The following is a 69,524-nucleotide window of genomic DNA, read 5'->3' on the forward strand; positions in this document are numbered from 1 at the left end:
GACTCCATTGTACCGCCATTTTCCCCAGAGCACAAGTTTCCCCCATTTTCTAGTGTTCCCAAAGCCTACCTGGGCATCACTCCAGAACCTCTTTACCCCAGCACTGTTACACCCTCCCTGACCCCTCCCCTCTGCTCTCTGTCCCTTCTTAAGCCAAAGGGCCTGTTAAAACTGTAAGCCCTCCTACTCCTCCACAACCTTCTCCACCCACAAATGCCCATTCCCCAGAAGTGGGCTGCAGAGCTTTTCCTGATGCAAGCCTTTGGGGGAAGGGGGTCCCCCAGGTACCCCAACTCCTGAGGGAGGGGCTGTGTTCTCAGTCCTAGGCTGGTAGGGGGATATCTGGGTTGCTATCTTCTCCTCTGTTATACACACTCCTCGGTTAGAGTCACCTCCTACATACCTGTGCACACCTGTATGTAGACATGGGAAAAACACACCTACACATGAGATAACCCCCAACAACTGAGCCAGCTCTTAGCCCCCGAACACCAAGGCACATCTAAAAGACATGGGTCCAGCATTCACAGTAGCCTGAAACCCCATTAAGATACTTCTCACACTCTCAGATTGTCATGGACAATACCAAGACATGTCTCAGGGCTCTCTTCTGTAACCCAGCCTACCTTCCATGCCTGCTCTCTACTCCAGGGCTCCATATTTCACCCTGCCGGTACCTCTGGCCTGCACTTTCTCTCTCCATTTCTTTCTTCCCAAACTTTCTTCTTCCTGGTAACTCTGCAGGCTTTCCCACATGCAGCCTGGCCCACCGTTTCTCTGATTTCATGGTGAGGTAGAGGAGGGTGAGAGAGATACACAGAGAGGCTTTAATGTTGTACACCTACATACACAACCTTGGTAGAGTGTCTTAAAACCCCTCTTGTCAATCCCTGGCCCTGGTAGCAGCTACACCCTTGGATGTTCCTTCTGCTCAGCAAGCTTCCAAGGATGGAAGGATGGAGGACCCAGATAGAGCATCCCAAGACCTGGCTGGTTTCTACTTTACATCTTTCTGGCTGTGTAAGCCCAGAGCAGCCGGCTCCCTAGAAGGCCAGGAGCCCATGGGGCCTCACTGCATGACTTCAGACAAGTGGACAACTTCTCTGCTCTTTGCTCTGTCCATTCTAGAATGGCATATAATGACAGTGACCTGCTTGCCATGAAAATGTAAGAAAATGAGATCATGCATGAAAGTATATGGGAACTGTTTCTTCAAATCCCAGAGGGGCTCTAAGTCTCCATTTCTGAAGTGATGTTCTTTCTGTCTCCAACAGTACATGCACCCCAAAGAAGGCAGATGGAGCTAGGCACCAGGGGCTCATGCCTGGAATCCTAGCTTAGGCAGGAGGCTGAGAGCTGAGATTGTGGTTCAAAGCCAGCTCTAGCAGGGAAGTCTGTGAGGCTTTTATCTCCAATAAATTACTTTTTTTTAAGCCAGACATAGAACTACGGCTCTAGCCTTGAGCAAAAAAGCCCAGAAACAGCACCCAGGCCCTTAGACCAAACCCCAGCACCAGGACACACACACACACACACACACACACACACACACACACACACACACACACACACACACACACACACACACACACACACACACACACAGCACAAAGCACAAAGAACAAAGCACAAAGGCAGGTGGGACAGAAGAGGCCATAAAGAGAAGACCAGCCTAGATCTGATCTCTGGGCTAGAGCCCTAGCTCTGTTCTTCCTGTTGAGTTCCCTGACCTCCGCTCTACCTCAGTAGTCTTATATGTAAGACAGAGACAATCTTAGGAAGAATAGAGCTGTCCTGTGAGATGGCTCTGAGCATTAGACATTGCTAAGACAAAGAATAAAACATTGACAAAATGCATGCCCTGTGCCATGCACACTTCCCAGGCCCTCGAAAGAGGTAGAGAAAGAGCAAGTGTATGCACACAGATACACACACACAGGTCCCTTATATCCTGATGGTGAGATGAGCAAAAGATAAACCAGATCATGGCAGGCAGTGATAAGGACTTTGTGAAGAATTAAAGTAAGATGAGCAACACCGAGTGGCTGGGAAGGTCTAGAACCATCCCAGGACTGGGGTTGACTTATAATAGGTGTTCAATAAACAGTACTGGTTATTATAACTGAGGAGCTTCCCCGCTGGACCAGGAGGGTGGGGGGACCTTGAGAGCTGGTGGAGCAGGTCCTACGGACCTGAGTTTGGGAAGGGAGAGCTAGACAGACTTCTGAGTTTAGGATGGCACAGCTGGGAGAAAGGCCTGGCTTGCTGGGTCACCATGGAGCTTCTGGGAACTCCTGTACCACCTCCTCCTCCCCCCCTGGCCCCCATCCATCCGGCTTTCATTTCCTCAGGCAGAGGCTGAGCGCCAGCGCCCTGCTGCTGGCCTGGACCGCACATCAGAGACCAGGACCATTTGCCGCGGGTTTCACGGGGTGTAAAGTGCTCAGCACCCATTAAAGCGAGAGGAGTTGCAGGGCGGAGGCCGGGATCCTGACTAAAAGGCTCAGAAACACTTCAGAAAGAGCCAAGAGCAGTCCCCATCCCCAGCACTGCCCTGGAACTATTTATCTTGGGTTTTAAAATGCCACAAGTCAGGCTAAGAGCTTGTAAAAGGGGTACATTCATACTGTCCTCGTGCAGTTTAGGGTGAGTGCGGGTGTCTCCCCGAGAGCGCTCCCAGACAGGCACTGTAGCTTCCTGCCAGTCCCTCCATTAGAGCCACGATTAGGTGCCATCTGCACATTGGCACTAACATCCTGGATACAGTATCTCTTTGCCTGATATGTGGAGAAAAACAACTTATGAGTATCCATCATACAGTCCTGCCTTCCTGTCCTGGCCTTCAAGCTTCATAACAACGTGTCAAGGCCAGTGTTATCATCATCTGTCATCAAATACAAAACCAACCCAGGCGCTGGGGGCTCACACCTGTAATCCTAGCTACTCAGGAGGCTGAGATCTGAGGATCACAGTTTGAATACAGCTTGGGCAGGAAAGTCTGTGAGACTCTTGTCTTCAATTAATCACAGAAAAAGTGGGAAGTGGCGCTGTGGCTTTTGCCTCGAGCAAAAGGAGCCCAGGGACAGCGACTAGGCCCAGAATTCAAGCACCACCACTGACCACAACAAACAAATCAAAAACAAAAAAAGACCCACAGAGGTTAAGTAACTCACCTGAGGTTGCACAGTTAATGAGTAGCAGAACCAGGATTTGAACCCTTGATGGAAGAATGGTTGTCATCCACACAGAAGGCCTTGTGGAGCAGGTACCCCTTCTGGGTAAAGACAAAGGGGAAGGTGGACCCAGCCAGGGTATCTAGCCAGAGCACCTCCCCTGTTTGATGGGGAGGATGGAGTGCATTACCCACTCAGGTCAAGCACTTCACATTCTCAAACAACCCTATCATCCTGGATCCAATTAGTAAAGTTTCTCCCAGGGTTCAGGCAAGAAAACTGAAGTCTCACACCAGTAGGTGGAAGAGCCCAAATCATTCCATCCCTGAATGCTCCTGGTTCCGGTGTGGGACACAGTCCCCGCCTTCAGTGCCACCCTCTTGTCAGTTTAAGGCACTCTGCAGTTTACAAGCATATTTTCCATTCATTATCTTCACTTACAATGTGAGCAGGGCATCTCCCAGACCCAGGCTTTGATCCATGGCTCCTGGGAAGACTGGTGGGAGGGGCTGTGAGGTTCTGGAAGGAAAGAATGGTGGCAGACAGCCAACTGAGCCTTAATCAGCCACTGGGCATCATCACAGCCCTTAGCCTTTACTTTTCAGAAAGTAGCCCTCACTGCTTGTGTGTATGTGTGTGTATACACTCGTACTTGGACTTGAACTCAGAGACTAGGCACAGTCCCTTAGCTTTCTTACTCAAGGCTGGCCCTCTACCACTTGAGCCATAGCTCTGCTTCTGGCTCTTTGCAGATTAGTTGTAGATAAGAGTCTCTGAGAGATGACTGCCTGGGCTGGCTTTGAATCTACATCCTCCAATCTCAGCCTCCAGAGTAGCTAGGATTACAGGTGTAAGCCACTAGTACCCAGCTTGCCCTTGCTGCTTTAACAACTTGGGAGGAACATTCACCTTTGGTATCTACCTGGAGTCAAAAGAATGGAACTAGAAGTATAAGTGATTCCTCTTTTGGCCTGTGCATTGGGATTAAGATGAGAACACAGCTTCTGTGAATGAGAGAGTGGTATGAGGTGCTTTCTAGCTAAGTCTTTGGGATGGGGATGAGGGAGGATAATACTGAGGTTTGCATTCAGGGCCTTATGCTTGCTAGACAGGCACTCTGCCACTCCAGCCACACCTCTAGCCCTTGAACCCTTTATTAAAATAAAAGATAACTAATCATTCCCCAAACAGTCATCTTTATAGCAATAACTTAATTATGATGAAATGAAACTCTCCGGTTCTCTACCCTTCCTTCCTTCCTTTCCTCTCTCCCATCCTTTCTTCCTCCCTCCTTTTTTCCTTCCCTTCTTTCTTTTCTTCTACAGTTGTTTTTTGTTTTGTTTGTTTTGCTTTGTTGCCTAAGCTTTATTATAACTAAAGATCATATTACAGCCAGGCACTGGCGGTTCATAGTTGTAATCCTAGCTACTTAAGAGGTTCAGTTCTAAGGATCACAGTTTGAAACCAGCCTAGGCAGACAAATTTGAGAGACTCTCATCTCCAATTAACCACCAAAAAGCCAAAGTGGAGCATCAAAGTGGTAGAGTGCTAGCATTGTGTGGAAAAGCCAAGTAAGAGCATGAGGCCCTGAATTCAAAAGTGCATGGACACACACACACACACACACACACACACACACACACACTCACACTCACACACACTTACACGGTTCATTACACTGCATTAAAGGTGAGGAGAGGAGAGGAATAATACTATTGAAGCCAAGGTTATATAACCCTAGCAGAAACCAGGTGCCAATGACTCACAGCTATAATCCTAGCTACTCAGAAGGCTGAGATGTGAAGATCACAGTTCAAAAGTAGGCCAGGCAGAAGAGTCCACAAGATCCCTCTCTAAATAACCATAAAACTACTAGACTGAAGATGTAGCCCAACTAGTCAAGTGCCTAGGGAAGTCATATGGCCCTGAGTTCAAGCCTTAGTCCTGCTCATCCCCCTCCTAGAAAAAAAGAACCTCAGTGTGGGAGAAGAGTGTGGGAAGCTTCCAGAAGATGAAGCTATGCCTTAAGAGTTCCTGGGAAGAACTGAGCAGGACATGTCAAGTCTAGCACCCAGCATGGGCAAAGAGAACATTCCAGAAACACTCTGGAGCCAATTTTGGCAGGACCCAGCTGATGCCCCATGACAGTTGCTTTCTAGAGCTGAGACCACTGCCCTGTCTTGATAAGGTGTCATAATTCCCCTCCTTCCTTTCCAAGTGTTGGCTCCCCAATTTGTGGGCAGTTTATTAAAAACACATAGTTAATGGCCAGGAAAGAGGAGGCTTTTTTTTTTTTGGCCTCTCTCCCCCAATCCGACCCCTCCCTCCTCACCCGGAGCCCCCACTCTGGCTGGAATGTAGCCATCAAAATAAACATTAAATGTGAAATGCCAGAGCTGAGTTATTACTTGTGAGAGTTCTGGGAGAAAAAAAAAATTTATAGCAACATTACAGTGTTTTGTTAAAAAAAAAAATCTCTTAATGCACCCAAATGGGAAGGTGTGTGTGTTTTTTATTAAAATGTTACACTCTATAAATCCGATCTGTAGGAAGGACACAGGTGGCGACCCAGGGACTCAGCTGGGGAGACTGTCACTTCTTTGGAGCGATCCTGTCGATCCTGTCCCCCGTGGCTCAGAAAGTCGCTTCTCCCCAGCCTCGGCCCCTCCCTCCTCCACACCCTTACCCTGGAAAAGAAAAAAAAAAGTTTACGTTTTCCCTCACCATCCCAGAGGAGAAGCCACAAAGGGTGTGACAATCTGTGTCACTTCCCCATCCCCTCCGGGGTCTGTGGAAAAGTTGCAATTTTCTTAAAAGGCCTTTCAGAACTGCTGGGTCCCCACAGTGCCCTTATGAAGTTTGTCTGGCATGGGGTGAAATTTCCTGTTGGTCCTTTTTTTTTTTTTTCTTCAAATTTAGATTCTGGCTGATGTTGCACTTTTCCAGGGCTTCTTTGTGAAAGAAAGAAAGAAAAAAAAAAAAGCAAACCAGCTTCTGTCTCTAGCCTTGTGTTCTGGAATGTCCTTTCTCAAAATAGTCCATGATATCACGGACACAGAATGGAAGCTTCGTTTTTCTCTCCCTTTAACTGTATGGAGGTGAGTCCTTTCTTAAAAGGAGAAAACTGTAGAAATTTGGATTTACATAGCAGAGGTACCTGGCTTTCTCGTCAAATAGTAATGTCTAATGGTCCCTTGGTGACATTAAAAGAGATTCTCGGACTGAGTAGTAGTCTGAGAACCGTTTCAGTTGCACATAAAGATGGGAATATGCACCTGTTTGGGGTTGGATCGTAGCCCATCCCACCCCCCCCCCCCAAAAGTATATCCAAATCCCCATCCTCAGCGCCTGTGAATCATTCGCAAATAAATTCTTTACAACTTAATTAAATTAAGGATCTCAAGATGAAATTCACCTGAGTGGGTCATTAAACTATAACAAGACATTCAAGTGTCCTTGGGGGAGGGGGGGTGAGGAATGAACAACAGAGAAGTCTGGTGCTGGTGGCTCACGTCTGTAATCCTGGCTACTCCGGAGGCCAAGATCTGAGGATCACAGTTCGAAGCCAGCCTGGACAGGAAAGTCTATGAGACTCTAATCTCTAATCACCAGAAAACCAGAAGTGGCACTGTGGCTCAAAGTGGTAGAGTGCTAGCCTTGAGCACAAGCGCTCAGAGACTGAGTCAGGGCCCCACTAGAGTCACTACTAACAACAAAAAAAAGAGAAGTTCACATGAAGAGAAGACCAAAAGTAAGCATGGGACCACCAGAAACTTGGAAAGACAGAGGCAGATTCTCCCTCTGGAGCACCTGCAGAGGGAGGAGCCCCTGTGGACCTCTCCATTTCAGAGTTGGGCCTCCAGAGCTGGGAGAGAATAAACTCTGCTTCTTGTAAGTCCCAAGACCTGTGGACATTTGTTAGGGGAATTGTAGAACTTTTACACCCATCTACCTCTTTCTGAGAAGGGGGGGGTCTCAGTCTCATTCCACCACTCTAAAGAAGCTGCTCCCACAAAGGTTAAGAGGCACTAAGGGTTTATGTGAAAATGTAGGGAGGGGGGAAACGGTACCCATAATTTAGAGCACATGTCACAAAGCACAGAACACCCAGCCCTACCTCAAACGCTGCGCCTTTTCTTCTCCCTCTTACCTCTTCTGTGGGTTCTGAGAAAGTGCCCTCCTTTACTTTCTGGGGCCAGCTCCCAGGTCCTCTGAAGCCAATTAGTAAAACATTAGCCAAAAAGCAGTTTTATTTGTCTTTTGGTGCTGGTTCTGGTGCTTGAATTCAGGGCCTGGGTGCTGTCCCTGAGATCTTTTGCTCAAGGCTGGTGCTCTACAAATTGAGCCACAGCTCTGCTTCTGGGTTTTTTTTTGTTTTGTTTTGGTGGTTAACTGAAGATCAGAGTCTCACGGACTTTCCCATCTGGGCTGGCTTCAAACCAGGATCCTCAAACCTCAGCCTCCTAGGAGCTATGATTACAGGTGTGAGTTGCAGATGGGCTTCTTGCAAAGAGGTTTTTAAAAGCACTGAAGAGTCAATCTGCAGGGCTCAGAACTCTGGCATCTACACTCCTGGTGTTTGGGGTGGGGAAGGGAGGGAAGCAGCCCTTAAAAAGAAAACAGAAAAGTAGCCCGATGTCAGTAGCTGACACCTGTAATCCTAACCTCTTAGGGTCTGAGATACCCAGGATCCAGGTTCAAAGCCAGATTGAGCAGAAAAGTCCTTGAGACTCTCTCTCCCAAAGAACATGCAGAAATTAAAAGAAAAGAAAAGAAAGAAAAAAACAAGGGAGGGTTGGAGTTGTGGCACAAGTGGTAGAACACCAACCAAACAAGCTGAGATAATCAGAGTTCAAACTCAGTACCACCACCAAAAGGAGGAGGCTGGAGAAGGAGGAGGAAGAAGAAAATAGGTCCTTCTGGAGATTGAGATGTTTTGGAACTAGACAGAAGTGATGGTTGGTCCGTGCTATAGATATAACCACCAAAGGTTAATTTTTTTTTTTTTTTGGTCGGTCGTGGGGCTTGAACTCTGGGCCTGGGCGCTGTCCTTCAGCTCTTCAGCTCAAGGCGAGCGCTCTACCACTTGAGCTACAGCGCCACTTCCGGTTTTCTGGTGGTTTATTGGAGATAGGAGTCTCACGGTCTCTCCTACCCGGGCTGGCTTTGAACCGCGATCCTCAGATCTCAGCCTCCTGAGTAGCTAGGATTACAGGCGTGAGCCACCAGCGCCCGGCCAAAGGTTAATTTTATATTATATGAATCTCATGGTGTGTGTGGAGGCGATACAAACTAATTCTGGAGTGCAATAATTTGCAAATTCATTTCGTCCCTCCTTTAGTCCTCAATTAACTGGAACTATGTCCCTTAGCTTGACAGGTAGGCCAGTGAAACATTTTATGACACAAATCATGAAAGGCGGGGGCTGGGAAGTTGGCTCAGTGGTAGAGCGCTTGCCTTGCATGCCTGAGGCCCTGGGTTCGATTCCTCAGCACCACATAAGCAAAAAGAAAAAAGCCAGAAGTGGCGCTGTGGCTCAAGTGGTAGGGCACTAGCCTTGAGCTGAAGAGCTGAGGGACAGTGCTCAGGCCCAAAGTTCAGGCCCCACAACCGGACCAAAAACAAACAAACAAACAAACAAATCATGAAAGGGCTGACTGGCCACATCTAGAGGCTGAGAGATCATGGCCCTGGGACCCTGGCAAGAAAAAGAACAGTGATACCAGGTGAACACTTACTATGAATGTGTCAGGAACACAGGGCAGCCAGAGAACTTCATGCAGCCCTGTGCTGGTAAAACCTTTCACCTTGGACCACGCTAAAGAAAGAAATAGAACTGAAGTTAAGAGATACTTTTCACGTGACCACCCCCCCCCCCAAGCCTTACAACCTCCCTCAGAGGGGAAACTTGTGGGGTTCTATTTCACAGGCAAGGAAACTGAGGCACAGTGAGAAGCGACCTGCTTATGACTGCACACCTGCAGGCGAGAGGCTTCACAAGCCATTCTATGGCCTCTAGAGGCTGTGATTTTTCCATCTATCCTTTGAAAACCCCGATCTCCACCTGGAACTCCATTTAGAGAAAACAGCCAGACGCTTCCTTGCTCTGAGGAGGGCAGATTGGCTGGGGAAAGAAACAGAGGAAGCTCTGTGTCCCAGGCCCACATACAGGGCCCAAGTTCCTTCCTGCTAATGAGGGGAGGTGTTTTCCTGGGTGGGTCAGAACCTATGGCCTCCCAGGCATGGCTCTGCCTCAGAGACCTTGGGTGAGGACCCAGGGAGAGCCACTAACTAGCACCCACAAAGCTGAGAGCAGGCGCCACCTCCTGGGGACCTGGGCAGCCCAGCTCCTTCCTCCCAGCCAGGCTTCTGCCCTGGGCCGAGCTTTAGGCCATAGTCTTAGCTTATTTCTTTTTCTTTCCTCCACTGCTCCCAGGCCTTTCTCTCCCAGGTTTCAAAGAGACCTGGGAATGCAAGCTGTGGGGTGACTTTGTAACTACAGTGGGCTTCTACCTTTAGAGCTGCAGACAGGGACTTGAACACCTGCGCTGCCCCCCTAAAAGAGGTCAGCAGATGATTCCTCAGTCTTCCTGCAGCATCTTGCTCCAGGGGCTGTCCCAGAGAGTTGAAACTGCCCAGCTATGTACACAGGTCCTGGTGAAGGAGGCTGGGTGAGAGAGGGTAGAGGCCAAACCACTGGAATCCGCTCACTCTCCAGGCAAGATGGAGGAAGGGCAAGGGAAGGAGGGAGGATGGGGGAAGAGAGGGAGGGAGAGAGGTCAGACAGTGAGTAAAGCAGTAGAGGACTGTAAGTAAAATCACACACAACTTACTAAGCATCTACTATGTGCTAAGCACCAGACTCTCTGCCAACTGTATGCCAAAAGTATGCAAGTATGTATCCCAGCATTCCTTTTAGCCTTGCCCCTCCCCCTCTGGAGCCACCTCCCCTGCCTTCCCTAAGCTTACATCACCAAGATCAAAATAAGCATTCCTCGGCCTCCAAGGACAGGTGCTGGGGCAGAAATCCCACTCTCTGAAGGCAGGAAGCAGGAAAAGGGGTTGAGGCAGAGGGAGCCAAGGCCCAGAGGTGTCCACTGTCCATTCCCTGTTTCTAAGGCCTCTGAGGGAGCAGTGGGTCCTGAGCTCATGACACACCTGCCCTCTGGCTTACAGGATGACTCTGCACAAGGGAGAGGCCTCTCTGTGCTCTAGTTTTCTCCAGCTGTAAAAAGACTCTTAGTTGGAGCTCCAGTGACTCCTGCTGTAATCCTACCTACTCTGGAGGCTGAGATCTGAGAATCCAGGTTTGAAGCCAGCCTGAGCACATAAATCCAAGAGACTCTTAGCTCTAATTAACCACCAAGAAGCCTAAAGTGGAGCTGTGACTCAAGAGGTAGAATACCAGCCTGTATGGAAAAAGCTAAGGGGCAGCACCCAGGTCCTGAGTTCAAGCCTCACCCCCCCACCCCACACACATCATTCTTCCAAAAGAGCTTAGAAAGAATCAAACATAAGATGGGTACAGCCAAGGCTTGGAGGTTCCTAGAAGCCCTATTCCCAAAACTTTCCCCTTCTCACCATGCACTTTCCACCCTTCCAGCCCCTTCCAGCCCCTTCAGGGCAGAATGGTGGTGGGTCAAATTCCTTTGGCCTTTTCACTCTTAGCTTTGAAAGGCCTCTGGCCCAGGATAGAGCTATAAGCATAACACAAGAGGATTCTGGGGGAGAATTTCCCCAGTTTGGGGAACTGAACAGAAGGTTGCTAATTACTTTGGGGACTCTGAGGCTGGGCTGTCACTCTAAAATAGCAATCTCTAGTATATGAAGGAAATGATTTAGAGTGCTCACCTTGAGCTGAAGAGCACAGGAACAGCGCCCAAGCCCAGAGTTCAAGCCCCACGACCGACCAAAAAAAAAAAAAAAAAAAGGAAGTGATTAGTGTTGTTAGTAAAGCATCTCTTTTGGTAGAACCAAGGACCTCACATTTTCTAGGCAGGCTGGCTACTGCTTGAGTGACATCGCAGCTTTTTTTTTTTTTTTTTTTTTGCTTTAGTTATTTTTGGAATATGCTCTCCTGGTTTTTTGTTTTTTGTTTTTTTGTATTTTTGGCCAGGCTAACCTGGACTTCAATTCTTCTACCAATAGCTTCCTACATTGCTGGGGCCACAGAGCCTAGCTACTACACCCAGCTTATTGATTGAGATGGAGATCTTGCTAACTTTTTTGCCTGGGCTGTCTTTGAACTACTCTCCTCCAGACCTCATCCTTCTGAGTAGCAAGAACTGTAGGCGTGAGTCACCATATCCTGCCCAGTAGAGTGTATCTTAAGTGAATATGATGCCATTTAATCCTTCAGCTCTTTTGAGATGGGTGCTGTGAAGAAAGGGAAACTGAGGCCCACGAAGGCAACCACCTAACAGACCTTTTACATTGTATCCAATAAACCACAGAATTGGGATTCAAACCTAGATGTGAAGCCAGGCTCTAGACCACTGACAATGGCACCTTTGTCAGCTCCAGGGAATCCACCGCTGTTATGGACAGACCCCTCAGGCCAGCTGTGTCCTAGAGGCTCCCTCCTAAAATTCATGAATCCAACACTGGGAAGGGGTGGGGGAAGGATTAGAATTCGAGTCAGCACAGCTGCCACTGGCTGCCCACCAACTCTCAGCTCAGGCCCAGGTGGACAGACAATGAAAGCTTAGAAGAGAAGGTCTCCAAGGTGAAGGGCAATGGTGAGAGGTGAAAAAGGGAATTACAGACCATGCTTCCTTCTGGAGGGGTGGCTAGGCACAGGGGGCTAACCACTGGTGCCCTGGGGATTGTAGGAGAAAGCAGGGGGGGGGGAGGAGAGAAGAAGAAGATCCCTGCCCAGCTCCAGAATGCCCAGCCAATGAGAAACAGGAAATCTGTCTTTCTGCCTCTCCCTAACTCCAGCTTAATTTTCAAATGTCACTGACCTCCAACAAACAGAACCCTGCCCCCCCTGCCCCCCTGGGCTGTCAATTAAGCAGTCCCAGGATGGATGGATGGATAGGCTTCTCTAATGCAGAGTAAAAGATGAAGGGTGAGCTGGATGCTGGTGACTCTTCACACTTGTAATCCTAGCTATTCAGGAGACTGAGATTTGGAGAATGATGGTTGGAAGCTAGCCTGGGGGCGGGGGGGGGGGGTAAATCATGAAATTCCTTCTCCAAAATAAGCAACAAAAATCCAGGCTGGGGGCATGGCTTAAGTAGTAGAGCACCAGCATAGCAGGCAAGAAGCTTGAATTCAAACTCTAGTACTTACCAAAAACAAAAACAAAAAACAAAAACCACAAAAATTAAGGTTGGAGAGTGGAGAGGGGATGGAGTCTGTATCCCAGATGCCAAAGGACTTTGGCAAGGGACTTTGGCTTTGTCTAAAGACACCAGGCTAGAGGAACCTCAGATTTCAAGGGATCCTAAACTTTTTTTTTTTGGTAGACTCTACAAAAGAAAGAGGCAGTGGGGGATGGGCTGGGAGCCTCAGATTCTTCTGGTCACACAGACCTTTCCTCCTATTACTTGGGCCTCCACTTCTCCAGCTGAGAAATGGGTTCCCATCTACCTCTCTGTCTGCAGGCTAAGCTAAGGCAGATCTACCCCTCCTGAAAGCAACTAGCCAGCCTCAAGTCCGCTCCCCCTTTCCCCGCTGCCTCCCCACCTGTGTATGTGGGTGATGTGTGGCCCAACTGCCTCCATCCACCCATCACATCATGCGCAGCCTCGTTTGTGAAACTTTAGAGGACCCGCTTCCAGGAAAGACGGGACAAGGGGGAGAAGGCACCGGGGACTCCAGAGTAAACACCTGGCTGGGGCCAGTTGGCTAATGACATTTGGGAATTCTTCGTGGACTTAAATTACCGTGTTCTCCGTTCTAACCAATACGCACGGGGTGGACCGGCTTGGACTCAGAGGCGGACTTCCGGTTCCAACAACTTTCCATTTTTTTGGCGGAGGTGGGGGGCTGCACAAGATCTAAGGTGATCTCCAGACCTCCTGTCACAAAATCTCCCGCTAGGCTTTCTAAGGAGGTCTGTGGGGCCCCGGTTCTGCCTGCTCGGTAGCCTGGCCTTGAGCTCTTGGCTCGGTCCCTGCTGGGACAAAGTGGGGGAACAAAGAAGTTGGGGATCCCAGATCCTAAGCGCACCAGGCCAGCAACAGCTGCGCATGGAAAGCATCCGGTGCCCCGCGCCCCCAAGAACAGGAAGGCAAAAAGAAAAGTCGCTTTTGTTCCTGGGTGGGCAAAGGTGGGCCACTTTGCCAGCCGGAATGGCAAGGTTGCTGGTTTATCAAAACCTTGGTCGCTCCTCCCGGCTTTGGCTTCCTACCGGGCTCCAACCGAACCTCGCAGCTTGTGAGCCGCCGGACGTTTCTAGAACACCTCGTGTACCAGGCAACTAGGGACTTCTCTCGGTGAAAAAAGAAATGTGTCCCCGAATGCAGGCTACTTTGGTCCCCCTCGATGCCCGCTGGGCGGTATTAAACACCACGCGGGGACAATGGGGAGACCGAAGCTAAAGGCGGGTGCCAAGCGTTCCTTCCTTGGCCATAGTTCCAGAATGGCCAAGCACTTAATTTCGGGGTACAGTTCCCTGGGTGCAGAATGGGCAGCGAGAAGCTGCCAGGGCTGTCCTACAAACAGACTAGGCCCCACCCGGCACCCCCCGCCCCGATCCTCCAGCCGGTTCAAGACCTTAGACCCCCTTGGTTGTGGGAGCGCAGTGCGCGCTCGCCTCGGCCTCTGAGCGCGCGGAGACCTTGGGTGGGGCAGACCCTCCTCCCGCCTCCCGGGGATGGGGCGCGGCCGGACGGCAGCAGCGGGGGCGCTGGAAACCGAGCTCCGGATGGCGCCTTGGTCCCCGGGTTCCAGGGAAATTTGCCCTGGGTTTGGGACGGCGAGATGCCTGCCTGGAGGGAAGAGTCACATCTGCTTCCCCTGGTGGATGCGGGAGAGCTCTGAATCCCCCGCCTTTGCGGTGTTACTGGAGAGATTTCCTGGGATTGTAAAGGGAACACACACACACACACACACACACACACACACACACACACACACACACACACACAGAGCGCGAAAGGGTGAGGAAACTTTCCACCGGTCCGCCTTAGGGATCAATCTTAACTCCAGAGATGGCTGCAACAGTGCCTGAGTTCTGAAGTCACATCACCTGCGTTTAAAATTCCAGGTTCAAATCCCAAGTCCTCTGCCCACCTTAGGACCACCAAAGACCCTCTTCTTTATTCGCTTTAAAATAAGACTCTGCAACTCTGGGCATCGCCTTATAATAACAATTAAAATATTTTTTAAAAATAACAAAATGAGAAGCGGGGTTCCATGTAAGCTTATTGTGAGTACTGCATATATCTAAGCCGCCAAGAGACTCCCCACCGCTGTCATTATCTTATCCTTATTTCCAACAGGAGTTTGTATAACGGGAGGGGCGGGGGTATTGGTAGGACATAGGAATACCTTCTCCAAATCATTGACCTCTGGGCTTCTTAGGGTGGTAACTTGCCCTACCTGCCTATTCCCTGCTCTCCTGGAGTGTTCAAAATGTCCTTTTAGTGGCTCCAAACGCCTGAGAAGCTTGTCAGACTCCGACCATTTGTAGAGGTACAAATTCAACGCTGGTGTCCGTGTCATTCAGAAGGAAGCTGAGGCTTGGAGCCCCTGGGGAGGTCACTCAACTGCCAAACTCCTCCTGGGTTGGGGAGTCCCTCACACAGTGCCACTGTCCTCACAGCTGGGCAAGGGGTGGGAGTGAGGGTTTGTGGCAGCTTGGATTAAAGGAGATGATTCTGACTCTGTCCTGCCCTTGGAAAGAAATAAGACAGTTCTGATTTTCCCACCGTTTAAGGACCCTCTAACTACTCAGTCCTCAATCCCAAAGCTCTGCCTCAAGAGCTCCAGTCCTGAGCCACCAGAACCCAGCAGCTCCCAAGTACCAGGCAGAGCTCCTCATAGTCATTCGTTTGTTCATTCATTGGTTCCATCACCAACTTGTTCAACCGAGATTCTCTGAACAATGCACCTAGGATACAGTGGTCTGGGATTGCCTCCTAGCAAGGAGATAGACAATTAATCCTATGCACGTGAGAGACTGTGTTTCATCGTCGCTGGGCTGGTAAAGGAAACCTCTCTCTGAGGAAGGGAAATTCAGACTAAGGCTGGGAAACAAACATTTTCTTGCCTCTTCCCTGTTCCCCTCGCATGAGTGCCCCCTTGTCCTGGGAAGGAGAAAATTGTTTCTGGGGAGCTGCCTGGGAGAAATCAAGGTGAGAAAAGTGCAGATCACTGGGGATAAGGGCACAAGACCGGAAGCCAGGCCCCGTGCTCACCCCCCTCAGTTACCTCCCCCAGTAAGGAGTGAAGTAATGGGGCTGCTGAGACACCTCCTGGCTTATTAAAGGGCCTGCAGAGAGGTAGACAGCAACCCGGGGAGCATTGGCTAAAGGAGAGACACTGCCTGGGGAGCAGAGCCCAGGGCCAGAGTTAGGCTTCAGCATCCTCCAGGTGACTGGCTGAAAAGCCTTCTTAAGGAGGAGCTGGGCACCATGGCGAGGCTTCCCACTCACAGGAGGGATGGCTGATGGACAAATGGCTGAATTCATGATTTTACACTCGTCAGCATCTGCGCTGACAAACCCATAGGCATTTCCTAGCCCACAGGCATACGCTTTTCCTTCCTTGTTGCATTCCTAAGGTAGAATGTAGATGGTAGAGGGCTCCAGACGAGGGGGCAAATTGGAGAGATCCCAGTGAGTGCACCCAATGCTGTGCTTAGAATGTCCAATATTTGAATCCCAGATGGACAAGAAAAGGTTAAATGAGGCAGTACTAAAGCAGACCATCAAAGCTCAGGTGAGGAGTGGTGACCGGCAGCTTTGGAGTGCACCTGGCCCTTGGAATACCACGTGACCTTGACCGCAACTACCCCCCCATTTCTGCTGCCCCCCTCCTTTGTAGGTTAGGAATCAGATGGGAGGGGAAGTGGAAGATTGGCCACCACCATCTTGGTGCCTGTGGACAGCTTCTGGGCTCTAGAGACTGGAGTAGAATGTTTCCTAATGATGCCTTCAGGGAAGTGAGTCTCTACGCCTTGGGAGTCACATAGCATTTTCATTCATTCATTTAACACACATTTTATGAGCAACTGTGTTGTGCCAACCATTGTGGTATATACGACAGGTCTGTTACTGTTCTCAGGGCCTGGGCCTGAGGGGCCAGCAGGCTGGCTATTAACATTTTGATTTTGGAAGGGGAGGTGAGTGAGCAACTGGTTATCCTTGGCTACTGGAATCTCAAAACTCTTGGAACTCTGTTCTGTGCTGGAAACTTGGAAGGAGTCAAGAGGCCAGGGATCTAAAACTCCAGCCTGCATATTTTGTTCTACAAATATTTGTGGGGTACCATGATCTAGGAGGCAAGCCCAAAAGGGTTGAGAATAAAGTTGGACAACTATGAGGTCCTGGATGGTAAGCAGCAGACAAATGAAGGCATCTACCTAGACTACCTAGAAAATCCAAGTAGAACCCCAAATCACCAGCCAGATAAAAGCATAGGATTGATAGTGGTAACTTCAGGTAGAGAGAACCTGAGGTAGAACTTGGTTCTAGAAATCAAAGAAACTTTGACTAGTTAGGAGCATTTAGGGTGGTGGCAGGCTCCATCACCCTTTTGGTTGGAAAGTGATTTAGTTTTGATTAGTAGTAGTATTAAGTAGTGTACAAAGAGCTTTCAACTCCGTAGGTCAGGTTATAAGTACAATGCATCTTGATTAATGTCAGCTGATATAGGTTTTTGGTTTGTTTTCAGTGATTTAGTTCCATCCACGGAGACTCTGTCTGCCCATGACAAGATGGGTATGAGAGGACAGGCATGTGCCGCCATATTGATGTGGCTTCTGGCACAACAAAGGCACAGTAAATGCACTAGTTTTAGATCTGCTGGCCAGAGATGGGGGACCTTGACCGGCAGCAAGGGAGGAGTTTGTGCCTCGGCGCCCCTGGCTTGGTTTGGGAAATATCTTTATTAACGAGCACTTCAAGGTAAGCCAAGATGGAAACCAGATGTAGGATTGCACAGTCGGCAGTGAGCAGATACCGAGGGGTGGGGTGAGGCAGAGATGGGTCCAGATGTCGGAGGTAGGTGCACAACCTCCAGGTATTTTCTTTGGGGCACCATGGGTGCTAGAAGTCTCCATCCTGGATATTCCTGGTTTAAAGCACCTAGGTCCTCTTACCTCATGCTTACGCTCCCTCCAGGTAAGTTTTGCACCAGGGGTGGATTTCCTTCTGATGTAAGGAGATTGCTCTTAGTGGTCTTCCATCAGAGTCATTCCACAGCTGGACGCCAGTTTTCTCCTTGGGTCTTGATGTTTAGGCTCAGCTTCTCAAGTCCATTGAGGCTCCCAGGAGGGACAACTTTCCTATAAGCTATTTTTGACTATGTGACCTCGGCCAGGAGTTACAGCCTCTCTGAGCCTTGATTTGCTGGTTGGAAAATTGTAGAATCAATCTCCATGACTTAAACTTGTGAGATGCAAGGACTTAGTTATGTGAATAGAGGGATCTGGACAGGTAGTCCATCTTTCTTTTTCTTGCTGTGTGTCAGTTGGTCCAGGGGTCCAGAGACCACATGAGGGGGAAATCACAAACCATCAAATCCAAGCCATGGAAGTGGTGATGCATGCCTGTAATCCCAACACACTAGTGGTGGAGGTAAGGAGGCTTGCCAGTTCAAGGCAAGTCCGGGCCATCTAGTAGAAACAAAACAAACAAACAAAAAACACACCCTCATTTCAAACAACAAAATAAGAAAAATAAGACATCCAAGCTTCATGTTTTACAATGGGAAGTAGTGAGTTCCTTACCTTCCTCAAGCTGTAGCAGGTGACAGCAGGGCTAGTGTTTCTGGACTCCCTACTCTGAACCTGACCTTGCAGGAAACCCACCTGGCCATGCTCAGAAGAGAGGCTTGACCCCCACTGGGCCTGGGGAAGGGAAAAGTGGGCAGCACCCTGAGCCAGTTGAAACAGCCCTAGCTGGGGGTGGGGAGTGGGGACCAGCCAGTGGCTCAGTTCCACACACACAGCCAACCGCACCGGTATGGTGCTGAGAAATAGTTTAAAAAGACGAGAAAGGTGCTTAAGATGCCAAAGTTCTTGTGTTCATTTCGAAAGGCAATGATGGAAGGAAACAGAGGCAAAGGTGCGGCCAAGCCGCAGCCCGTGTCTGGGGAGTTTGAGCATACGCATCCAAAACTCCCGCTCATTCCCAAGCTCGACTCCCAATGTCAAACTAGTCTCGTTTATATTAGTTTCCTCAATCTTCTTCTTCTCTTAACCTGTCAAAGCAATTTTGCATCCCCCGCCCCCCCTCCCCACACACACACTAGGCCAGAGCTCGGACCTCCTATCAATTTGAAGCCCAGAGTCCTGCGAGTCTCAGCACCTCGGATCCCCAGCCTAGAATCCAAGAGGCCCTCAAGCACCCCCAGGGTTTGAGTCCCGCCCCCCCTTCCATTTGCCAGTTAGTGCAAGTAGCATCTCCTGAAGAGAGGAAAGGAGGGGCGGGGAGGGTGGAAAGAGGAGGGAGGAGGCAAGGGAGAAGGAGGGAAGCAGGAAGGAGCAAGTCAGAAAAAGAAATCACTTTTTTTTTCCCCTTCCGTCTGAAAACCTTAAGAGGGTTTGGGAGATCTGGTCAACTTTCCGAAACATCTGAATCTTTTTACAGCTCTTGGTTCTTTCCCTGGACCAGCTGTGTGGAGGGAGCAGAGAGGTGGAGAGAGAGAAGAGGGGAGGAAGAGAGAGGAGAAGAGAAAAGAGAGAGGGAGAGAGAAGAGGGGAGGGAGAGAGAGGAAAGGAGAGAAGAGAGAGAAGGGGGAGGAGAAGGGAGAGGAGAGAAAGGAGACAGAGAGAGGAGGGGAGAGGGAAGAGAAGGAAGGAGAGAGAAGAGAGGGGAGAAGAAGAAGAGGAGAGGAGAAAGAGGAGAGGAGAGAAAGGCAAGAGGGGAGAAAGGAGAGAAAAGAGACAGAAGGGTGGAGAGGGGGCAGAGAAGAGGCGGGAGGAGGGGGGGAGAGCGAGAGGCGTAGCGGGGAGGGGAGGGGAGACCGCGGGCAGGCCCGCAGCCACCGCCTCCCGCCTGCCTCTCGGAGCTCCGGGCCCAGGCGCGCGGTGGCGTCCTCGCGCCCTCGCCGGCGCCCCCGCCCGTCGCCCGCGCGGGCCCGGCATGAACGCTGAGACTTGCGTCTCGTACTGCGACTCGCCCGCAGCTGCCATGGACGCCTACTACAGCCCGGTGTCGCAGAGCCGGGAGGGTTCGTCGCCTTTTAGGGGATTTCCCGGGGGCGACAAGTTCGGTACAACTTTCTTGTCGGCCGCTGCCAAAGGCCAGGGATTCGGGGATGCCAAGAGCCGGGCCCGCTACGGCGGCGGCGCGGGGCAGCAGGACCTGGCGGCACCCCTAGTCGAGAGCGGCGCCGGGGCGCGGGGCTCCTTTAATAAGTTCCAGCCCCAGCCACCGACCCCGCAACCCCAGCCGCCGCCGCCGCCACCGCAGCCCCAGCCGCCGCCGCCGCCGCCGCCGCAACCGCATCTCTACTTGCAGCGGGGCGCCTGTAAGACACCCCCAGACGGCAGCCTCAAACTCCCGGAGGGCAGCAGCGGCCACAACGCGGCCTTGCAGGTCCCCTGCTACGGTGAGTGCGCGTGCGGGCCACCTGGGGCGGATCGGGGGGGTCCGCGCCTCCGACAGCCCCCCACCCCATCCCATCCCATCCCCTGAAACCCATTCGGGTAGAGAAAGTTAGTGGGATCGCGGGCTAGGAGGCTCCGGGGCCGGCGTGGGGACTGCGGGAGGGAAAGTGAGGATCGGAGATGTGGAAGGGGTCGCGGGGAGGGGGGGGGCGTCCCGATCTCCTTCCGAAGTTCCCCCCCTCCCCCCGACACACACTCCACCCCGGCCCGGGTCCCGAACACTCCGGCCGTTACACTTCGTCCTGAAGTTGCTTTCCTTGGGTCTCTCTTCGCGCTTTGCCCAAACCGATCCGTTTTGCGCTGCCCCGCGGGGCCCGATTGGAAGTGGAGGCTGCGTCCTGGTTCCCGGCGTGCGGCTTGGGAGGAGGCGCCGAGCCGCGCGCCGCCGGGACGGACGCGGGGCTCCCGAGCGGGCGGAGGACTCGCTCCACGCCTGCCGGCCCGCCCGCCCGCCTGCCCGCCCGCCCGCCGGGGGCTCCTGGGTTTAAAGAGGGTCGCAGGTGCGGAGCCCTGCGCGGAGTCCGCTCGGAGCGCGCGTCTCGCTGAGCGAGCGCTGGAAGTCGGGGAACCACAGAAGCGCCGGTCGGGAGAGCCTGGGGGTCCCTCGCTCCCCACGACAACTCCAGGAGTCGGAAAGCGCGGCTCTCCGAGGGGACGACAGCCCGCCACACTTTGCGGGAGCTTCTTCCCCGGGCGATCTTTGGGAACCGCGGGCTTCGGAACAATAGTTTAGGAAGAAGCGGGGCGGGAAAGTAGGAAGCTGTGGTCGCTCGGCTGTGGGAAGATGGAAAGGGTCGGGTCTTGTCTTGGGACCACAAGGAAAAGGAGGCTGTTGGCCTAAATGACCTCCAAGCCCCCTTGAGCGCGGGACGTTAGGCCTGGGTCTCTAGAGCTCAGCGGCCATTTACCTTGGAGAGAAGCGCTCAAGAGCCGAAGCCTAAGCCTCTCTTCCTCCACAGAATTGGGGTTGGGGGCTCCCAAGAGGAGAGGAGGAAGCTTGCAGTTAGGAACATCGCCTGGGTGCAATAATGTCGTCCACCTCTTCCCCCCCACCCCCCAAAGGGCTTGGCCTTCAAGCAGGTCCGTAGGGAGGTGAGCCGATCCTTGACAGGATGATAGATTTGTGCTGGCCTAAGCTGGAAGTAGAGATGGTGGGCAGGCCTGGAAACTGGGGTGAGACACGGTGGAGGACTTCTTGGCCAAAAGATTCTTAGGAAAATAGCCCATGGCGCCTACATGCACTTTCTCACATTCACGTTTGCAAGCTTAGAATGAGCTAATAGGTGGTCTTGGACACACAACGACTTAGACAGCCATACAGTTATTTGTCTACATTTGTGTTCTACACATATCCCTCTTCTTCATGATAAAACACGATTACAATCCAAGTAGACACACTTAGGTGGCCTCAGATAAATTATGCACTCCCAAGCCTACAGAGTAAGTTTGGAAAGATCTGGTAGGCTTTGCCCACTTCCTCTACCTTTTCCTGCCCACCTCCAGCCTAGAGTGAGGGCAGGCACTCAGATTGCCAACACTCACAGCGCCACACAGCTTCTCCTTCCATGTTCAAATTCAGGAGCCCAGGCCCTGACATTGGGCTCCTACGTGAGAGCCTAGATTTGGGGACTTCAGAGGTACATTACACAAAAACAGGGACTCATGTGTTTTCTCTCTTGCACCACACGCTGCTGCATTTTCATATTTTAAAGAAACTCAAAACTGTGGTGAACCTCTGAGGAAGCTGAGAGATAGATAGATAGATAGATAGATAGACAGACAGACATATATACATACAGAGGGGGACCAGCTCCCAAAGTTCCTGGTCACGAAGATGCCTTCAGAGCCAGAGGGAAAGATTGGGCATCCCCTCCGACCTCCTGGATCCTCCTGGCCAAACTAGCTCATCCTTGTACTTGTCTTAGCCATCAGGGCTGAGGGAAAAGGCTAGCCACTTGACCTAAGGCTGCCCCTAACCTCCAGTGTGACCCCAGAGCAAGTAACCCCTCTAAACTCCCATTTCCTCACTGGTATTAGGGCAATAATAGAAAGGTCTCACTGGGTCGTAAATGTCTCAGGGGGAGCTCCTTCCTCCACAGTTTACTTCCCTAGCTCTCTGCTGTTTGGAATGGCCAATTCAGAACACAAGGCAGGGCCTTCCTTGCTGCCTGTTTCTGCTTGGACAAAGTCAGAAAGCTGTAGGTTAGAAGGGAAGGCAGACCCCTAGACCTGGCGGGACCCCACTTGTCTGCTGCCTAAAATGGAGGCTCAAGGCAAAAGATGATCAATGAATGACAAATCATTCCCCTCCTTTCCCTTCTCAACAAGAGTTTGCCTGGCCTCTAGGAGATTTCTGATTCATGTAGGGAATCTAAGCCATTCCATGAATGGCTTAGATTCATTGGGTTCAAGATGGACAAACTGAGGCAGGGACAGGCTCTGGACTTTGCAAGAGTGAGCCTCTGGAATTACTTTTCTAATCTGCCAGCAAGCAGGGAAACTGAGGTGGACAGAACTAATAGTTCTGTGCCACAATTCTGAGTAGTCTGGGGTTCAAGAAAAATCCTAGGATGTTCCCCAGAGGTTGGGGAAAAGGCAGAAGCCAGATTTTGGCCTTGGCTCTGGGCCTGGCCTTGGCTCATCCGGGGACCCCCACTACAGGCCTCTCAGACCGGGAGAACCCTTGCGGCTCAGAGCTGCTCCATTTGGAGGGGAGGCTGGAAGGCCTGAACGCCAGCTCCTTTCAGCTTCTATGCCACTCCTGGTGTCCAGACAGACACACATCAGTGGGAAGTGCGGACCAGGAGGCCGGGCCAGGGCTGCCCTCATGGAAGTCTTCGACCAGGTCTTCTCTGGGTTGCCCAAAGAGATAAGAGAAAACCTCGGTGGGTACAGACGTTCCTACCCCATCCTGGGCCTCCGTTTTCATAGCTCAAGGTGACTTCAGGAGTGCGGGGGGGGGGGGGGGGACATCCGCATCTGTTTACAAAAGAGTCCCCTAGCTGGTGGTGTGCGGGGAATTCTTACCCAAACTGGACCCTTCTCTTCCCTCCCTAAGCCCCTGCCGGCGCTTGGGGTGTGTGTGGGGTCTCCTGAGCTGTGCCAAATTGAAGATTCAATGTTTCTCAGCGATGCTGGAAAGCCTCCCTGTCCCATCTAGGGACACCTCGCCTCCAAATCCTAGGCTTCGCTCGAGGAGGGGGGCGCGCGGTGCGGGACAGCTGCGGGGAGGAGGGAGTCCCCCATCTCCTCTTTCACTTTCGGTTCGGTGCACGCAGGTTTTCGTGGGAAACCGAGAGCCACCTCCCATCCCACCCCACCCGCACCGGCGCAGCGGGCTCGGCGCCCGGGGCTGGGGAGACCCAGCCTGGCCAGAGCCCCTCGGATGCCGCTGCCACCGAGGGGCGCATCCTGATTTTTCGAATTAGACGCAATGTTCAATGTTAAGGATATTTTTCCTCTACCTCAATAGGATCCATACACCACGAAATGTGTACGCTCCTCCGGGGTCTGGAATTTAGTCTAAGGACGGGGACTTTATCATCGATATTATTTTGTATAAAAGAGATCCCCGCCCCCGAAAATAAAAATAAAAGAGAACCGGAGATTTGGGGGACACACAGTAAGAGCCCTCGTGTGATTGTGGGTGCGAAAAGGAAACTCTCGAACCTGGGCACAGAAGTGTAGGTGCTCCAAGGCAGAGACGTCACGGCCAATTTTAGAGGGGAGATGCTTTTTTTTAATGTTTAATTTTCTTAATTTCCTTAGCCACCAGCTTGCCCCTAACAATCTGGCCAATACCCATAACGCTTTTTAAGTAGAAAAACAGAAAGCTTGGATCAGAAGTCTAAATGATTTGAAATCAATCGACTCCTACGAATTTTCTCTACTTTAATGCACGTTATAGTAAAGGCTTGGATTAAAAGTCGAGATTATTTTCAATCATTACATAAAGGCTTGGATTTAAAGTGGAGATTATTTTCAATCAGCAGGCTTGCTCGAGTCTTCTTTATTTTAATTTACATATTAAAGGTAATTGAGGAAAGAAAACTCTCAAATGAAAGAATTATTCGGAACGTGTGTAACCTACACTAGTAGAAGCTGGTTCAAGATTTGTTTTAAAAAATCGACATGAAACTTGGGGGTATATATATATGCATATATATTTATAGCAAATGGTTTTAAGGTGCCTTCAGGGAACGTTTCGGAGTGCGGGGATGGGTTTTGCGCCTCGAGGTCGAAGCCTTCCCACTCCGGACGGCGTGCGTGGTGTGGGTTCTAAGTCCATGTCACAACCCGCACTAGATTCCAAGAACCTGGAGGTGAAGGTGGGGACCTCCGGAGCCATCGGAGCCCGAGCTAGAGATTATGACACGCTCTGTGGGTGGAACATAAGTTACACATCCTAAGTAGAACCTCGCCAAAGTTCTCCAAGGGCTTCGGTTGGGTGGACCCGCTGGGAGCCCTTTTGCGGACGTTACCTTTCATTCTCCTTTATGGGGGAAGCTTCGCCCGGCCTCGTTTGGGAAGATCGCCTTAAAATTGGAAAAGGGGGGAGAGGGGAGGGAAGAGAGCCGAAGAAAGCGAGCGAGCGGCCTTAGCTGCGGCGGCGGCTGAGATGGGGGTGGGGGGAAGGTTTGCGGCCGGTGCGCAGGACCGGCACCCGGGTTCGGGTTCGGGTTCTCCTGCTAACCCCTGGGATCTGAAGACAGAAGGCCGAGAGAGGAGGCGGCTTCCCTCCGCCCCAAACCCCGAAGGCTCTGCGGGCGTGGAATGCGGTAGCCGGGAGGCCGAGCCTGAGCAGCGCTGCCCAGCGCTTCCCGATCCTTCCCAGCCGAAGCTATCTAGGCGGGATTGATGGTGAAAGCCTGATGCGGAAAGTTGAAGGGATCGAGAACCCCCTACCAGCCTCAGAGCTCGCCCCGAAGACTCCCCCCCCCCCGCTCAGAAAGCCCCACGAACTTGGGCGCAGACCCCGTCTGGGTGGGACAGGGAGGGCGCCGCTCGGTCCCCGGCCCACCTCGCCTTGCTGGGCGCCACCTGACCACGTGCGCCCTGCCGCCGTCCGGTTCTAGCGCCCGGCTTGCTAAGGGAGCTCGGAGAGCCGCTAGATCTGGGAACCCGGAGTGCTCGATCCTCTCGATCCTCTCCATCTAGCTGCAGATCCAGAGCGGAAGCTATAATGGCTCCACGCGCCATCGGCTGCTCCGGCGGGGCGTTGGGTATCATTAGACAAGCAAGAAGAGGCCTTTCTTCCACACACGCCTTTGGGCCGGGGGCGGGGGCGGGGGACGGGCATGAGGAAGGGGAATTTCACTCCGGCCAGCAAACCCTTCCAGGCTCTGCTGGAACCAGTGATTTCTTCTGGGGGAATCTGTGACTGGTGGCCTCGGGCGACTATGCCCCAGAGGTGCAGCCCCGCGCGCCTGTACAGCTGTGTTCATGAGGGATACCCTCTCTTCAAGCAGCCCGCCCCATCACCGTCACCTGCTTCCAGGTGCCAGGTAGCCCCAGGGCTGAAACTCCTGAGCAGCCAGGAAGGGGCTCCTCAGAAAGGCTAACAAAAATCCACGGTGTCCAGGAAAGTGCTCACCCTCTACCTGGCACATCTGCCACCCTAGTGAAGACCCTCTTTAGCCCACCAGCATTCACCAGCACCAAGGGGGAGAGGAAGAAATAGTAAAGGAATTGAGGCTCGGAGGAAGAGAGTCCGGCAAAAGAGCGGTTCCTAGGAGCCAAGTGGCTGGGCTGGGTCAGGCTTTCGGTTTCTGACTTGAGAGGCAGCTAGCAAGCTCACTGGTACTGGAACCTGGTACTGGGGTGCCCTTTTGGACAAGAAGGGAGGGTCACTTGGAGATACCAGATGAGACTAAGAGGTGACCTAACTCTCCATGCAATGGACGGTGCGCTAAGGGGTTGTGAGGTGCGGCTGGCTGTGCCCTGCGCATTGGGCACCCAGAGGGAGTGCATACATAAAGCAATTCTCTGGAGGGGGTTGCTATCCTGAACGGGGTGTGTGGGGGGGCGTGGAGCATGGATGTCAGCCCCATTTACTTCCACAGGACTGGACTGTGCAACCCTGTTCCGAGTGGACTGCTAGTTGCGTGCACGCTCCTAGGGCTAGGACTAACCAGATCTCCAGGCTGTGGACCGGTTGGGAACTGCAACTGTTTGGGCTGCCTCCATGGCTCGGCGTTTGGGATACAGGGAGCAGAGTCGGAGCCGAGAACCAAGTTTCTGCAGTTCTCAATTCCCTGCATTGCCTTGCAGAAGTCCTTTGAAAGCCGGGTGTAGGCCCTCTTGGGATGTCTCCATTGACCCCCGTCTGGGCTCACCTTCATCCTCATTTTCCTCTCTCCACGTTCCCACACATATTTTTGTCTGGAAGAAATTATGATCAGCTTGGGCAGAAAAGGCTTCTGTCCTTGGGAGCAGAAAGAGATTTGGAGAGGGGCTACAGCCCCAAGAGAGCAAAGAAGGCTGACCATCCCGGAGGTGGGTTTGAATCAGGTTCTGGGCTTACAACTCAGCTTAAGCTTAAAGAGGTGTGAGCATCCTGTGATTCCTTGCTCCCTGGGAGCGTATGTGGGGGGTGAAGTCCATGGGGGCTCCCAGATGCTCCTGCCCACACTTTCCTTGTATCTTTTCTAACTCCTCCTTTATTTGGCACCTCTTCATAGGCTGGGGCTCCCCTAGATGAATAAACTGAGCACACACTTCTTGTGCTAAGTGCATCAGCTTTGAAGATTATAGAGCTGCCTTGGCTAGGAAGCTGATGGAAGGGTTGCTGTTTGGAGAGTTGCCTCCTGCCTGGTTCCGTGCAGTTATGGGCCTATTCCAGTATATTTGGCTGATGGATGTATGAGTCAGATCAGTGTCAATTTATGAGTTTGTGTGTGCAGGTGAGAGAGAAGAGCATGAATTGTGCATACTCTCTAGGTCAGCATACCCCTGCCCAAGGATTACAGGTTATGATAGTAGGTGTTGATTTGTGTGAAGGATGTAAGTGTTCCCCAGGACTTTAATCTGTGTACCTCAGTATATGAGCCGCCTGCATTATAGGCATGTATCTGAAGGGACCTCCTACATATGGTTCAATATGCCTCTCAGCAGAGCCTCTCAGAGTTGTACCCCAGGGCATCTGTGTGTCTCTCATACCTGGGGTCTTCCAGCTGATTGCAACTCTCCAGGAAGGCTGATTCAGTCTCTCTGTGGCCAGTCTTCAGCAACCCTCCAACCCCCCTCTATGCAGACTACCTGCAATGCAGTGAGGCTTGTCCCCTACTTTCTAGCTTGGAAGTGTCCCTTATGTCCTATGTGGCTTGTTGCAAAAGAGAAGCCAGTCTTAATTGGGTGCTGGTGACTCATGCCCTTAATCCTAGCTACTCAGAGATCTGCGCATCACAGTTCAAAGCCAGCCTAGAAAGAAGAGTCTGTGAGAGTCATGTCCACTTAACCAGCAAAAAGCCAGAAGTATCGCTCAAGTGGTAGAGCACCAGCCCTGAGTGAAAAAGCCACTCACTTTAGTTCAAGCCCAATATTTACACACACGAGAGAGAGAGAGAGAGAGAGAGAGAATGAGAGGAGAGCAACGCCAGCTTCACAATCTTTATATACACCTTAAAGCCTATTTAAAAGATGAACAAACTAAGGCCTGAGGCCTTTTGAATCTCACAGCTAGGCCATGAGAGAGCAGGAGCAGGAGGAGTTTGGGAAAATCTAGTCAGTCTCCTCCATGCAACCCACCACTCAGTACCCAATAAGGCAGCTGTAGCCTTCAGTCCCTTTTCTGTCTCCTGAGAAGTGAGCAGATCCCACTATGAGCTCCCGGGGATTTAAGGGGAGCAGAGAGCATGTGGAGAGTCCCTGTGAGTTTTTGGGGTCCTTTCTTACATGTGACATCCCTAGGTTTGACTTTCTTTCCTAAGGGCCTGAAATCCATCAGGCAGGGGTTGTCCAAGGCCATGTGACCAGCTTCTTCCTCTCAAAGATGACTGTCATATCAGGCACCTTGGTCCCTCCAGACACACAGCGTTATGGTGGGGAGTCACCCCATGTTAGAAGAGATAGCTAGAATGTTCACCTTCACCCAGGAGGGTCCTAAGATGGCTGGTTTCACTTATTTATGGCTCCCCAAGATTTCTCTAAAGATCGGGAGCCCTGGGTGCAAGTCTTGGTTTTTCCATTGAAATAAGCATGGCCTTTAGCATTCCTCTCCAGTGCCACTCAGCGGCTCGGTTTGTGGGGATTAGGGGGAGGACTCTTTGAGCCTCTCCTGCATATGAGGGAAGTGAAGGGGATGAGAAGGTGGTCTCACCCCTCCTGAAGGTGTCCGGAAAGTGCAAACGGTGGTAGTGCAAGTTTGATTTGTTTGTTTTGCAGTGCCAGGACCTAGCTTGCTAAGCAAGTGCTCTACCTCTAAGCTGAACTCCTGTCTCCTGACAGGTTTTAGGGTAGGGATGAGGGGTCCGGGGGGGTCCCTCAGGATGTAGAGACCTCCCTGAGGTATCATCATCCCACACATTTGGCCACATGGACACGTTTGCACGGCTCCCCTCCTGTGCCGAGCTGGGACAACTGCACCTCCATGGCCTTGGCCTTCAGGGGAGGGAGCTCACATGGGGACAGGAAAGACAAGCCCAGGAGTGACTCTGTAGCTCAGGTTTCTGGGGACCCAAGAGATCTCCCCATCTGTGAACCCTTTTCAAGGGTGCCAGGCCTAGCACAGTGTCCGTATGACTGGCATGGGAAGTTACTGGATGTGCCACTGGCCAATATGGGTGCAGCATCTGGAAAACCAAGCAATTTGGAAACAGTACCACTCCTCGATGAGAGCTGCATGACATGCTATTTTCTTCCATATTGTTTCCAGAACCTAGAGCAGGCCCTGGATGTGCAGTAAGTCTCAGTAAACACTTGCTGAGGAGTGAATGAATGAATCATGTGGGATGCGAGCATTCTAGATGCCCTGTAAATCTTTTCACCCTCCCTTCTGTCTTCCCACTAGAAACATGGGGTGACAATCTGACATGCAATTCTCTCACACCCTGGTAGAAAAGGATTTTCTTCTCTGCTGGGAGTCTTGTGGGGCTGGGGGCAGGGTGCTCTCAGTTGGTCCTGTTTTGAGCCAGCCTTAGTATTTTCCGATTCTGGCAGTTGGAGGAGCTCCGTCCCCTGACCTGCTTTTACCTAGCTTTACCTCCAATGGCATAGCCTGGTGTCTGGCCACTACATCCCTCCAGAACTAGCTCTAGTCATGTGGGTACCCTCCCCATCCTCACTTCTCTTCATGCCTCGCCTGAAGAATGTTCCTGCTCCTTCTTGATGCAGTTCCATTTCTTGGGCCCCCCGTTCCCACCTGAGAACTGCTGTGGTTCTCCCTTGGGACCCCAACCTTTCCTTCCCTCCCCCCAGGATCTTGAGACACTGACTCCCCCTCCCCCGACACATACACACTCAAGGGATGCAGCCCTCTGCTCCAGCTAGGATGCAACCCTAACCTCTGCTATGTCGCCTGTTCAAGAGCCTGGGCTCTCTTCCCACACCCCTGGCTCCAGCTCCCAGCACCTACAACCTGTGGGCATCAGGGAGCTGAGCCTCATTGCAGGACGTTTGCAATAGGCATCATGTCCCCCTTTGGCACATCCAATGCAAGGAACATACATCACGGGTATGCAGGCTCTGGTGTTCTGCTGCCTTGGACTAAGGAACTCTGGCCTTTGCCAACTCTCTGACCTTTTCAGTGAAGAGTCCCCTCATTTGTAAATGGAGATTTAGAGACACACACACACACACACACACACACACACACACACACACACACACACACACACGGAACTGTAGACAGATGAGACCCATGACACAATGAGACCCAAACTTGGGGGTGTCAGCACTCAGGGGTGGGAGCCAGCCCTTTCAGGGGATGGTGTGGGCAGAACCATGGAAGGGCTCCCTCCCTGCTTGCTGGATACCAGCATGGCTGTGGGCAGTGCTCTGAGACAAGCGTCTTTTGCACAGCAGGGCCTGCAGGCCCAGTCCTTGGCAGGCAGGGCCTAATGAAGCTGATTCCTGCCCTGTGGTGCTGGCACCCTTGCTGGAATAAGCCACATGGGCTGGGTGAGAATCCTTAGTGCGGTGCCAGTGGTCTGGGGCTTCCTGAGTAAGGACATCTGAAGTGGGCCTTGGAGGCTGACTGGAAGTTCATCAGCTGAAGGAACCGGAAATAGCCCTCCAGACAGGAAATAGCATGAACCACAGCCTTAGGTTGGAAAAATGCATACAGCCAGCATGTGGCATTCGTTCGGGACATGGTGGATGCTATAAGGTGAGGCTTGAGAAGGATGGGCAGGAGGACTGGTGGGTGGGACTTGTTTTCTGCCAAAGGTTCAGGCCTGGGGAGCCACTAGACAGATGCTCTGAGCACAGCAGATGCAAACCCAGGCTGCGGGGGGGGGGGGGGGGGGGGGAGGGCGGGGGGGGGGTTCTGGTGCTGCTAACTTTAAACACTTCATTTTAATTAGGGGTGAATATTGCATTGTGGTAAAACATGCATAATATAAAATTCCATTTTAAATATATAGTCCAGAAGCATCAAGTACAGCCACAACCCACAACAACACCCACAACCATCACCTCTGTCTATGTACAGAACGTGTATGTGTGTGTGCCAGTACTGGGGCTTGAACTCAGGGCCTGGGCACTCTCCTTGAGCTTTTTTTCACTCAAGATTGGCACCCTACCCCTTGAGCCACACCTCCACTTCCAGTTTTTTGATGTTAGTTAGGACATGAGTCTCTCAAATTTGTCTGCCTGGGCTGAATTAAAACCATAGTTTTCAGATCTCAGCCTAGAATTACAAGTATAAACCACCAGCGTCCAGAAAAATTTTTTTAATCATTCAAAATGAACTGTATCTATGGATGACATCTCCCAGCCTCTCCCCTGGCTCTACGTTCTGTCTCTGTGAGTTTTCATTTTTAAGTGGAATTGTGTAATATTTTATCCGTTAGTGTCTCATCATTTCTGTCTCTTCTGGGCCAATGGTGTAACTTCTCTGGAGTTCAACACTTTTGCCCTTTATTAACTCCAGTCACTTGTCTTTTTGTTGAACTGAAGGAATTCTTTTTCTCCCCAGTGCTGGAGATGGAACCCATGGCCTTGCATGTGCTAGGCAAGCATTCTTTTCCTTGGCTATATGTCCAGCCCTGAGCAATTCTGTCTTGTTTGTTTGATTAATTAGTTGGTGGGTTGATTGATGATTGACTGGTATTTTCTTAGACTACATATTTTCAGGCTGACCTTGAACTCAGGATCAACCTCCTAAATACTGGGATTATAAATGTGCTTATCTATGCCGAATTAGGGATTCTTTATCTATTTTGGATGATAATCTCTTATTGGATATTTGATTCGTACATATCATATATCATAAGTAAAATCATAAGTCATTATCATTATGTCAAATAGCCTGTGTTCTCTCATCCTGTAATTGGTATCCTTGGATGTACACACATTTAAAATTTTTATTTCTCAATTTTTCCTCTGCTGCTTTGCTCTTGGTGAAACAGCCAAGAGAAATCACTGGTAATGCCAATGTTACAAAGATCCTCTTGTGGCTTGGGAAGGTGGCTCAGTGGTACAGTGCTTGCCTTCAGTGCATGAGGCCCCGGGTTCAATTCCTCAGCACCACATAAGAAGAAAAAGTGGGAAGTGGGGCTGTGGCTCAAGTGATAAAGCACTAACCTTGAGCTGAAGCGCTGAGGGACAGCACCCAGGCCCAGAGTTGGCCCCATGACCCACAAAAATGCAAAGATCCCCTTGTTTTTTCCTGCCCCCACCCCCAGCTTCATCGTTTGGGCTCCCGGGTTTAGATCTTTGATCCATTTTGAGTTAAGTTTCGAGTGTGACATAAGCTTAGGCGGCTTCTCCCTACACGTGGACCTGCAGTTTCCCCAGCACCATGTGTGGACAACATTGTCTTTTCCTCTGGGTGGTCTGGAGACCCTTGTTGAGAACAATGGACTATATTTACAGTTTCCTTCTGGGACTTCTTTTCTGTGGCACTGGTCCATCTGTCTGTCTCCAGCATGGCCTTCTTATGTGAAGTCTAGATCACAGAGCGCAGGGGCCACTCGTGGGTCACCCTATCCATCTTCTCCCCTCCAGGCTTGAGATAGACCAACCACAGGGATTCAACTCAAGAGCACATTGATTTTCCAGGAACCAGAGTGAGTGACAGGGATGGGAAGCCAAGCCATAGACCCAAGCTCCAGAACCGCCACTTAGCCTTTCGGTAGGGGGCGGGGTCCCTAACTCCCCTCTGTCCCATCCTATGGGCTCCTGTCCTTTAGAAGAAATTCTCATGTGCTCACCCAAGTTCAGGGCCATTCACATCAGGACCACTAGGATTCCAAGACCAAAGGAGGATATACTTAGGAGAAGAACACAGAGTCACAATGTCTTTGTGCATCTGATCATATAAAATAATATTTATTGAAATGAATGCCAGGGAATGAAAACAAAAGACTTTTTTCTTTGTTGCTGTTTTTTTTTGTTTTGCTTTTTTGGTCTTGTTTGTTTATTTATCTGTCTTTGGGAGGGTAAGGGGAAACACAGAAATGGAACAAAGGGCAAACAAATGCATCAATGGTACTCACTAGACACTATGTTAAAATGAACTCTGTAACTTAGGATGGGAGGGAAAAATTGGGAGAGACTGAGGGAAGGGGTGACGTCCAAAAAGAAATGTACTCACTATCTGACTTACGTAACTATAACCCCTCTGTGCATTACCTTTATAATAACAATAAACAAGAAAAAAAGAGGATTCCTGAACCTTCTCCTCTTGGGGCTGGGAGGATCCCCAGGAGAGAAGCCTGCTGAGTACTCTGCAGGCTCCATGCACCAAACATTTCTGTTTGATTCCTCTAAGAGATGCTTGCTGTTCCTGCCCCCTGCCCTGGCCACTCACCGGGGCCTGGGGATCTGGGGGCTGGACAGGAATACCACAGGAAAGACGCTGTTCTAATCTCTACCGTGTCAGAATATGCTAGGGTTTAACTCAACAAGGACAGGTAAAGAGTTTAGAACAGGTCCCAGGATAGAGTGAATGCTCCATCAAGTTGGCTGTTCGTATTGGTCAGGTTTGACCGAGATCCTGGCTGGATCCTGACTTGGTCCAGCTGCTCAGAGACCCTGGCAGGCAGTTTGGTTGACTTGGATACATAAGAGATTGGAAAGTGAGTGTCTTATGACTGAGTCTCCTCTGTGCGATTGATGACGTCTTTTAACAAGTATGGATTGTGCTGTGAGGGTCCCCAAGGGACTTGCTGCCTGTGAGGGGTCGGGGAGCAGGAGAGATGGAGGAGTGAGGAGACTCCCCCAGCCTGCTCCCACCCCTACATCCACGGCTCCCTGGGGCGCTGCACCCTGTCTCCATGAACCACTGCAGCTGGGCATCGCTCTCTCCCTGCTCCTTCGGAGTGTGTATTTTCTGGGCTGTTCAGAGTTCGAAGCCTCTAAGAGCTGGGGAGGGGAGTGGGGGGGTCAGATTGTGTTTATCTGCATTGGGAGCTGTTGGGCACCTGAAGCCAGGCTCAGGGAAAGTGGGGAAAATCTGACCTGTGAGCCTCAGCTTACCTTCCAGCACTTAAGGAGGTGTTCTTTTATGAGTCACATTTTCCACTCCAACCTCTTGGAAGATATTAATACCTGCATTACAGACAAAACAGAAGAGGCTCAGAGGGGACAGTGACTGGTACACAGATCTGCTAGAGTCAAGGGCAATTTTCTTTTCCCCATCACATCTCTACCCAGGGGGCTGCTGGATGAACTCTTGACCCTGTGGCCATTGTGACTCCAACACTGTGTGCACACTGGGGAGGGGGGTGCTCCTGGGCAGGTGGCCATATGGACCACACCATTTTCCCACCATGCCCTGAATCTGACCCTGATGCCTAGACTCTACTCTCTCCCCTCTCCTGAGCCATGTGGGGACATAGACCTGCCCACCACCCAGAGAGTGGAGGAGGGAAGAGAAGCCAACCACGCCCTCACCCTGAGCTGAATGGGCCCCTTCCTTGTTCAGCATTAACCCTGAGGCCTGTGAAAAGGGGCCGATTGGGAGCAAGAACATGATTTGAGCAGAGGCAGGTAGAAACACCCAGCCTTTACTTTTTCTGAATCCACAGGTGTCAGACCCTCAGGAACAGGTTCCTAGTGTGAATCTACACAAAATACAGCCTCACAGTTTCAGATTCATTCTCTTGTCACAATTTTTGTTTTTTTGCTTTGTTGTCGGTCGTGAGACTAGTGCTCTGTCACTTTGAGCCACAGCTCCACTTCCAGTGTGTGCACTGTGTGTGTGTGTGTGTGTGTGTGTGTGTGTGTGTGTGTGTGTGTGTGTGTGTGGTTAATTGGAGAGAACAGTCTCATAGGCTTTCCTGCCCAGATCGGCTTTGAACTGTGATCTTCAGATCTCAGCCTCCTGAGTAGGTAGGAGTACAGGTGTGAGTCATTGGGCTGGGCCACATGATCCATTCTAAAGCAAAGACTTTGTTGTCTAGTGAGCTGAGTCAGTGAGAGAATGATTTCCAACCTATGCCTTCATTGGGAATCTTGAAATAGGAAATGTGATTGATATTTATGCAGTGTATTAGTCAGCTTTCCATTGTTGCAACAAAATACCTGAGGTGATGTGTTTATAGAGAGAAAAGCTTTCTATAAACTTTGACTCCGTTTTGTCTGCGTCCATTGCTTTGGTCTGGTGGTGGCAGTGCATCATGGTGGGGGCACGTGACAGAGCCGAGCCACTTCCATCCTAAGCCTGGGAGCAAAAAGAAGAAGGAAAGGGGCTGGAAAGCCACCTTCAGGGGTGCACTCTGATGCCTAAGGACTTCTCAGTGGGCCCATCTCCACCTCCCACCTAAGGCACCAAGCCTTTAACACGGGGGTTTGGCAGGAGGTGGGGCTGGGTTGGGGGGAGGGCATTCAACACCCAAGCTCCAGTGTACATTTGCTAGACATGATGGGCCAAACACTTGTACCTGTCAGTTCCAAATCCCAGCCAGCTATGCAAAACCGCTAGCCAAAAGCTTCCATATAAAGCTTTATACACCCCTCAGAGAATGTGAATAATTTACAATTTTATAGCTATAAACGTGGGATTTCTATGAAGGCAAACACTGAGTGGTCTTTTCCATGCTGGAAAATTAGGAGCGGAGCAGCAGCGTCACTCTGATCCCGCCATTTCCTGTTTCTCCTGCCCAACGTCCCAGTTTACCACTAGTTCCCTAGCTTAGAATGACCACCTATCAGCAAGAAAGCACCAGATGTGGGTGCAAGAAGGTGTGTGCTGGGTGCGGGGAGCCTGGTGCGGCCTTGTCAGGCACAGTGTCTGATGGTGGAGGAAATCAAGAGTCTACTCTGAAAAGATGGTTTTTGTTGTTGTTGTTTTGACACAGGGTCCTACTATATAACCCAGGTCAGCCTCAAACTTAGGATCTGCCTGCCTCAGGCTCCTGAGTGCTGGCGGGGAGGGTTACAAGTCTGTGCTCACTTGGTCCTTTAAAAAGCCATATCTGTCTGTCTGTCTGTTGGTCTATCTATCTATCTATCTATCCATCTATAGATATCTATCTATAGATCCATATCTGTTTCTATCTACCTAGATATTTATCTATAGATAGATACAGATATGTATATATGTACATGTTTATATGTATGTATGTGTATATACATTTAATATTTATTTATAACAGAAACCAGGTACTGGTGGCTCACATCTATAATCCTAGGTTCTCAGGAGGCTGAGACCTCGGGATCATGGTTTGAAGCCAACCTGGGCAGACAAATCTGAGAAACTCTTATCTCCACTTAACAAGCAAAAAACTAAAAGTGAACATGGAGCTATGGCATAAGTGGTAAAGCACCAACTTTGAGCACAAAAGCTAAAAGATAGTTCCAGGGCACTGAGTCTAAGCCCTGATACCAGCATTCACATGGGTGCACATGCACACATGTATGTGCGCACACACACAGCATCTAGACATTCATCTGGACATTCAGCATCTAGATATGTTTTTGTTTTGTTTTTTTTGTTGTTGTTCTGGTTGTTTTCTGGTCCTGGGGCTTGACCTCAGGACCTGGGCTTTGTCTGTGAGCTTCTCTGTGCTAAAGGCTAATACTCTCCTTAAGCCATAGCACTACTTCTGGCTTTTTTGGAGTAGTGTACTAGAGATAAGAGTCTCACAGACTTTCCTGCCCAAACTGGCTTTGAAGCACAAGCCTCAGATCTCAGCCTCCTGTGTAGCTGGATTACGGGCGTGAGCCACCAGTGCCTGGCTTCAGCATCTAGTTTTTATACCAGTTCCAAGCATTCACCTCACAGTCTTTGTCACACAGATGTGAAATGGGCCCCGGCTAAATGGGAATCCTGGATGCCGCTTTGCTCAGAGTTTATGGTTCATAAATGTCATGTGGGCAGCTGGATCCGGGCAAACTCGAGCTGAAGAGGAGGCATCTGGGAAGGCTGGGATGGAGTTGACGGCTGCAGGCTGAGGGACACACGTCACCTCTGCCCCTGCAGCCCCACCCTGGCCATACGAACATGTCCTGGTGACCGAGTGTGGGGGGGCAGGAAGGAAGGGGTGTTTACCTTGCAACCCATCTGGGATGCGAATGTCCTCAGCTTTGCTTTATAGGAAAGCTTTGCTTTGTGCAAGGCACACAAAGGCTATTTTTGCAAGAATGGAGGCAGAGCCACTGAGTGGCAGGGGAGCCTAGGCTTCTGGGCTGCCTAACCAGACACCACCACCTCTGCAGCTATGTGCACCTGCCCTCTACCTGCCCTCCCACTCCCAAGGTAAGACTTGGCAGGAAGGCCTTGTGTTTCTGCTACCTGGTGCTTTGCCAGCTTGTCGCTGGCACCCCAGGTTTAGTGATTGAATGGACGGATCCGGGCCAGGGGTAGGCCTATCCTGCCCCAAACACCTCACAATCACTTCACTCACTTTGTGCACAATTCAGTCCCCAAGTGGCATTGTAGTGTCCTTCATGGTGTTGAGGACACGGGCTTTTTTCCTGTCACCAAGGGAAACATAAACATAGGTGATCAAGTACAGATGTCTGGAGAAGGGCCTGGGGTCACGTAGTTTGGGGGAGGTGGAGTGGGCCGCAGGGCTGCAAGTGGGAAGACACAAAGCAATAGACAGAGCTGAGGTTTGGGGAGCTGGGTTAGACCCTGGATGGGGGTGGAGGGGCTGGAAAACTTGGTCTCCTGAGGAGAGCAGCTAACAGGGGTGGACAGGATCCGTGATGGAGGTGAGACCCTCCCACCTACCCACATCCAGAGGTCATCATCTCCCAGTGCTCCATTCGCAGCAGGGGTCTCCCGAGCGACATTGCAGGCTGCCTCTGCGTCCTCTGAGGTAGGCCTTGCTCCTGTGACTCCACTGTATCCTCAGGGCAGGTGAAGCTTGCCTGGGCTCCTGCCCAGAGCAGTCTAGGGGTGGGGGGTAGAGGACACAGCACTACCTCCAACTGGCCATCCACTTGAGGCTGGGCCTTCTAGTGAATACCAGCTTGGTCCCTCCCAGCTGTGTGATCCTCAGAAGTTAAGAAACCCCTCTAGGCCTCAGGGTTTTTATCTGTAAAACTGGATTCTGGGGAGGGACAAGTAAGATAATGGATGAGTGGGTGGGACCTCACAGCTGCAGGGGACAACACTGTTGTTGGGTCACGCTGGTTGGAGGGACGCCCCTCACCTACCACCCCTAGACCCCAGCTTCTCACTTGGACCCACACAATCCGTGGTTGGGCTGGGCTGGGCTGGGATGATGTGTTATTTTTTTACCATAAAATGCACCCGTATGCCAAGCCCTCATTGGTTTTCAGTCCTCGGTTCCAGAGTCCCCTAACCTTTTGCCCCGGAAGCAGTTACTACTCTTTCCTGCAGGTCCTGCTTTGTGCTGGTGGGACCCAGTGCTCTTGCCCCTTGACTGTGAGTGTGACCTGTCTGTCCCCTCCCTGAGGAGGTGTGCAGGAATAAATAAATGATATGAGTCCCAGGCTGGGGAGAGACTAAGAAAGACGTGTCCCAGACACGACATGCTGAGGGCCCTGGGCCGGGACAGAGTGAGGTCATCACAGGGGTGGAAGCAAGACAGAGCCTCCAAGTATGAGTTTTTGTTTGTTTATTTGTTTGTTTTCCTACAACCACTTGTTCTGATACAAGGAAACCTTTCTTACTGAGACGGCTTGTAGGAAAATTAAAATAACAGACTCAAATTTTAAAAATTAAAAAAATTCATTTTTCACTTTTCAGCTCCTCTAACAGCTCGGTCCTGGCTCACAAATCACATGTGGAGGCTAAATGGGGAGGCCAGAGGCAGTGAGGCTGCGGGCCACACTGCCACCAGCCCTCATGGGCTGACGATGCGGGCTACGCTGCTCCCCAGGGGTCTCAGACAAGGCCCTGATTCCACAAGTTGGTTCTTTGCAGCCTTTCCATTGTGAAAGAGTTTCAGATCTAGCTAAAAGTTAGGAGTGCTGAGAAATCCCAGAGTCTGGCGACACTAATCCACCCTTGCTGACGCTGAGTCGTTGGTGTGTGTCGTCCTCGGTCTCTCCGGATGTCTAGCCGCACAGATAAAATGCATATGCCAAGAAGTGTGGCCACACAGAGAGACACACTATTACTGGAGGGCTGAAAGATCGTAGTCTGCAAGTTACAGACAATGTAAGGAGACACGGTCCACATGCCGGTGCTTGGGGTCCCCAGGGGAAGTACCCCCAGCCAGGGTTCAAATCTTAGCAGTTGTCTTCTACTATCTGTGTGTTCTTAGACAAGTTCTTTTACCTCCTTTGACCAGAGTTTCTGAGGCTGTAAAAACAGGGTGTTTCACATGGTGTCTGTAAAGGGATGGTAACCATGACGACTGCACCGCAGATGCTCAGAAACCTTGTGGAGGGTGAAGCACTGTTTCTGGTTATCTGGGAGGCTCTGTGTTAGTTCCTTCCATTATCTGAACCAGGGGGAAATCTCTCCCCTCTTGTGATGGTAAATGGGACCAACCACAGGGGAAGGGGCTGCAAATCACAGGGCAGTCATCGGCAAGTCAGTTGTTTCCTAAGCACCTACTCTGTGTCACTGTAGCTAGAGGCTCCAGGTTTCCAGGAAGGAAAGCAACTCCAGAGAATGGTTAGTGACATTATATAGTCCCTTGTGGAGCCTGGTTTATCCGCCTGTGGAAGGAGGGTGCTAAGAAAGGCCATGCTGTGGGAATTTTGAGGAGTGAAAATGAGCCAGGAGTGAGAACTTACTTGGAAGTAGGAGAGGTAGAATCCCACAGAGGACAGAGACCTCCTCACTCCTCCTAGGTCCAGAATAACTATCTGAATGGCTAATCATTCCTAGTGGCCTCAACTTCTAGAAATCTCCTCTGGGAATGGGGGCCCTGGGGTACCACCTCCTCCCAGAAATCCTTTATTAAAACTGCATTGCCTCCTGGTGGCCAGTATGTGCAACTGCAGCCTTGGTTTTGGCCTATAGGAGTTGGGCCTAGAACCTTGAGGCTGGATGGAGGATCAGCCCTCTGAGAGAGGCTGCTATGTCCCTCCACAACCACTTTTTGATCCTCATTCCTATACTTCCATGGCAGAGATTCATGCAGAACTGAAGAAATAGCAACCAAGAGCTTAGTCTGAGGCCACCTGAGCAGGCACAGTGCCCCCTTGGTCTTTCATGTCCTGCCCTATGGGCCTCTACTAACAAGTTCTCTCCTATCTCCAGGCAGCCGCTGCCGCACACAGACAGTGTGTGGTGAGGACCAGACCCCTCCTGGGTCGCAGCCAGGGCTAGGGCCTGGAGCCTGTCCTGTAGGGGTCTTGCCATCCTTAGCAGGGCATGCAGAGCTCTCTCAGTCCTGCCAAAGGCAGAAGGATCCCAGGAGTGTGTCCTCCCAGTGGGACACACACATGCTAATGTGCACGAATCCCAGGAGTGTGTCCCAGGTCCAAGACCCAGCTCAGGAAACTCAACTGCTCAGGTGGGAGTGAGGGGCAGGTCCGAAGCCGGATCTTAACGCAGGAAAGTGAGTGTGATCAGGCCAGCCGTGGAGGTCCAAGAGGAAGCATAGTAACTATCACTGGCCAAACCTTGGAATCCTAGGAAGGTCCTTTATGGCAGAAGAAATATAAAAAAAAAAAATAAAGGATTCAGGTAAGGCCTCACATTCACCTAATACAGCAGCAAAGATTTTTCAAAAAGCTCTGTAATGACCAGGATTGGCTGTGAGGTGAGAGGCTGAGGTCAGGGGCTTGTTTGGGGAAGGCAGTCTGGCTGGGTTTATCAGAAGCCTGGAGACGTGCATAAGATTTAACGCTGCATTTCTAGTTCTTGGCATTTCCAAGGTGATCACTGTGCATGAATAGAGATGGAAGTGTACGGTGTTCATCAGCACCGTTAGGACTTCACATAATCACAGACCCACGTGCCTAGCAGAAGAGGAACGATTCAAGAATGATAGAATTTCTCACTGTGGTGGGAGTTCATGTAGTACAAAAAGAAGTATAGAATATGGCTCTAGATTCAAAAACTGAACAAAGCTGAGCCAGGTGCCAATGGCTATGCCTGTAATCCTAGCTACTCAGAAAGCTGAGATCTGAGGAGCAAGGTTCGAAGCCAGCTTAAGCAGGAAAAGTCCATAAGACTCTTGTCTCCAATTAACCAGCATAGAAGCCCAAGTAGAGCTATGGCTTAAGTGGTAGAGCATCAGCTTACCAGTAGAAAAACCCAGAGTATGAGACCTTGAGTTCAAGCCCTAGTACAGATAACAAGAACAAATTTTACAAAACGCATGTTCCAGGTGTGTGCGTGTATGTGTGTGTTTATAGATTCTTTCTCTTATCATGATTCTTAAAAAAATTAGTTCATAGAGGACATAGGGTGGGGAGAGCTGCAGAAGGTACAGAGAAAGGGAAAAAGACAGCAGCTAGTCCTTGTTAGTCACATGGATGAGGGACAGACAGACAGACATAGCAGTTGGGGGGGATAGCTGCCACTTGCACAGGGCATTGTGGGAGAAGGGCCATGGTGGGGGGACATGGGGAGGTTCAGGTCTGTGGGACAGGAGGGGACCATCTGGCCTACAAGACCCTGAAGACACATTAAACCTGATTTGTAGGGTTAGCAGACTTAGCACAAAGCAAACAAACAACTTAACTAGGACACTGTTAAAATTTGAATGTTAAATACATATTCTTATATAAATACTTAAATACTTTTTAATGTCAGTATTTGGGATGTTCTTAGATTGAAAGTGTTACTGCCAGGGCACCAGTGGCTCATGCCTGTAATCCTAGCTGTTCAGGAGACTAAGATCTGAGGATCACAGTTCAAAGCCAACCCAGAAAGGAAAGTCCATGAGATTCTTTATCTCCAATTAACCACCAGAAAACCAGAAGTGACACTGTGGCTCAAGGTGGTAGAGCACTAGCCTTGAGCAAAATGAGCTCAGGGACAGAGCCTAAACCCTGAGTTCAAGCCCCATAACCAACTCAAAAAACGAAACGGGGTTCCTATGTCATCTTTGGCCACCCTATTGAGGACTGGGGGAGCAGTGGGAGACTTCACAGAGGGTTCTGGCATGTGCAGAGGGTTCTGTCTTAAAAGTACCTCTGCTTCTATTTAAGGGTGGTGACGCCCCCTATCACACAGCCCCCATCAGCAGTCTAATGCCTGCTGTTTCCAGGAGAACAAATAGAAAATTCACACTCACAAAAACAAAACAAAAGCTGGGCACTGGCGGCTAACGCCTGTAATCCTAGCTACTCAGGCTGAGATCTGAGGATCTCGGTTTGAAGTCAGGCCAGGCAGGAAAGTTTGTGAGACTCTCATCTCCAATTAAGCACCAAAAATGCTGGAAATGGAGCTGTGGCTCAAGTGGTAGAATGCCAGTCTTGAGCAAATGAAGCTCAGGGGAAGTGTCCACGCCCTGAATTCAAAGCCCCAGGATTGACAAATAAGAATGAACAAAGTTAACCTGTACACCCCTGTTCCTACTTCTGGAAAACCTCACACTCTATGCTTCCTTACCCAGATGAGATTTTCTTAATAAATGATGTGAGTCTCTCCATGCGATAAAATGCTGTTCTATACTGTAAATTTTGTTCACTTATTCACTATATGTTTTTTGAGCACCTTCCAAAGAGATTTTGCTTTTGTTTGGGCAGCAGACAAAAGCAAAAATATCCAGACATTGCTTCTTGCGTGATGTAAGGAGGGAGGGAAAGACGATACGTAAACAAGCAAATGCAAGGAACCAGATAAATGCATAATAAATCCTTCATATCAAGTGCCAACAAGAAACAGTGTTTGGAATAAAGGACATAGGAAAAGTCTTCCATTTACAGAGATAGCATCCTTTATTTAACCAGCCCTTTGTTTTTGTGTATTTTCATTAATTTTAAACTGAATACCATAGTGAACTTTCTTCATTCTTTAGGCTCATTGTTAATTATTTCTTTTGGATAAATCCTTATAAGTGGAATTTCCATGTCAAGGCATATATTTGAATAATTGTGTGTATGGGGGGGAGTTCTGGGACTTGTACTCAGGGTCTTGTACTCTTGGCTTTTCCATTCCAGAGTGGTACTCCACCCCTTGAGTCACTCCTTTGTGTCTGGCTTTTTGCTGGTTAATTAGAGTTAAAGAGTCTCACAGATGATTTATTGGGACTAGTTTCAAATGGCAGTGTTCAGACCTCTCCCTTGAGTAGGTAGGATTACAGGCATGACCTACCAGCACCCAGCATTATTTGAATAAATTTTGTATTTTCTCCTTAGTTACACTTTTAACATTGTAAAATAATATGCTGTAAAAATAAAGCCTATACTCACCATTACAATCAGCATACAGAATACCGTCTATAGGTCTATAGTGGCACACGCCTGTGAACCCAGCTACCTGGGAGGCAGAGGTAGGAGAATGGCAGTCTGATGCCAGCCGAGGCACAACAATAAGACTTAATCTAAAAGCAAACTAAAGCAAAAACTGTTGGAACATGGCTCAACTCAAGTGGTAGAACACCTTCCTAGCAAGGATAAAGTGCTGAGTTCAGTCCCCAGGATTGCTTTGCAAGAAGACTGTTATTTTGGAAGAGTTTCACCACACCAGTGGGACTTTTCAGTAGATAGATCTCCCTACCCCTAACCCCTTCCACCACCAGCCACCACGAGCCAGCTGTTCTCTGAGCCTGTAGTTCTGTATTTCCAGGAATGTCATATGGTAGCAAAGTGGAACTGCACAGTCTGTACATTTTGAGCCTGGTTCTCTCACCAATCACAGGGCTGCCTCTGCCATTGCTCCATGTCCTTGTAGTGTTCTACCGCGTGGGTGCTCCATAGCTTACATATCCACTCAGCTGTTAACACATACTTGCTGTATTAGCTTTCTGTTACTGTTACAAAACACCCGAGGCCGCTAACTTAAAAGAGGAGAGGAAGGTTTACTCTGGCTTTCACTTTCAGAGGTTTCAGTCCATGGTCACTAGCTGTGTTGCTTCAGGTCTGTAGTAAGTGAGCCCATTACAGTGTGAGTGTGAAACAGGGGACCCTCTCACCTGAAGGAGAGAGCCTAATATCCCATAGTCTCCTTCCAGGACCAGTGACCTAAGACCTCCCCAGATCCCAGCTTTTTTCCCCCCATCTATTATGGAGCTTGAACTGTGGGCCTGGGTACTCTCCCTGAGCTTTTTTGCTCAAGGCTAGCGCTCTACCACTTTGAGACACAGCACTACTTCCAGTTTTCTGGTAGTTCATTGGAGATGAGAGTCTCACAGACTTCCCTGCTGGGACTGGCTTTGAACCATGGTCCTCAGATCTCAGCCTTCTTACAGGCATAAGCCACTAGTGTCCAGCTGACCCCAGCTTTTAAAGATTCCTCTACCTTCCAAAAGTGCCAAGTGGAAGAGTGAGTGAGGCGGAGGCCCGGGGAGGTGAGGGCAGCGCTAGGCCGCAGGCAAGTGCAAGGTACTTTTATAGGACCTAGAAGTCCTAGCTGTCAGCAGCGTTCAGTTCTCTTGTTTTCTGCCATGACCACAGAGTAAAAATATAACTGTGCACTTAATTTGCGCTTCCACGGTGGGGGTGCGTGTTTGCATGCTTATTTGGTGAAGTGTTGGGCCAGATAGCCTTACTCATCTTCTTCTCTAGCCTACTCATCATCTTCCTCCTCCTCCTCCTCCTCCTCCTCTTCCTCCTCCTCCTCCTCCTCCTCCTCCTCCTCCTCCTCCTCCTCCTCCTCCTCCTCCTCCTCCTCCTCCTCCTCTTCTTCTTCTTCTCCTCCTCCTTCCTTTTATATTACTATTGACTAAACTCTACTCAGATTTCACCATATTCCTCCCGGGGTCCTTGTGCTGTCCCCACCTTTTCTGCTTCGAGACGTTTCTCGCTTGGCTGGTGGCTGTTGGAAGTGGGCGCTGTGCCATCTTCTCAGCAGCTGGCCAGAGCGTGGTGCCCCGCCTCTGGCTGCCCTTGGCAGACGGGCAGCCCGCGGGATGGGGCAGCAGTTGTGCTCCCCAGCCCCTACCAAAATGTCACCCAGCTACGACTGGCCCTTAGCATTTATTTACTGAGCCTGAAGGTAAAACACAGATGTCCAAATTTGAGGTCTGCACAGAGCCCCAGGGTGCAGGGGACCGATCAATGGCTGACCTTTAGCCACCGCTCCCCTTGCCCCCGCCCCACATCTGTTTGGACAGCAGTGGGTTTAGTCAGTGCCCTTTAAATAGCATAAAAGGGCCTCGTGCTGGCCTGTTTTGTTTAAGGAGATTACATCGGTGTGCTGTGCACTCCGCCACAGGGTGTGTGTGGGGCCGGCTCACCCAGGGAACAGAGTGAGTGGAGGAGCCCCGGCAAAGCAGATGTTTGCAGGGAAAATAGATATAATCAAAACCATGGAAGAGAAAATTACCCAGGCCCCCGTACCAAACGCTCCATCTGCACTGTGTGTGTGCATGTGTGTGTATGCATACACATATACACACATGGCTATATCCACTTGTGTGTGGGCTGGATCATGCCTGCCCATATCCACAGCCACACACAAGTGTACCTGTCTGTGCCCATGGGCACACATGAGCCCCTCAGGTGCCAGCATGTGTGCTCACAAAGCTTTCTGAAGGCAGCCATGCGGTTTCTTCACGCCTCTCCCCAACTGCTGGCTGGTGTGTGGGACCCTGGCGCCTCTCCCCCCCTCCCCACACAGAGGAGTTCCCACAAAGAGGCTCCCAGCACCCTTCCCACAAGGGTTCTAGAAGTGCCTTCTCTCTACATCACAGCAAAAGAAAGAAGTCATGGGCACCTTTTGGAAATCTCCTTGATTTAAAAAAAATGGTTACTACAGAGTGAGGTGAGGTCATTAGGTTGACCATGCACACAAAGCTGGAAGCAAAAGGGAACAAGGCCAGGTTTCCCATTTCTTGAATTTCCTGAGCTCAGGCTGAAACCCCACCCCCCAGGGCTGTGGGCACGGGAAGAAAGGTTTCCTGGAAGGGTACAGGGAGAGGTGTGAGGCCCTGCCTCTGTCTCCTGCTGAACGTGATCACCTTGAACCGAATGCTTTCCACCCGCTTCAATACCAGCCTTGGATCTCGCCAAGACCCTTCCGGATTGCATCCCCGAGGGGGATCGGCGCTGGTGGGGTGGTCTCCGTTCCTCACTTTCTCTTGTGTGCATGACTTAACTTCTCTGGTTAGTCCCAGAATAGGGATGCATTGGGATACATTGTTCTGCCTTGGCCCAAGGACAAAACCTCCCAGGCCCCTCCCCACTCTGCGAGGGGTGGAGCCTTGAGCCAGTCTGGAGCTCTACATGGACCAGGCAGAAGCAGTCCCATAGATGAAGGCCTGACCCCAACTGGGCTGTGTTATTGCTCAGCCTACCCCAGTGTTGGCAGGGGCAGGGTGTGTGTGCTGCATCTGAAGTAGGGTCCCCAATATCCCAGCAAGCTGGGGCTCTCAGTGACCTCTCCTCTCCCACAGAATGTGTGTGTGCGTGTGTACCGCACATGCATGTACCCGCAGGAACAGTCAATGCCTGGATTATTCATGTTGGTTCTCCCCCCACCTCTTGGGTCCCAAGTCTGTTTCCTCTTCCCTTCCTCATTTCCTACCCAATCACTGCAAGGAGATATCTGTCCCTCAATCACCTGCCACATCAGACAGCAGCTTCAAATGGTGGCTTGCTCTTTTTTTTCCCCTCCTAGTTGTAGGACTTGAATTCAGGGACTTGAGCTCTCTCTAAGCTTTCTCTATCAAGGCTGATGCTCTACCACTTGAGCTTCCAGCTTTTTGGGTGGTTCACTGGAGACTTTCCTGCCGAGGCTAGCTTTGAACTCAGACTCTCAGATCTCAGCCTCCTGAGTGGCTAGGATTATAGGCATGGGCACCTGGTTTGCATTTGTTTTTGTACATCTCTTTCTAATTCATCCACTTTCTCATCACTGGTTTCTTCATTTGCTCAACAGATGTTTTCTATATGAGTCCAACAAGGTCCTTGCACATAGTAGGTGCAGAAAGAGGTACAAAATGATTTATCTTCTTGTCACTTCTCACAGATGCCCTGTGGCCTGGCCCGCCCTGTGCTGAGAAGGGACCATCCTTGAGGAAGTGACATCAGAAGGGGACAGTGGGGTCTTGATTTGAACTAGTCTGCTAACATGAGCCATCAGTGGAGAGATGAGCGGAGGGCAAGGGTTCTTGCATCCTAGAGAGCTTCCTGGCTGGGGCAGCTAATACCTGCTTGAACCTAGAGGTCAGCTGGAAATGAGGGACAGTCAAGGCAGGAAGCCAGAGGTGGGGGCTGTGCGTTCTGCCTTAGGAGCAAATCTGGCCCCGTCTCAGGCTCTGTGTTTTCAGGAGCCAGTTGGTTAAGGTAGCATCATCAGGCGAATTGGATTCTGATGAACACCCAAGCCTCGCCCAGGCTAGTGATCTGGCTCACCCTTCTGGACCATCTAATTGGAGAATAGTGGGCTGGCTTTGCCAGGCCAGCCTGACACCCACCCCCTGTCACAAACTTGAGACCATCAGGGCCCCATGTGTTTGGATGCCACCTGCAGAACAGCAGTGGGAATTGTGACCTTTGAAACCAGGCAGGTAGCAGAAGGCAAGAAGGGGTAACTGTCCACTCCCTGTGCTGGAAAGAGTCCCTGGAGTTCTACACCAGGGACCAAGGCCCAGACACATAGGAGGCAGATATGGGCTGGGTCTGAGGGCCAAATGACCCAGCTCCTGGGGACCAGAGCCCCGCCCTCTCCCCCAAGGCTGGAGGAGAACACTCTGTTGAGATGCTGCTGGTGGACAGAGCTTACAGCCCGTGACCAGGTTAGGATCTAGAACTAAGCACCAGCCAGGGCCACTGTTCCTCATTCTAATAGTTAAGGGGTGGGGGGGCGGGGACAGAACTCAGAGGCATTTTCCTTTGTGGTCTAAATGAGAGACCCAGCATCAGAAGTTAGAGTGAGACAGCCAATAATCAAGAGTGGCATTAGAAGGATTTCTTCTGTCTTCCTCTGGGAGTCAGAAGCAGGAGTTTCCTCAACTTCCTGCCACCCACAATGCCAGTATATCTGCCCTCATACCCCTTTTCACATCTGCTGGCACACCCCACTCCTGGCCAAGGGGGGATGCCCCACAGGCTGAGGCAATGTCAGCCAGCCTTGCTCTCCAGATGGGACCTGCGAGTCCCCCTCCCCCACTCAGATGAGACCCTCATTGGTGACGCGTGTTGTGGGAAGTCACAGACCAGAGACTAGGTACAGGTCCCCACCTCTCAGGCTGGTGGTCTTGGCACACACCCTGCCACTTCCTTGTTTCTCCTACTTGGACTTAGTGGGTGGTAAGAGGTGGGCAGCAGTAGACTCTCCCCTCCCCATGGAAGCCTGGACTCTGCCAGCTCCATGGAAGCTTCTTGGGGCTGTGTCTTGCCACATGTATTCTGGGGCTGTCTTCTCCCGCACCCAGGATTCCTGGGTTGTGTAAGGTCTCTGAATTCTTTTATTTTCCCCCTAATACTCAAGTTTGAACTCAGGGTCTCACTCACTTGGTTGGCACTCTATCATTTGAGTCACACCTCCAGCGCTTCTTTTAGCTGGTTAAATGGAGATAGAGTCTTGAAGACTTTTCTGCTAGAGCTGGCTTCAAACTGTGATCCTTTAGACCTAGTAGTTAGGATCAGAGGCATGAGCCACTGTATATATATATTTTTTTTTTTCTTGCTAGCCTCAGTTTCTCCCCTCCCTTCCTCTCCCCTCCCCTCCCTCCCCCCGCCCCGTTAAAACTATACATTTGGGTCACTCCCTAAGTCTAAAGACTTTTTTGAGAGTGGGGGCCAGTCCTGGGGCTTGAACTCAGGGCCTGGGCACTGTTCCTGAGCTTCTTTTACTCAAGGCTAGCACTCCACCACTTGAACCACAGCACCACTTCTGGCTTTTTTCTGTTTGTGTGGTACTGAGGAACCAAACCCAGGGCTTCCTGCATGCTAGGCAAGCACTCCACCACTAAGCCACATTCCCAGCCAACCCGTAGATTTTATAACCTGGAGCGGCTCTTACCCAGTTGGCCCCTGTTGCTGTAGGGTGGTCCCAGTCCTAGACTTCATTCAGAGGCCCCTGCTGGGCTCCATAGGGTATAAGATGGGTTGGGGGAGCTGAGCTATATCAGGCAGAGGTGGGGGGAGGGGAGGGGGCATCTCCTCTTGGCCTGGCTGCTAGGAAGTTGCTCAATGGAGATGTTTATTTTTGGTGAACTGGGTGGGATTTCTTTCCTTAAAAAAAAATCCCCAAACATAAAACTTATTTATGTGCCAGGAAGATGCACATCTTTGCTGAAAGCCCTCAGCCCAGCTGGCAGCCACAGTGTGCACCGCGCTGTCGGTTCAGGGGAGGCCCTCCGTGCCCCTGGGCTCACGGGGGGGGGGTCATTTGTGATGTCTTTGGACCCGTGCACCAGTCCTCTGCACTGGGCATGGCCCTCGGGCACAGCTCTTACAAGTCCATCCGAGGTGACTCTGGGTGCCCACCTCATGCCCTTTCTTCAGTGCCTTGGAGGAGGAGGGGCAATGACAGAAGTGAGATATCCCTCCCAGCTTCCCTGGGGTACACAGCCGGGACAAGAGGGATCCCGAGCCTGGGCCCCCAGGATCTAGACAGAGTCAGAGACCCGGGCAGGAACATCACTGTGACTTCGTTTTTGTTTTGTTTTGTTTTTGGTGTTGTGCCTGGGGCTTGAACTCAGGACCTAGACACTGTCCCATGGCTTTTTTTGTTCAAGGCTGATGTTCTACCACCTGAGCCAGAGCTCCATTTGTGGCTTTTTAATTGGAGATAAGAGACTTACAGACTTGCCTGCCACGCTCTGGCTTTCCACCCTCATCCTCAGATCTTGGCCTTTCCCTGATTATGGTGGTTCTTAACATCTGCTACTTGGATGGTTTTGCAGCAGAGACCGGGTTCAGAGTGGTCAACTCTGGTACCTCAACGTGGACTTGTGACGAGGAAGCTTACCCCCGTGAAGGGTTTTGTGGACTGCCCCACGCTTCTCATTGACTGAATGCATCCGTCCTCCTGCTCTGCCGGGCCTCACAGGCAAGGGGGCTTGCACCCCCTCTGCACACCTCCAATTGGGGCCTGTCCTGCACGCCCAGACACATCCTTCCACACTTCTTCTCACTCTTGGAGGTCTGGTCCTCCGTTGGGGTCCTGTAGTGCTGACGGAGCTCATGGGCTTCCCAAGCCAGGTCAGAAATGAGAGCCTATAACCAGTCAAGCCACACAGCCAGCACAGCCAGCACCACACACGCCATTCTCACAACTCCCTGTGAGCAAATACAGCAGGAGTCTGTGTGTGTGTGTGTGTGTGTGTGTGTGTGTGTGTGTGTGTGTGTGTGTGTGTGTGTGTGTGTGTATGTGTGGTTACTAGGGTTTGAACTCAGGGCTTGTGCATGCTTGGCTGGCATTCTGTTACTTAAGCCATAGCTCCAGTTCTGCCACTTGAGCCACAGCTCCAGTTCTGCCTTTTGCTTCCTTCCTTCCCTTCCTTCTTTCTTTCCTTCCTTCCTTCCTTTCTTTCTTCCTTCCTTCCTTCCTTCCTTCCTTCCTTCCTTCCTTCCTTCCTTCATCATCTCTCTCTCTCTCTGTCTCTTTTTCGTGCTGGTACTGGGGCTTGAACTCTGAGCCTGATACTTTCATTGAGCTTATTCACCCAAGGCTGACACTCTATCACTTAAGCCACACATTTACTTCCAGCTTTTTGCTGGTCAATTAGCAATGAGTCCCTAGATTTGTCTGCCTAGGCTGGCTTTGACCCACAATTCTCAGGTCTCTGCCTCTTGCCTCTTGAATATCTACAATTATAGACATGAGGCATCAGTGCCCAGTTTCATTCTGTCCTTTTGTTTGTTTTGTTTGAAATAAGGTCTCATGAACTTTTCTGCCTGGGCTGGCCTTGAACCATGATCCTCCTGCTTTCTGCCTCCTAAGGAGCTAGGGCTGCAGGCATGAGGCACCAGCACACGGCTCACCTTCACTTATAGAGGGGAAAACTGAGACTTTGGGGGGGGGTTAGGGAACCTATCTGAAGTGCAGAGCGGGGGAACCCTCCCCTGCCAGGCCCCAGCTGGGCAATCTGATTGGGCCAAGCTTGGCCTCCACCTTGTCACCCTCCACACCTCTGCTCTGAGCCACTAGGTGTGTGCTGCATTCTGTCAGCAGTGCCCAGCAGCGAGCTGTGAATGTGTGGATCACCCCTCTGAGGGAGGTGGGGGGCCTGCATGTGGACATCCTGGAGATAAGGGCCTGACAGCGCCTGTAGATGGCAGGCAGCTAGACATGGCTGGTGGTGGGAAACCTGGCCCAAGCCCAATCGTTCCAACCCCCAAGGGAGGAAGGACCTCAATGGGCAGCGCTGGAGAACAGTGTGGAGGATGGGGCGAGTGGGGGGGGAGCAGGGGGCAAGGGGTGTGGTCCTCAGCACTGGAATTTCAGAACACTGACTCCTGGGACCAGACTCTGCCTCTACACTGGCCTCTTTGAGTCCCCTGAGCCCTGGGTTAGGAGGTCACTGGGTAGATTCTTAAAGCGCTCTTGATGAGTGAATGTTGTTGCTGTAGGATAGGAGCTTAGCTTTCCTGGGGCGGGGTTAGGATCACAGATTGGCCAGGCCAGTTCACATGTTATTGGTTCTAGAAGCGATCCTTTCAAAGATGATGCCAAAGCTACTCAGAGAGGGAAAGGGACTTACCCGAGGTCACACAGCACGATGACGCTAACCTGGATTAGAAATTGAGTCTCCTGATCTCATATTCGAGGCTCCTCTGGGGAGAGGCAGGATGGGCTCCCCCAGCCTCCCCTTCTCTCTTGCTGGATTTGTCCATTGGTTTCTGACCGTGTTTCCTTCCCTTTTCAGCCAAAGAGAGCTCCCTGGGTGAACCGGAGCTGCCACCTGACTCCGACCCCGTGGGCATGGACAGCTACCTCAGTGTGAAGGAGGCTGGGGCAAAGGGAGCCCAGGAGCGGGCGAGTGCCGACCTGCCGAGCCCCCTGGAGAAGGCCGACTCGGAGAGCAACAAGGGCAAGAAGCGCAGGAACCGGACCACCTTCACTAGCTACCAGCTGGAGGAGCTGGAAAAGGTCTTCCAGAAGACCCACTACCCCGACGTGTACGCGCGGGAGCAGCTGGCCATGAGGACGGACCTCACGGAGGCCCGCGTGCAGGTCAGCCGGGGCTGCGGGCCAGGCTAGAGCCCCGCTGGGCGCATCCACCACGCACACTGGGCAGACCCCAGAGAGGAGGTGGAAGGAGGTGATCCCAGTGGAGGCCCAGGAGGCCACTCTGTTCCTGGCCCTCCACCGCATGAGGCCCCAGTCCTTGACTGAAGAACAGGGGTAATGGAGATGGGAAACAGGGTTCCTAACAGACCCATAGCATGGGCGAAACCCTGGTGCCCTCAACTGTCTGCTGGCCATGTTCTTTCTGCCTTCAGATCTTGGTCACACACTTGTCTGAGGGGTCTTCCTGGCCACCATGGACAAAGTAGTCTCTCCCAGACCTCAAACCCACTCAACCCCACTCCACACAACCAGACCTGACACAGATCAGTACAACCCAAACCAAAACAACACGAAACAATATGCACAACACAACTCAACTGAAGCCAATACAACTCAGCACAACCTTACCCAACACAGATTCACCCAACACAATTCAGTTCAGCCCAACATAGCTCAACACAATGTGCCCACCACAACCCATCCCAACATTGTACAACAGGCTCAGCACAGCACAAGTCAGTAACCCTAACATAGCACAGCACAACTCAGTACAATAAAACCCAACACAATAAAGCTCCACCCAAAACAATTCAATTCAATGCAACACAACACCTTAAGTTCAACACAACACAGCTCAACCCAATACAATCTAACCAAACCCCAAACAACATAACATAAATCAACACAATCCAATGTAACCCAGCACAGTTTAGCACAATCCTTACAACACACCACAGCCAAATGCAATACAGGACAACAAGACATAGTCAAATGCCATACAGACCAACCAAACAAGCCAACACAACCCAACATAACAGACTAACCCAGAACAGCATAATCCAATACAACATAGCCCAATCCAACACAACTCAACTCAAACCAACACTGCTCAATACAAATACAACTCTACACAACACAACACAACTCAACCCAATGCAATCCAACCTAATCCAATTCAACCAAACCAGGTCACTTTCTATCATTTTATTATTTGCCCTTTTTTCCTCTTTTTTTTAAGGATTGTGTGATTTGGCTTACTTTATTTTGCCTGTCCTTCACCTCCCACTAGAACATGAGTTCCTTGGATGTTCATTCCCATATCCCATATCCCCACCAAGGAGAGAAGCTAGACTGTAAGCAGACCCAATGGCCCAAATCATTATCTAGAGACCAATTGCCTTGCTTTATCCAGAGGGTGAGTCCCTCTCTGCATGGAATCGTAACAGAGAAAGAACCAGAAAGTACAGATCTCTGAGTTGTCAAAATAGAGTTGACAAAACTCACTCCACTTCAGTTGCTCAAGCTTCAGTTTAGCACAACATATATGCCCAGGTTGCTTTTTCATACACTAAGTGCTAGAAGCTTCCAGGCCAGTGCTGTCATATGGCAGACTTCCCAAGAGTGGAATGGCGTCCATATTAATCAGTAGTGCCATTCAGACCTTTGGGCCACCAGGCATCAGAACAGCCCTGCAGTCCACCACAGAGAGCTCTGGGACTGGTTCACCAAGGAATGTGGTTCTAAGCCTTTTAAGATGTCTGCCTCTCTCAACCATTCTGTTGAACATGGCTGAGGCTGTAATTCAGCCCATGAGACCTCACTTGCCCGAGCCTAGCAGGAACCTCAGAGTTCTGCTTCCGTTCCAGCTGAGGGATCACGGGAGAAAGAGGAGCAGGCGGGCAAAGAGGAGATTGACTTCAATGCATCCTCACTGGTGCTGTGTTGGCTTGGGATAAAGCAGCAAAGTCTACTCAGTGGGTTGCATGGGTGTGTTGCATGCATGCTTCCTAAGAAAGAATGCCCGTTCCAAGAGCAGAACTCATGGAGAATTATGAAGCCTGCCCAGTCATTACAGAATACAGAAAGGACACTGAGGTGCAGTTGGCATTCTTTAGTCACCATTGTGTAGTTAAAACAGGGTTCTCCTGCTCACCCTTATGTACTTGGGCATACTTCAAAGACAGACTTGAGGTAGTTGACAAGCTAAGATTTCTCATTTTGATCTAAGATCAAGGATGATGTCATGAAATGGGAAGGTTATTATGTCCAAAATCTTGGGTTGAGCACAAACTTCAACATTGAGCTTACTGGCAGCAGGTATAGAAAGGGAAACTCACATGCGCGCGCACGCACGCGCACACACACACACACACACACACACACACACACACACACACACACACACACACATTCCTATTCAATGGGAAGGACTGTCGAAATACAGGATGGTAGTGATAGACAGGATCACTTGATCTTCTGACTTGATAGATGAGAAAGGAAGTCACAGAAGTAGGAAGTGATGGCTTGAAGCTACTATCGACTCAGAAGCAGTGCTGTGCCGGTGTTCCAGTCCAGCGCTCTTTGACTCTAGCTTGCTGTACCAGGACACATGCCAGATTGTTCTTTGGCTTTTCTTTGTACAAAGGCAGCAGGGTGGGTGGGATCTTCATGTGCGTCAGACCTCTGGGTTGAGCTCTGAGCCTGGCAGTGCCCTGGGGGGTTTGGGGCTGTGATGGAACCCCTGCCGGCCTCTGTGGAGGTTGTTTGGGGCCCCGCATTCAGCTGGTGACAAGCCAGGTGCCTGGCGTCGAGTGGCGGTGGGGATCGGGAGGGGGGGTCGATGGGGTGGGGGGGTCTCAAGATGGACTTTTCCTGGGAAGAAGCCTGGAGTCTGGCCTTGCTCCAGGGTGGGGTGCAGGGGCCTCTCTGTGCTGTCTGGGATTCCAATATCCACAGCTGGTGTCTGAAGACAATAAGACAGAGGCCTCCCCGCCCTGGGCCACCCCGCCCTGGCCCCAGATGGGCTGCGGTTAGCCAGGCCTCCGCCAAGACAGTTGGTTCTTTGCACAGCTCGGTCCTCGGGAGAGGCCTGTGCTGAGTGGGCCTAGGCCCGGGTGGGCCCAGGAGCGGGGTGGTCCTGGGAATAACACGCAGAAGGAGAGGATGGCTGGGACTGTGCAGTGGGCTCTGCACCCCGCTGCATAGTGGAGGCAGAGCTCAGAGGCCCGGCTGGGGGTCAGAGATGAAAGACCCTGGATGTTGGCACAGAGTGGCCACCAGGATGTGCTGGACCAGCAGGCTTAGCTTTCTTTGCGGTCTGGTCAGAAGCTCTAGACCTGGGCACAGGGAGAGGCCGAGGCCAGAGGAGAGCTTCTGTAGGAGGTCTGGGCTGGCCTGCTCACCACCCCTTCCCCTAGCACCCCTGCCCCTGCCCACCTCTCAGCCTTCAAATAAACCCGTCCTGGCTCCCTTCCACTCCCTCCCATGGCCAGTGCTCCCCCCCATCCTCACCAGATAGTCGCTCCCCACACCCTTCCATCCCCACCTGTTCCTCTCCTCAATTTCAGACCCCCCTGCCAGATGCTTCTGTCCCCCCTGGGGTCTTTCCTTGTCCTCCCTGTCATCCCCAGAGCCTGCACTGATACCTCCTTAGACCTCTCCATTCTCCCAACGATTGGAACCTGGGACCCCAGCAGCCACATCAACTTGCCTTGCCTTTGCCCCACCCTGAAAGAAAGGAAAGGAAGGAAGAAAGAAAGAGAGGAAGAAAGAGAGAAAGAAAGAAAGAGAGAGAGAAAGAAAGAGAGAGAGAGAGAGAAAGAAAGAAAGAAAGAAAGAAAGAAAGAAAGAAAGAAAGAAAGAAAGAAAGAAAGAAAGAAAGAGAGAGAGAGAGAGAGAGAGAGAGAGATAAGGAGCCAGGGAACAGTATATCTTGATGCCTCTGGTGGGCTTCTCCCCTCCCCTCGATTTCCCCCCAGAAGACTCTGGGAGGCTGAGGAAGGGAAGGGCTAAGCTCAGCCTGCAGGAAATTAAACCTGAAATGAAAACAAGCGCCTCTGATTCATTCTCCCAGCCTGCCCAGCCCCCACTCCTGGCCACTGATAAAGGGGGATCCAGTTTCACAGAGCTGAGCCCCCTGTGCCTCTGGCTCCCATTGGGCTGGCCTGGGCTTGCACCCAGGGGCTCCCTGAGGAAAAGGGGCCCCAGGTGGCTCTGGGGTAGGAGCTGAGACTCCAAGCCTTAGGAGAGGTTCAGACTCCAGGGAGGTCACAGGAAGGGCACATGTGTGGACATGTGTGCACGTGCACATGCGCGTGTGTGCACACACATGGGTGTCCTATGCACGAAGTGGAGGAAAGCCATGCATAGTAGGGATGGAGAAACACCCTTGTGCAACCCTGCACCCTACCCTTTTCTCCCACACGGCCATGAGACACACAGCCTCCTTCTTTCCTGACCTCTATCCTCTAGCAAGAGAGCGAGAAAGGTCAGGAGCTATAAATAAACAAATGAGAAGTGCTCTAAAAACTCTGAAGTCCCATCTGTCTCCCCTCCGCTGCTCCCATGAAGTGCCATCTTTACTCAGGGCTCAGTGCCCCATCCACAGATGCACAACCAAGGCCACGGGCGGTGCCAGTGCTCCATGGGTATTCTGTTTGTTCACTGAACTCCTGGGAGGCCCCTGGGAAGGCCACAATTTCCATGGCAACTCCTCCTCACCCTCCCTCTCCCACAAGCTGAGGCCCCTGAAAGCAGGCCCAATGCTGAGTCCTTCCTTGCCCAGGAAGCTGGGAAGGTTCTCAGCTTGTCACAAATGCTCCTGCCAAGGAAAAGGGCACAGCATTCTCCTTACCTGAGACTGGGCACACATCTGACCCCCAGATCTCCCTTCTCAGCCAGTGCCACCCAGTGCCCGGCCCGCCTCCACGGCATACTCACTACCCGTGCTAGTGTCAGCAGGACTGTCTACAACAGTCCACTCTCCACAAGTGTTACAGGGCCACACCCCATTGACACTCTGCGCCACCCCCTCCCGCCCCCCGCCAAGAGCAAACCCCTCTTTGGCATCTGAGCCTGAGCCTGACTCCAGCTTCCATAGTTCTTTCTCTTCTACCACTTGACCACTGCCTCCCAATCTGACTCCTGCTTGCATAGCTCTTTCTTGTCCACTACTTGATCAAACTGGCCTCTTCCGGCTACCTGAGCATGCCATGTGTTCCTAAGCTCAGGTCCTCCTGCTATTCACTCAAGGCCTCGCACCAGCCCTCTCCTCTGGGAAGCCTTCTGTGACTGTTGCTGTTGCCTGGCAGAGCACCTGTCTTCCCAGTGCACCAATGCTGGGACTAGTGAGTGACTAAACGAAAATGCCCAGGGACATGTTTTCAGTGTGCGTGTGTCACTTGTCTGGAGTCTGAAGTTTAGACAAGTGGACGTACTGACCCACGATCGCCTGAGGAGGGCGAGCTACCTGCCAGCTCAGAGTCGATATTTCTATATTGTACTCTGTTGAGGACCAAGGCCAAAGCGGATGTTTACCTGTAGCCCTAATACATACTTCTACTGGCCACTGTTTGTACTGCCCAAGGACAAGGCCCACCCCACCTGGCCTGACACTGTGACAACCATTTTGTCTACTAGGTCTGGTTCCAGAACCGTAGGGCCAAGTGGAGGAAGAGGGAGCGCTTCGGGCAGATGCAGCAGGTGCGGACCCACTTCTCCACTGCCTACGAGCTGCCCCTCCTCACCCGAGCGGAGAACTACGCCCAGGTAAGTCCTGCCAGGAGCCTCCTACCATCCCAGGGCCAGGTGTGCTGACAGTCGTCTCTCCAAGGAAGACATAGGGTCCCAGAGTCGGTGTGTCTCGTGCCAGGTGTCTATCTGTATGGACTAGAATGTGGGAGGCCCACAACTGCACTGCCAATGTAATCACTCTCCCAGACTCAGCCAGGCTTTTGGGAGGAAAGGACATGGCTAGAGGGCCCATGTATTCCTCTGGAGCATCAGAAGAAAGCAACTTCTGAAAATTGGAGGGCTCATGGCCAGGCTAGGATGAACATGGAATTCTGTGCCCCACAGTGAGTTTCTGCCCAGCCCCAGGTCTTGCTCCCCTCAGCTCTCAGCTTGTCACCTGTAAATTGAACTTGATAGAAATGTTCACCTCATTTCTGTGTGTGTGTGTGTGTGTGTGTGTGTGTGTGTGTGTGTGTGTGTGTGTGTGTGTGTGTGTGTGTGTGTGTCGAACTCAGGGCCTGGGCACTGTCCTTAAGCTTTTTCACTTAAGGCTTGTGCTCTACAGGTTTGAGCCACAGCCCCATTTCTGGTTTTCTGGTGATTAATTGAAGATAAAAGTTCCATGGACTTTCCTGCCCAGGCTGGTTTGAACTGCAGTCCTCACACTCAGCCTCCTGAGCAACTAGGATTACAGGCATGAGCCCCATCATCCAGCTTTACCTCAGCTCTTTTGTAGGACCATTCTAAGGTTTAAATTAAATCATGCAATACCACTTTGGGAATTACACAATTTCCTGAAAGCAGTTTGCACTAGCCAGGTCCCCAGGTGACTATGTTCTGTCCTTCCTGTCTTTTCCCCGGGCATCTTTCTGGATGTCTGTTGGCCAGAGCTCATCCTAGAACCATCCAGGTCCATCATGAAACACAAAGGAACAAGAAGAAATGTCAGTAGTGATGTCAGCCATCCAGGATATGTAGGCTGATGAGGGGTTTTGTTTTATGGTACTGAGGATAGAACCCTGGGTTTTGAGCATGTTAAGTAAGCAGCTCTACCTCTTGAATCACACCTCCAGTCCTTTTTTTTTTTTTTGAGACAGTCTTACTAACTGTCCAAGCAGTCTGGAGTTCTCAATCCTCCTGACTACACCTCCAGCCCCAAGCTTGCCCCCACCCCCCTGCCTAGAGCAACCAGCCCATGTCCCAGGTCCTCCTGACTGCTACTCCCCTCCATGCCTGAGTGCCATGCTAGCAAATAGTCTCTGGCATTATTATCGCCTGGAGCAGCTCTTTACTCCCCCTGGCAAGTGGGCAGACCCCAAGGTGAAAGTAAGGAATGCACAGGGCCATGTACTTCTGCACTTGTGTCAGCCCCTGCCACATTCTTTCATGCTCTTTCTCTTTCCCTCCCTGTCCCCCTCCCCAGATCCAGCCTCCCTCTGTACTCAGAGGGCTACATCAGCTCTGGATCTTTGGCTTTGAATGATGCTATCTGAGCTTGTAACTAGAGGGGGAAAACCAAGGCGGCTGCTCATCTTTCTTACCTGCAGCCCCACAAATCCCAGGCCCCACACAGCTTCCAAAAGGGGGTAAAGGGACCAACCAGCTCCCTCTCCAGGGCATGCTGGAGGAAGATGACACAGCCGATTTGCAGGCAGTTCTGATGCCCTAAGAGTGTCCTGTGGGACTAGGGGGCCTAGGGTCCATCCACTCTGCTTTTAAATGTCTCTCTGGTACCTTCAAACTCTTCAGGAAGGGCAGGGTAGCAGAAGCCTGCCCCAGGCCCCCAAGACAGTGGAGAGGTGCATGTCTCCTGTCAGAGCTGGTGCCCTGTACTCCAGGTCCATGCGTCCAAGGGCAGAGTGGGAGCTGGGAAGGAAAAGGGACCGCCACACATCCACAGAAGATTAGATGTCTACTTCAACCTTCTCATGGGGCCAGAGCAGCCTCTCCACTCCTAGGCTCATGAGTGCCGGGCCTCAGCTCTATCTGCTCACTCCTGAAGCTGTCCCCTTCCATTCTGGGTTAGTTCTGAAGCCTTAAGAATTCCATCTTGGGGCCAGATGCAGTGGTGAGCACTTTTAATCCCAGCACTTTAGAGGTTGGCAGGATAAGTGAGAGTTCCAGGCTACCTAGTAAGACCCTGCATCATAAACCATGCCAGGTATCAGTGGCTCATGCCTGTAATCCTAACTACTCTGAAGGATGAGATCTTAGGATCTCAGTTCAAGGCAGGGAATCCTTAAGCTCTTATCTCCAATTAACCAGCAAAAAAAAAAGCTGGGAGAGGAGGTGTTGTTCAAGTGGTAGAGTGCCAGCTTTGAGTAAAATGAAAAGAATCAAAAGCTAAGAAACAGTGTCTAGGCCCTCAGTTCAAGTTCTAGGACCATCATCCACACACACACACACACACACACACACACACACACACACACACACACACACACACACACACACACACACACACACACACACACGTGTTTTGTTTTGTTTTTGTTTTTGTTTTTGTTTTTGGGTCCAGTCATGGGGCCTGAACTCTGGGCCTGGGTGCTGTCCCTCAGCTCTTCAGCTCAAGGCTAGCGCTCTACCACTTTGAGCCACAGTACCACTTCCGGCTTTTTTCTTTTTGCTTATGTGGTGCTGAGGAATTGAACCCAGGGCCTCAGGCATGCAAGGCAAGCGCTCTACCACTGAGCCACCTTCCCAGCCCACATACGTGTTTTGTCCTTGGCCCCTCAGCCTCTGACCTGGGGACCTTGAGCCTCTGCTGTCCACAACCCCCTCCATCACACTGGCCTGCCAAACCTGAGTTTGTGCTCTCAACCCCAAGTGCTCTGTGAATTCCATGGTGGCCTTGTGGCCTCACTCTGAATGCTAGCTGTAGCCTGATACTCAGTTCTTGCTCCTGACTTCCTGCTGCCAGCCTTCCCTGGGAACAGAGGTACCACAGGATAAAACCCCAGTCCCAGGGGGCGTCCTTCAAAGTCAGGCAGGCAATCACAAATAATGGTCTCCTTGTCATGGCGACACGAAAGACAAGGTATCTCTCCTACCACCACCCTCCAGCCAGCTCATGAGGTGTCTCTCTTCTCCCTCCCCAGATTCAGAACCCGTCCTGGATTGGCAACAATGGGGCTGCTTCACCAGTGCCAGCTTGTGTGGTCCCCTGTGACCCCGTGCCAGCCTGCATGTCCCCTCACGCCCACCCCCCTGGCTCTGGGGCCAGCAGTGTCACCGACTTCCTGAGTGTCTCTGGGGCTGGCGGTCACGTGGGCCAGACACACATGGGCAGCCTGTTTGGGGCCGCAGGCCTCAGCCCAGGCCTCAATGGCTATGAGCTGAATGGTGAGCCGGACCGCAAGACCTCCAGCATCGCAGCGCTGCGCATGAAAGCTAAGGAGCACAGTGCGGCCATCTCCTGGGCCACATGACAGCACCCCACCTGTCCGTCCCAGTGCCCCTCCCCGCCTCGGGGTCCTGGCCATGCCCCTGCTTTCCAGGCCCCCAGTCTCCCACTCAACCCTCTTCTTAGGAACCTGGCCTGGCCCAGGGGCCTGGCCCTCAGCACTTTCAGCCACCCCAAGTCTGAGGTCCCATGGACTGCTGGGACTGAGTAGGCAGCAGGCCCCTGCATCCCCCGCAAACTATGGTGGAGAATCCTGGTCATGGCCCCAGGCAATGGAAAAAGCCAGGTGGCCACCTCCTGCAGCGTTGTGTCATGATAAGCTGAGGCCTTTTCTCCTCTCTTGCTCCTCCAGCCTGGCCATTTGACCTTGAGTCAAGGTTAGGCTTCCTTCCTGATCCAGCAGCCTCGATGATTGGTCTTGTCCCTTTTCTGGGGGGGGTTCACTGGGCACTGGGCTGATGGCTGTATGTCTGAGAGACAGGCACTATGGAGAATGAGCTCCTGTCACCTTTCTTCCTGGACCCAAGGCACCTGGAGAGCCTTTGATCTAATGGGCCTCGCTGACTGCAGCCTGGCCGTCCCTTGGTGCTCTGTGCTGGATGCACTGGAGAAGTGAATGGCGGAGGGGAGGAGTCAAAGCTAAAGGACCCTGCAGTGGCCCATCTGGAAGAATGGCCCTGGAGGAGAGGACATGGACCTCGAGACTCTGGTATCTGTGGACACTGCAGGAGAAGAGCCAGGGGTGAGGGCAGCTAACAGCACGGCCTCCCGGGACTCCATGGTGCTGGAAGTGGATAAGTGCTAGGAGGAGGAAGCCTGCAGGGAGGGCCCCGGGGGCCAGGAGGGGCACCACGAGGGAGATCTGAGCAGCTGTGCTCTGTGGCTTCTGTAGGGTCCCTTCACGAGGATCTGGGGCACTTGGCCCTTCCTCTCTGAGCCCTGTCACTCATTTGGAACTGCTTAGCAGTGTCCTGGAGTGGCAGGATGTACAACGTGGAATAAGCAAGCTAAGGCTCAGGGTCCCAGCGTAGGGCTCAAGAGTAGCGGACAAGCTGTGCTAGAGGATATATGGTCATGCTTGGCTTCCAAATAGGATGGTCTCAGACTGACTGCCCCTGGGCAACACCTCTGGAACCCCTCTGCCCAGAGCCTGGCATGGTATAGAGTTATGCCCATCTAGGCTAGGGGGATGGGCTGCTCTCCTATAGCTCTCCAGGCCCTTGTAGAGCCTCTCTTTCAGCTTCTTCTGCAGGGGCCAGAGTCTGTGTCCCCTCTGTTCTCTGGAAGGACTCATAAGTAAGCTGTAAGCTCCTCTGGGTCAACCTTTCCGAAGCCAGTTCCTCCACTCCCACCCCAATTATCTGACTTGATCCAATGCTACATTGGCAGCAACCCCAGCCCTCCCAGCACTAACAGCAACAGAGCCACCTTGAGCTAGATCCCTCCTGCAGGTGCCCCTCGCCACCCCCTGGAAGATGTGCAGGCCTTCTCCACCTTCTACCTTGGTTCATGTCAGTGGGGAAGGGGAAAAGCATGAGGCTCGGGGTCCTGGACACGGAATGGCCTCCCAGGTTGGGCTTGGAGAAAGCTTGACATATCTGATGGCCCCTGCCCCAGAGCTGCTCAAGGTCCTGGTAGGCAAAGGTGTGTCATCATCCCCTGGGCTGGTATTCTGATCTGCTATGGAACAAAACTGGGGAAGGACCTGGGTTTGGCTGGTTTCATAGACCTCTCTGTGGACCACAGCTCTTAGGTTGATCTTAGGGAGAGGAAAGGGTCTTGGATATTAAATGTTAAATGTTCCCAAAGCCTTGGCTGCCAAGTGTTTGAACTGTTTGAGGGGCTTGGAGAGACTTTGGGGAATCTTTCTCTAGTTCTGAGGCCCACTGAATTAGCACGTTCTCCCCAGAATCCAGCACAGGGAAGGAAGACCTCAAGGCCAAAGCGGTTCCCAGCACCCTTCCTAAGTGTCTTCATGGCTGGGGAAGGGTAGGTGTGAGAGAAAATCTCACCACGGTTGTTTTTTACATGTGAGAGAATCAGAACAATGAACTAGAAGACCAGGGAAGCTAGGGAAGAGGAGGACCAGAGGGAAGGTTTGGTTAGATTTTTAGAGAAGGGATTCCCTGCTGTTTCATTCCTCTATGTTTGATTTCTGGCCAGGATAGATTCAAGACAGGCAAATTTCAACCCAAAGTGGTTGAGAAGGAAAGTCCTCCATTAGCAGAAGGTTTTGTGCACGTGTCCGTTTTAAACACAGCCCTGTCACCTCTCAGAGGGAGCCACGCATGCCCAGGTTGGGCATCGTCCATTCCTGTCCTCACCCTCCAGGCCTGCCTAACTCCAATCACTAGGCCCTGAGTGAATTTCCTGAGGCTGTGCTGAGACAAGAGCCCAGGCTTATCACCAAGGGCCTGGGCCTCGGCTGGCATCCAGTGTGACACGGGTCTCTCAGAGCTTGCCCAGAGCCTTCCTCCATCAATTCAGCTGTGTTTAGTTTTCCACAAGAGAAGTTAGGGCTTTCTCTGGATTCTTTTTTGCTTGCTGTCTCCCTTAGCAGCCCCTAGGATGCTGGGTGGTTGTTGGAGCGCTCTGTGGCTACTGAAAGCAGGCAAAAGAGATTCTGCTAGGCAGATAAGCAGAGAAAATAGAGAATTTCCTTTGGTTATGTGTTCAGAGATGCCACTGAACAACAAAGCAATGGTCATCAGCTGCAGAGTGGGTCTGCCCAGCCCTGACAGGCCCCTATCTAGTCCTTCCTTGCTTGGATCATGACCCAGCACGTCGAGGCCACACACTAATGTGCTGCCTCCCAGGCATGGGGGCCAAGGCTCTGGATGGTACTGGGATGGAGGACATGGGTTTTCATGACTTTCCTTGAATTCTTCTATCTGTACTTGACTCTCAGCTCTCACAACCAGCTTTGAGAAGCAGGGCAACTGCGGGTATAGAATGCGAGAGAGCGAGAGTGAGGAGGACCCAGCTCTGGTGCCTTAGCTCTCATCATCCTGCGGGTAGGCAGGATTCCATGGAATGTTTCCATGGAAACCATCTTGTGTACCACATAAGCAGCCATTGCTCCCTGGGATATCCTTGGTGAGATTGTCATCCAGGGCTCCAGGGCTCTGGGATGGCCCTTCAGGCATAGAGGCAAACAGCCCAGTGTATGGGGATGGGGTGTGGTAGGAAGAGAGTGTGCTGACAATCTGGTCCTCAGATACCTAATACTCCATGACCATCCCATTAGAAAAGAAGACTTACTTCCCAAGGCTCCATTAGCCAAGGGAGGGAAGCGGTTCCCATTGGACACTATCAACCCAATGAACGCATTTTCTCCCAACCCATTGAACGTATTTTCTCCCTTTCCTTCTCCTCTTCACCCTTGCCTATAGTTCTAGATCTTTATACTACTGATTTTGAAGGACAGTTTTCAGTGTATAATAACCTGTTTGGTTGTGCAGTGCTTGGAGAGAGAGAGAGAGAGAGAGAGAGAGAGAGAGAGAGAGAGAGAGAGAGAGAGAGAGAGAGAGAGAGAGAGAGAGAGAGAGAGAGAGAAAGCAGAGTGCAAAATGGAACATGAACCTCAACCAGTACTTGCTGTTCCTATTGTAAGATATTTTAACCCTGTATAATTGCAACTTTTCCTTTAGCTTAATGGCCTGGGGTGGAATATTAAATATATATATTAAAAAACTTAAAATTCAGAAAAAAATGTAAAGAAAAATGAGGTCGCTTCCATAACGTTTGATGGCCTCTACCACCATGTAACTACATTATAGCAAAGTATTAAAAAAAAAAAAAAAGAAGAAGAAAGAAAGAAAGAAAGGAACGTTCTTACGTTTTAAAGTAAGTTATTGCACTTACATCTTTTGGGGGGAGGGGGAGAGGTGGGGGGTTTGGGACAGGGATGCAGGATGAAATGCCACAGTCCCTGTGGGTGCTCCCAGCACCCCCTTTCTTGGGCACAGCCCAGACTGTCTGTTTGGTTGTTGTTGTTTGCAATAAACTCCTTCTCCTTCCTCCTCTCAACTGGAATCTGTCTGTTTTGTTCCTGACTTATGACAGATGAAATGTGATCAGAGGGGCCTCTGAAATCTCACGTTAATTGAAGTCGGCAAAAAATACTAACAGTGCCCTTTTGAACTGCTGACACAGTGCAGAATGGATTACCAGGCTAGATTAACAACAGGTGGCCGGCTGATGCTCCCGCACAAAGAGGGGTACATGGCCGGTGAGGGTCTGGGGCTGCATTTCCCCCCCTTTGCCCCTTTCACAGCAGGCAAGCTAGAGGGGGGCAGAGGCCCTGAGAGCCTGCTCCTCAGGCAGCTCCTGGCCTCTCCCAAGTCTGCAGGGTGCTCAGCACAGCCTAAGCGCCCAGGGCCTTCTGAGCAGCTTTTCATGTCTTCCTTGTCACTGTTTCCAGGGGCTGTTCTGGAGGAGTCCAGGCATGGGGGTTGTACTATTTAACACTAAGAGAGGTGCTCCAGGTCTGTGACTTAGTGGAGGGGTAAGTTTCCATACAGGAGGCATAAACAGATTGTGTGTGTGTGTGTGTGTGTGTGTGTGTGTGTGTGTGTGTGTGTGTGTGTGTGTGTGTGTGTGTGTGTGCATGCACACATGCACGAATGCCAGTACTGGAGCCTGGGCACTGTCCCTTCACTTTTTCACTCAAGGCTGGCAATCTACTACTTGAGGTACAGCTCCACGTTTTTTTTTCTGGTTAACTAGAGATGAGTCTCACAGACTTCTGCCCAGGCTGGCTTGAACTGCAATACTCGGATCTCAGGCTCTGGAGCAGCTAGCATTGCAGGGGTGTACCACCAGTGCCTAGATGAAAGGGACCATCTTTGTAGACCAAACCAGCCAGCCCTTTGTTCTTACAGGGGATAATAGGCTTGTCCCTGTCTACCAAGTAGGGGGAAGACTACACACGTGTACACACATGCAATTTGTAAGCTTTGTGGCAGAGTAGCATAGAGATCGATGAATGTCCCCGGTAGGGGACACGCCTCTCATAGAAACTCTTCTCAGCTTCTCTTTCCAACTATTCAAATATACCCTTGGAGCCACATCTCTGACTTGCTGCCTGTGGTGAGTAGATTCTCATTCAATGTACCCAGCTGGGTGTTGAGTGGGCCTGGAAACTACTTGAAGAAAGACAGCTGCCACCCATGAAGATTCTGGGTCACTTGGATCCCTACACCAAACCACTAACAAGTCACAGGAAAGAACTGAAGCAGAGATAGTCTTGTGCCAAGACACAGGAAAGCCAGGGAGCGAGGCTCAGGCTTACATCTTACCTTTTCTTTGGAGCTGGGGACACCAAACCCTACCAAATACAGATAAGGGAAGGGAAAACTGGTCTGGTGGAGAGCTGACTGGTTGCAGGATCCTTGTGGGTACCAATATCCAAGGATGCTCAGGTCCCTCATACAAAATGGCAGAGTATTAGCATACAACCCATTCAATCATCGTTATTTACTCAGACTCATTTCCTGCTTGCTCAATATCAAATGCAATGTTCTACTATGAAAATTAGATATTAAGTTGAATTGTTTATAGAATAATGAAGGGAGTTTGTACATGCTCAGTAGAGATGCAAGTATTCTTTTTCCAATCCTGGGGCTTGAACTCAGGGCCTGCGGGCTGTCCCTGACCCTCTTTGTGCTCAAGACTAGCGCTCTCCACTTGAGCCACAGCACCACTTCTGGCTTTTTTCTGAGTAGTTTAATGGAGATAAGAGTCTCAAGGACTTTCCTGCCTGGGCTGGCTTCAAACATGATCCTCAGGTCTCAGTCTCCTGTGTAGCTAGAGTAACAGGCGTGAGCCACCAGCCACCAGCTGCAAGTATTCTTTGTTTAGTATTTTCAACCTCAGTGGGTTGAATCTGTGGATGGGAAGACCTGAAGGCAGGGAACACTGACTTTAGTCTCAGAAGACCCAGGCTAGCAGGGCTTCCTCCGACAGTTCACCATGACTCTCTCCTCCATCCTCTGCCATAAATCACTGTTCCCCAAGCCATCCAAGCCTTTCACTCGTCTCCACCACTGGATTGGCCATCTCTTTGGCTCAGAAAATTCTGTCTCCCCACCCCGGTCCCCCACAATCCATGGATTCCTGTTGATGCTCTAAGGTTCCTCCAAATTGCAACACCTCAGAGAAGCTCCTTCCTAACACCACGCCCCATTCATCTTCTACCCAGGCCAGTTGCTCCCACAGGGCTGTGGGTAATGCCACATGAGCACCTCACACTGTGCAAGTTATCGGGTTATCCCCCGACTTCCTACATATCTGAGGGCTGTATGAGGGCTGTAGTCATACCTGAACATGTCAGAGACTGAGTCCTGAGTGGGGTAATGGGAGGATGAGATGTTGGATTGAGATTGAGTGGGGGAGGGAGAGCAGAGAGGAAGACTTAGGATTTAATGTAGAGAAAGCCAAAGGCTGATACAGGCAACTGGAGAATATCCTGGGGTCAACTCTGCTTGACCTTGGACCCTGCCTATGGCGTTTTTCTAGGGTGTGCATCCCTGAGGAGCTGTGGCCATGACCAGAGATTTAGATGCCTTATTTAGTGTTTCTGAGGCTAGGCCAGCACATGACCAGCTCCCTGTGATGGTGAGGGATTAGTGGGATGAGTGCTCATCATGGAGGTTCTCTATCAAGCCTTGGACTCAAATCCAACTTGTTTTCAGTCACCCCTGAACCATCCTTATGCCCAGGACCTCCATTTTCCAACCCTGCCTCAGGAGCAGCCTATAGACAGCTTCTTTCCTGTGTTGGTGCCAATCTCAGTAAAATCTGATCTTGTCTTTGACTCACCACCAATCCTATAAGAAAAAATCCTCTAAGAAACATTGGCACCACCAGCTGGTTGGTTGGGGTACAGCAGAATCCTCTGGGTGGCCAGCAGTTTGTGGAGTGGTGGCAAACTGCTGGGCTTCAAATCCAGATGTGCCTGCTCAGCAGCTAAGGAAAAATGGGCCCTCCACAAATAGCCATTTCCCCAAAATAGGGCTGACTGTAAACTGTCTATGTGCTCACAGCAAGAAGATACAAGCTAGAGCCAGAAGACAGGGGGCATGACAGTTGAAAATTTCCCAGGAATTCCAAACAGATTTTTTTTAAAGCATAATATGCCCTTGAAGAAGGGCAACCTTCCACATGGAGCTTCGGTTTATGGCCATGTGCACACCATGTGTTAAGGTGTTGCTTTCACTGGTAGGAAGCACACCCGCCATGGCGCATGCACAGAAGCCTCACGCGGTATTGATGTTGGGGTCTACTGGGTGACAAGCTCCCTCCCCATTTCTTCTTTGTCTTTTATGCATAAAGTACCTTTGTCATTCTGGCATTTCCTTGCTCTTCTGAAAAGAGGAAGAATAGGAGGGCCAAGTTACAGAAGAATGAGAATGAAAATGAGACAGGGAGGAGGGGGGAGAGGGAGATTTTGGAAAGACAGGAGAGGCCTAAGTGTCCAAGGAAGGATGCAACAGGAAGACAGCCCTCACCTCACCTCCTCAGCTTCAGGGCAGATTTGGACAGAGAGGTACTGATCCTAAGCATACAGAGGGGCAGGGCATCACAAGGTCTGAAAGTCATGTTCCCTTTGACGCCTGTATTGGGACTGAGTCCCTATAGCAATGGTGTTGGCAGGTGGGCTGTTCTTTTCAAAGTTTATTTAGCTCATGGTTTTGGATACTGGGAACTCCCAGAGCATGGTGCTGGTATCTGGTAGAAGGAATGGTCGAGAGACTCAAGCTTGCCTTTATAACAACCCAGTCTTATGAGAATCACTCCTGTGAGAATGGCACTAACTCATTCAGGAGAGTGGATCCATTAAGCCTTGACTCCCAACACTCAGGCATTGGGAACTAATGTTCTAATACAAGGATTTCTGAAGGATATAGTCAAAGCACAGCACACTCTTACCATCTCTGTAGTTTAGTTACAGTGTTTAGTCAGTTTACATTTAATGTAATTATTGATATACTTGGGATTAAGTCTACCATCTTGCTATTTGTTTCTCATTTGTCCTTTTTTACCTTCTTTCCCTGCCTTCTTTTTAATGAAGTAGATTTTTGGTATTCTATTCCTAGGACTGCCTTATTAACTATGACTTCTAAAACTATTTTACTGGTTGCTGTGGAGTTTACAGTGTGCATATGTAATTTGCCACAGGTTATCTTACAAACCTCCTTATTTTTCTTCCTAATTTGCTACCAATTCCTTTTCTTCTTCTTTCAAAAGGTAAAGTAACCTAGTGCTCAGGCCCAGTCCCTTCTCATCTTTACCTATTCTTACTCTCTGGATAATCTCATCTAGCCCTGTGGTTTTTAAACCTCACCTATATGTTTAATCCTAACTTTCTCCTGAGTACCAAGTATCCAACTATTTAAATGACATTGACCTTATGTGTCCAATAGATGTCTTAATGTAATGGGTCTAAGGTACTGCGCTTCATATTCCCTGTCAACACTTCCCTCTTCTCATTCTGCTCTGTCTGCCATATCTTAGCTAATAGTATCACTCAAGAGGGCATTAGTTGTGAATTGTTTTTTACTGTTTTCATCTCCTTTACTCAATTCATCAGGGAATCTAATAGATTCTACCTCCCCAAACAACTTGTACATCAGTTCTGCTGCTATTGATCTACTGCTGCTACCGTCTTCCCTAGGCTCCCGATTAACTTCTTTTACCAATTAACTTCAGACATTCTGCTTCGTTCCTTCAAACCTCCCAGTGTCTTTCCATCACACCCATAGTAAACACCTTGAATTCCTCTGGTCTTCAGGACACTAACATAATTTGTCCCTGGCTTAT

General features: G+C 50.9%; 1 protein-coding gene across 1 annotated transcript; it reads left to right on the forward strand.

The window, feature by feature from the left end:
* Nucleotides 1-19,432: 19,432 nt before the first annotated feature.
* Alx4 (ALX homeobox 4) lies at nucleotides 19,433-60,726 on the forward strand. The gene is made up of 4 exons (XM_070032038.1): nucleotides 19,433-19,901; nucleotides 51,423-51,730; nucleotides 57,206-57,334; nucleotides 60,397-60,726. The coding sequence occupies exons 1-4, from the start codon at nucleotides 19,433-19,435 to the stop codon at nucleotides 60,724-60,726; spliced, it is 1,236 nt and encodes a 411-aa protein (XP_069888139.1).
* Nucleotides 60,727-69,524: the final 8,798 nt, after the last annotated feature.

This window comes from Dipodomys merriami, unplaced genomic scaffold (assembly GCF_024711535.1).
Source record: "Dipodomys merriami isolate MVZ:Mamm:240054 unplaced genomic scaffold, mDipMer1.0.p SCAF_21, whole genome shotgun sequence".
NCBI classification, from domain to species: domain Eukaryota; kingdom Metazoa; phylum Chordata; class Mammalia; order Rodentia; family Heteromyidae; genus Dipodomys; species Dipodomys merriami.

What these genes read in the sequence shown, in the direction of transcription:
- Alx4 (XM_070032038.1), top strand. Translation starts at nt 19,433, where the DNA reads ATGAACGCTGAGACTTGCGTCTCGTACTGCGACTCGCCCGCAGCTGCC. An exon ending in CTTGCAGGTCCCCTGCTACG is followed by an intron (nt 19,902 to 51,422) that starts GTGAGTGCGCGT and finishes TTCCCTTTTCAG; the next exon opens with CCAAAGAGAGCTCCCTGGGT. An exon ending in TCACGGAGGCCCGCGTGCAG is followed by an intron (nt 51,731 to 57,205) that starts GTCAGCCGGGGC and finishes TTTGTCTACTAG; the next exon opens with GTCTGGTTCCAGAACCGTAG.